Source organism: Pelecanus crispus, chromosome 2 (genome assembly GCF_030463565.1).
Source record: "Pelecanus crispus isolate bPelCri1 chromosome 2, bPelCri1.pri, whole genome shotgun sequence".
Lineage (NCBI taxonomy): Eukaryota > Metazoa > Chordata > Aves > Pelecaniformes > Pelecanidae > Pelecanus > Pelecanus crispus.
Genome location: NC_134644.1, coordinates 132170901 through 132242453, shown reverse-complemented (window position 1 = coordinate 132242453; position 71553 = coordinate 132170901). Strand labels below are relative to the sequence as shown.

Here is a 71553-nt window from a genome sequence, read left to right as displayed (position 1 = left end):
CTACCCATTACCACAAAATAGGAATTTCTGAGCTCCACCAATTAGTGGAGTCACTTCTATAATATTTTGTCTTGATGAGACTCTGTATTCATTCCACCTTGTCAAATGTCATGCAATAAATCCTGTAACACAAGATGTTTTGTCATTTTCACTGTGACCTTCTATATTGAAAAACATGCCAGTGTATTTGTGAAACACATTTGCCAGTGAAGGACATTTGTCTATAATGGATGTCCCCAAACTTCTTGACCCTATTTTTTGTAGGTAATTGATACATAAACTCAGTCTTTGGCTATTGCCAGTAAGCTAATAAGACAGACAGTCTTATAGTTTCCCTACCATAATGAGGCCTGAAACCAATTTGGCTAGGATCAAGGAAATATGAAGCCTCCAAATATTTCTGGAATTGCCTCACTATAAACTTTTTCAAAAAGGCAGATTGAAATGTCCTATAATAGATGTGACTGTTTGCATCAAGAAGCAGATATTTTTAGATTTGTGTTAACAAGGGCTTCCTAAGGAGAATTTGGTGTCTGGTCCTATCGTACCCTAACACCACTCTCAGCTAAGCTTGGGAACTTCATTGCCCAACAATGTGGCCTCAGTAACTGTCCTCACTTAAGGCTTCATTTACATGGGGACACTAAGGAAAATGTCTAGTCAAGACAAATTAACTAGTTGATGTACATAAGTGAGGCTTTATTACATTTTCATTCAGAAGAAAGGTAGTTTTATTTCACAGTAGGCTAAGATACGGTGACCTAAGTTACAATGAAAGAGGGTATCCACATACAGGTTTAGTGCAACTTAGCATATGTGCATTAGTTTATTTCATTTTAACATTCCTGGGTGTCCCAGTGCAGGCAAGTCCTAAGAAAACAACATTAGCCGAAATGAAAACTTGGGTTTGCATTTGTCCCCTCCATAGCCTGCCCTGCTACCATGGAGACAGACAGCTCTGTCAGAATCTAGTAATCTCATCTTCAAAGAAACAAAAACATTCTTGGTGAAAGAGCCTGCAAAGCTATATTGGCCCTAAATGTGATCTTGCACCCTTCATTGAAATCCCACTTCATCACAAAATGAAACAGAACTCTTCTCTGCCACCCTTGTTTCCTTCTCATCTCTTTCTCTGAATGGTAATCAGAGCTCCTAAATTATAGATTGTTCCATGGGCAGCAGAACTAATGGGTCCTGCACAATGCCCTACATCTCCCCAGCAGCTCCATTGTAGCACCCCTATCCCCTCTCCCGCATCCCTTCTGCTCCACAGTGCAACTCTTCCCCACCAAGGCAGGACCCTGCAATACCTTCAGTCCACCCTTGCATGCCCAGCTCAGGCTACCTAGTTCACACCCTTGCTGTCTCCTCTCCATAGCTCAGTCTCCTCCCCATAGCTCCTGCTGGTTTGGCTGGGGACTGACAGCACCCTCTCAGATAGCACTGGAGGACTGGCCAAGCGTTGGCTGCCTCTCGGAGCAGGCAGTGACTCAATTCTTCCTGGATTTCCCTCAGTTCGACTCTCTTCTCTCCTACAGCTCTACACAAAAAGTATGGAAATGTAACTTCTATGTCCTTCTGCCAAATATTGCTGATTGGATTACCAGCAGGGCAGCCAAAAGACATCATGGTTAGTACTGTGTTGTCATGGTCAGAAACCAGGCCTGTGAGACAAGAGCCCTGGGGTCCTAACCCAAACTGAGAACCAGCTTTCCCTGTGTTCCCCACGAAGAGACTTCACCTCACTCCTCATTTCTTTGTCTATGCAACAGAAACGTGAAATAAATTATCAAAACTAATGTTCAGAAAGGTGTTGGGAGTTTAAGCCACTGGTTGTATATTGTAAGACTGCCGTTCTTTAGCACTGAAGAAAGAACAGAGTAGGTCTTCTAACCCTCAAGAACATATTGAAATGAAGAAATTAAAACTACATTCAAGTACTTGGGGATATTTGTATTTTGGGGGTATACTCTGCATACTGAACATAATTTAGAAGGAACTCCAACTATTTTTAAAGAGAAAAGAAGTGACACATGGAAGTTATTTGCATGTTAGCTGGAGAGACATTGAAGGAAATGCAGATTTAACTCTCAGACTGGGAAGGACAAAACTACAGCATATTCCAGTTTCATGAGATTTAAATAAGCCTCCTCTTCACCACAGAGTAGACAGAGCTCTCACAAGCCATCACAGATCTCGGCTCTGTTCCTTCCAGAAGCTGCTGCCAGAAAATCTGGACCTCTTATTTCTTACTTTCCTGGAGCACTTTACACCCATATGGTTATACATGATTTGGGCGACTATAGTGATCACAAGCTCTTTGTTAACACACCTCTGCTGTGTATAAATTACTGAGGAGTCACTGGCCTGGGCCCATCTTCCACCCAATGCACTGATCTATCCTGATCAATGCAGTGATTTAACTATTGCAACGCATTCTTCATTTCTTTGATCAGATCTTGGTACAAAAGCAACAGGCTGAACACAAGAAGAGTCTCATCCTTTCCTTTTCAAATAAAATCAAGCTAATCAGCCATTTATAAAGAGGTGTCTCCAGCTGCAGCACTTTGGGTACCTCAGGTAACCCAGAACTATTGAACCCCAAATCAAACTGATGTCTGTGGCGTGTCCAGCAATAGAAAATGTGAAATGGTGGAAAGCACCAGCTTTTTCAACATGCTTTGCCACTTGCAAGGTGGCAATGGGAATTAAAGAGGGTGAGCTGGGAATGCTGCCTGGTGTAAGGACAATGTGTTTGGGGGAAAGGTGAGCAGGTAACTGGAAAGGAGAGGGATGTTCCCAACACGCTGTCAGGATTTGGCACAGACCAAATTGTTTCTTTCTCTCACTGGCCCTAACTTATTTTAGCTATTTAAAAGCATGACCATTAGCCCTGTTCTGCTATAGCAAAGGGTACTGGCAGAGGAAGGATCAGACCAGGATCACACACCAACCATGCACCATGTTCAGTGTCACTCAAATTTCTGAAGTCAGGCAATAACAAGTTAAGATACATACCAAAACCACCTTAGCTCTGCTCAGTTTTAAGCAATTGTAGTTTAATTCACATGAATGTATTTTGCTTGAAGATTATACATACTGTTCTAGAATTGAGGCTCTGACACTGATTCCATCTCATTGCTAAATCTAAGCATATGTTTACATGAGACATATTAAAGCAAAGTGTCCCAAACAGCTGTGCACTCAAACTTTTAGTCTGGTACCCAGAATTAACCCTGTTAAATTTTACAACCATTTATTTTATTCTCAGCCACATAACTCTTACAGAAACCTACACTTTCACAGGCCTACCATGGGCCCTCACAACCCCCTCTCCCCTGTACATCAGCAGCTCTTACAAGACCACAAGAGTCCACCATGGACACATGGTATAAAACTTGGCTTTGGCCATGCTGGATCCCATAGGGAATCTCTCTTGTCTTCTTTTGATCACATAAATGGGGTGGATCACCTCAGGCCCCAACAAGAGCGCTCTCAAGCTGCTCCAGCTACCCCTCAATTCAGCATCATCTAAAGCTGGGGACACAGCTGGATACCACCAGACAACTCCAAGTGATTATTGCCAGTTCCAGGAAGCAGAACTAAGGTTGAATTAGCATGCACCTTGATTCCTCACTCTGGTTTTCAGAGATCAGAGTGTTACTGAACTGCACATCCTGAAGGAGCATGAGACATTACAGAGAAATTCTGGCAATGTGCTAACACATTTTTCTGTGGTGAAACGGGCAGGATTATTGAGCTAACGAACAAGCTTTTTAAATCATAAGCTTACCCACTTCCCCATCACCTTTCCACATGCAACCCTCTCTTCCCTCGTGTGACCATCCCATTCACAAAAATTGAGGCAGTTTATCTCTCATGAGTCTTTAATGCACTGCTGGCCCCATTTTTCTGCTCCAAGACCTTATGCATGGTGTTCTTGTTTGCTGTAAACTTAGTCATAAGCCTAACAAGCTTGTACTTTACCTATGCAAACTATTCTGTAGAGTGCAAAATATGTACATTTTTTCCGTAAAGAGAAATATGATTGCATTTGAAACGGATGTGGAATTTTGGAAAATAACATCTTGCAAAGACTGTAGCCACTTCCAGTTTTGACCTGCAACTGTGCTTCTAGGTGTTGCAAAACAGACAAAGTGAAACCTGAACAGACATGGAGAAATGGGAGAAGTTTTAATGGATACCTTTATTATTCAGTTCATTAAACTGTAATGTGCTTGTGCTCAGGACTTGTAAAAGGGTGTCTAATTTTCACAGGAAACACCTAGTATCGCACTCTTGTGTTTATTAGAAAAATGAAAGTTGCATTTTCACAGTCAGCAAACAAAGAACAAAACATAAGAAATTCAAGTATTACAATAATATGGAGTGTAGGACATGTATGACTGTGGATAACAAAAAAGGAAAATAAACGCAAAAGGAAAGGAATACATATTTAAATTAAAAATTAACATCTTTCTTCAAGCACAAACAGAAAGATAACCCATAAGGGAAGAAGATCTTCCCTTCCCAGCACACCTAAGTCTTCGAGGTGTGCAACACCAGTAGATGTGAACACAAGCTTAGAACTAGAGGAACATTGCCTTGGAAAAGAACGCTTCTTTTCTCCTTTTACCAATAGTATACAGTTATTTTACAAGTGTATCTGTACAAGGTGATTTATATCTGTATAAGGTGATTAACAAAAGGATAAGTTTTATTACTAAAGTACATTGACCTGTATGAGGTAAATAAATCTATCCACTGCTGATACAAAGTTATCTTATCCTGTATGAGGCAACAAATATATACTGACTGTTTCAAATCCAAGGTCGCATTTTGACTGCTGCCCATAGTGAGCTCCAGTTCATATTTTACTTCTGAGCCTTCTCATCTCTGATGTCTTCCATTCATCTCTAGTTCTGTCAGGCCTTGAGAGGCGGTCACCAGCAACGGGAACTGCAGAGAGCTTAGGTAAGGCTGAACACAGCACGATGACAATCTTGCCTGCTCCACTTTGCACACATTTAATTGCACAAACATGAAAGCCCAGGACTTCCTTATTACATTTGACCCATTTTTCTTGCCAATAAATCAGATTAAGGTGTCATTTCATTATGTATTAAATATCTTGGTGGGCACTTTTTACTGTGGTTGCTACAGCTCCTAAACAAGTGAAGGAATGCATCATTACATCTATGCAGGAGGCAGCAGAACACAAGATTGTTCACAGAATACATTGGTAAAGAAGAAACGGGAGAAACCAAATAAAAGTGGAAATTTGGCACAGGGACTTTCTACAAAGGGACACCAGAGACAAGATGCTGAGTACATATAAGACAAGTAATGGCTCCACTGGAAGGACTGATTAGTCTGGGCATTAGATCTAAAAACCAGACAGCACTGGCTCAGCTATTCAGGATAGACAACTGCTGGCTCAAATGCTCAAGCAGCCACACGCCCTTCCTAAAAACCTGCATAGGTTTTTCACTTAAGATTTCACAGTCACAGGAGATTTAGCCATAATATTAAAATTACCCACAGAAATTCCTCTATGCTAGCAGAAATATATCTTCTTTAAAATTAGATTGGGTTGTGCATCATATTAACCTATCAAATCTGAAACCTGTGTACTGCACTGACCTTCATACATTCGATCATACAATGATCATTTAGCCCAGCTGCCTGACCGCTTCGGGGCTGACCAAAAGTTAAAGCAAATTATTAAGGGCATTGTCCAAATGCCTCTTAAACACTGCCAGGCCTGGGGCATCGACAATCTCTCTAGGAAGCCTGTTCTAGTGTTTGACCACCCTCTCAGTGCTGAAACACTGAAGTGTTGTTCTTTTGCATGAAATGTGATTCATTTGTGGCTTTCTGTGGCTCCGCCCAGTGTATGCTGTTAAAAGATAGGCATATATAATTTCCAGCAACACCTAACAACCATCACCTCTTCAAACAGCCACTATACCTGAGTTACGGCACTCAGAAAGCTTTTAATATTTTTTTTTATTATAGGGCCATCAGGAAATAATGTTCAGTATTATAAACTTGGCTAGGGAATGTGTTAAATGCTTCAGAGGAAAAGTTAAAAAGACAAGCTAGTTTCAAAGTATTTACAGTTCAATTTTCCACATGGCAAAGCAAGTTTGCAAAACATGAAGAAGAAGTACATGAAATAAAACCCACTGGGTTTCCTTTCCTATCACATGTGAACACTGTGATGGTAGGATAAATATCTGGCAGATGAAGAAACACAGGTCTATTTCTCAAAAAAAAAAAAAAAACACAAAAAAAAAAAACCAACAAAAGCCAACAACAAACAAAGCAAGCAAGCCATTGGGTGGATTGTTCTTGAGCACTTTGCCTCCTACACAAACTTCATTCATGTTCCATTACACGCAGAAACAGTCCTATGGAAGCGAGATACAACAGAAACAGAACTGATGAAGAGGTGGACAACAAACATTAGCAAATTGTGGAGACAGACCTAAATATTTGAATGTTCAGCAAGATGTAGGAAGAGTAGATAAGTCAGCCATTATTTGTATAGGTTTGGAAAGAATTCTGCCTGTGGCCAAGGTACTCCAATAATTTCTTGTTAGAGGAGCTCTGCAGTTTACAGTAACCTTTTAGTAAGTTACAGTGGGTAACTTAATGGTTGGCATCATTCAGGCCAGCACCCTCCAAGTGCCAAGGAAAAGAAGTCAAGGAGCACAGGTGCCAGTAAAATGTTGCTGCTACCCCTCTTCTCCTCCCTACTAGCTCCTGTTCAGGCCCATGCAGTGGAAGGCTCTCTTATTCTGCAGTCCTGACCTGTCTAAGTCAGGCTGGCAAAACACGTTCCTATGTGCTTTATTATCCCAGCATGTTCCTATGTGCTTTATTACCCAAGCTTTAACTACTGTTGTTTCCCCACCTTGCAGAGGCTTCTCTGAGGGGCCAGCAAGCGTATGCGTCAGAGGTCCTCCTGTCCCTGTTTTCCAGGCCTAACAGAAAGAATGAAGAATGAAGCAGATCCTGTGAGTCATTAACAATGCATACTCCATTCTTATATCACTGACGCTTAAGAGGTTCTCTGGCTTTGCTGTATTGGGAACTGATCTGCCACCAGCCTCTCATAACCTCCTACACGTTTCCTTGTCCTGATATCATAGAATCATAGAATGCTTTGGGTTGGAAGGGACCTTGAGAGATCATCGAGCCCAACCCCCCCCTGCAGTGAGCAGGGATTGAACCCGTGACCTTGGCGTTATTAGCACCATGCTCTAACCAACTGAGCTAACCCGGCTGGTCATATTCAAGTGTCTGGGCAACCTCCTCTGCGGAAAGTCTTTCCTTAGATTTCTGAGGTCAATGGGGAATGACTGAGGCACAGATAACCATTTTAGCAGTGGGAAGGGCACGTAAAGGATTGATTTTTAAGATTTAAAGAGGTGAAATAAAAGAAGTTGAAGAGTATAGTAAGGGGGGAAAGAATAAAACAGTCAGCTTGCTGGGTAGGAAGGACTGCTGAGTTTGGGGAGTGCTGAAGGTAGTAATGCACAAAAAGGGAGTAGTGAGAGGAGCTGAGTATCTGTCTGTAAAAAGGTGGGTATGAGATACAGCCAAATGTCAAAGAGGTGATGCTTGGGAGACTGCTAGAATTACAACATGTAGTAAATATGCATTGGCTAAGGAACTGTTTCACTAGAAGTAGATGGGATTCTCCTAAAGGAAAGAGGGACTGTGATCTGTTTCTGATACCAAAAGAGTTGAGGAAAGCAGGGCACCACCAAAGGAAAGGCTGCGGGGAACTGGGGTAGGTTGACCCTGGCTGGACGCCAGGTACCCACCAAAGCCGCTCTGTCACCCCCCTTCTCAATGAGACAGGGGAGAGAAAATACAATGAAAGGCTCGTGGGTCAAGGCAAGGACAGGGGGATCACTCAGCAATTACCGTCACAGGCAGAAGAGACTCAACTTGGAGAAATTAGTTTAATTTATTACCAATCTAATCAGAGTAGGATAGTGAGAAATAAAACCAAATCTCAAAAACACCTTCCCCCCACTCCTCCTTTCTTCCTGGGCTTAACTTGACTCCCAGTTTTCTCCACCTCCTCCCCTCCAGCACTGCAGAGGGGTGGGGAATGGGGGTTGCAGTCAGTTCATCCCACGTTGTCTCTGCCGCTCCTTCCTCCTCAGGGGAGGACTCCTCACGCTCTTCTCCTGCTCCAGCATGAGGTCCCTCCCACAGGAGACAGTCCTCCATGAACTTCTCCAACATGGGTCCTTCCCACAGGCTACAGTTCTTCATGAACTGCTCCACCGTGGGTCCCTTCCACGGGGTGCAGTCCTTCAGGAGCAGACTGCTCCAGCGTGGGTCCCCCACAGGGTCACAAGTCCTGCCAGAAAACCTGCTCCAGCGTAGGCTCCTCTCTCCACAGCTCCACTGGTCCTGCCAGGAGCCTGCTCCAGCGTGGGCTTCCCACAGGGTCACAGCCTCCTTTGGGTGCATCCCCCTGCTCTGGTGTGGGGTCCTCCCCGGGCTGCAGGTGGACATCTGCTGCACCATGGACCTCCATGGGCTGCAGGGGCACAGCTGCCTCACCATGGGCTTCACCACGGGCTGCAGGGGAATCTCTGCTCCGGCCCCTGGAGCACCTCCTCCCCCTCCTTCTTCCCTGACCTTGGTGTCTGCAGGGTTGTTCCTCTCACATATTCTCACTCCTCACTCTGGCTGCTGTTGTACAGGTTTTGAGGATTTTTCCGTCTTCTTAAGTATGGGTGGTGGGTTTGACCTTGGCTGGATGCCAGGTGCCACCAAGCCACTCTATCACTCCTCTCCTCAGCAGGACAGGTGGGTAGAAAATGAGAAAAAAACCCAAAACCTTGTGGGTCAAGATAAAGGCAGTTTAATTAAAAAAAAAAAAAAAAAAGCAAAAGCAAAGGCTGCGCGTGGAAGCAAAAAAAAAAAAAAAACCAAAAAGTTTTTATTCACCTACTGGTGAGGGCTGGGGGAATGCTGGAGAGACAGCCTTGATGCTGTGCCAGCACTGCTCAGCAGTAGCCAAAACACTGGTGTGTTATCGACACCTTTCTAGCTACCAATATAAAGCACAGCACTCTGAGGGCCGCTATGGGCAAGACTGTATCCATCTCAGCCAGACCCAATACAATACGTTATCTCAGAGGCGCTACCACCGTCGCTGACGAGCTCAGCCTCGGCCAGTGTCAGGTCCATCTTGAAGCTGGCTGGCATTGGTTCTTTCGGACTTAGGGGAAGCTTCTAGCAGCTTCTCATGGAAGCCAGCTGTGTAGCTCCCCTCCCCTGCCAAACCTTGCCACGCAAACCCAATACAGGAACACACAGTAAGCTGAGAATTTCAGATTATTTAAGCCTTAAACATCACAGATATGGAAAAAGAGATACCAGCCCTGGCAATACGGAGAAGCATGTCTGGTTGTAATATGGACTGTTAAGATTCAACCCCGGCACTGTGAAACTGGGGGGTGGATACCTGCTCACATGTAAGCATCCAGGCGTTTTTCCCACATGTGGAAATGCCATCATATGGGCACACCTAAGCTCGTGGTTCAGAGAAAACATTTCGGGACCCATATTACTGTGCCAGATGCCTCTTGCTTTATCCGGCGCCATTGCTCAACTGCCGTCATTGACCCATGGCAGTTCATCCGCCCTCAGGTGCGTGACTGAGCTTTACTCCGAGACCGAACGGCCGGCGCCAAGGCCGCCCGCCCGCCCGCTGCGCCGCAACCGGCAGGTGCCATTTTGTGGCACAAGCGGCCCGAGCTCCTCACGCAGCCTTCGCAGAGGCGCCCCCGCCCGGCGCTGCCGAGCCCGCCCGGCGCTGCCGAGCCCGCCGCCGCGCAGCCCGCCAACCCCAGGGGGCTGCGAGCGGGGAACGGCGGCGGCCCTCGGCCCGCAGACACCCTCGGAAATCGGTACCCGCGCCTGGCTCCCCCGGGCCGCGCCCCGCCGGCCGCCGGCGCCGCGCCGGCACTACATTTCCCAGCAAGCCCCGGGCGGGGGAAAGGCGCGGCGGCCGAGGGGGCTGCTGGGAGAGCCGTTAGCGGGGCGTGCCCCAACGGGCGCCCCTGACGGGGAGGGGGAGCGGGAGCGGGAGCGGGGTCGGGGCGCGGCCGCCGGTTTGCGTTCACCGGTGCCGGCCGGCACCTGCCGCTGGCAATAAAACTCGGCTGCTGGCAGATAACGTAAATGCGCATTGCGTAAGCGGTTACATGTGGGTTGAGAGGGGCCGGGGTGAGACAGGGGTGCAGCCCCGTTCCTCCGCCTCCTGGTTTTCCGGAGCATCAACGGCTTGATGCACCAGAGGAAGGAAAGGGAGGTTTTTCGTTTTGGTTTGGCTTTTTTTTTTTTTTTTTTTTTTTTTTGGTTGTAGGTGCAAACCTAAAGGGGAAAGCCCAATAGCCTAAAAAAAGCAAGTGGGCTTACTCAGTCCCCGTTCCTACTGGGACCAGTAACGGCGGCGCCAGTCAGTACAGAGGAGGTTTTTCAGCCGGCTCCCGGGTGGTTGGTTATATGGGGGAAGCAGCTCCTTCCTTTTGAGGGCTGTGGCACTTCACCGATCAATTTTACAAATGATTTATTAAATTTACGATCTCTATAATCCCTTCACAGACATCCTGGAGAGGAACGGCTCGTAAGAGGATTGCCGTGCCTATGGTGTATGACTGCGTTCATGGGTGTTTGTTCCAGGCCCTGGGTGGCAGACGCTACGGCTGTGCGCCGCTCCGCGGGGGCTTGCGGCAGACCCTTGCCTGCTTCTTATGTGACCTGAGATTATAGCAGATACATCACACATCTTTTTGTTTCTCATGGGTTTTTGGTCTTTTCTAGAAAAGACCGGGAACATGAGGTTGGTAGCTGGGCCATCTCTTTGGCAATACCTTCTTGACCAATGTTTTCTTACCCAGTATTACACCAACCTTGAAAAGGCAATCTATCAAATCACTGTGAACAAGCAAAACAAAACCGTACCCACAAGTATTTGGGACTGCAAATAAACGAATGAGGACATCATGAAAATAAAAACTGAAGCTTCAAAGCTGAGGTTTGGGTTCGGTTGCTTCTAGCTGAAAACCTTTGGGACATCACTGCACAAGCTAGCCTGTGGATTTTCTTTGCTCAGAAAGTTAAGTCGGTCGCTGTTTTTCTTCAAGAAGTTTGGGTGGCCTGTCAATTAAAAAAAAAAAAAAAAAAGGATGGAGATCTCTGTTGAGCATGATGGGAAGATTTTTCCCACCTTCCTTGCTGATCTTCCGTTCTTAATATATTTTTCCATCTAAGTTTGCAGATGCCTAGAAATATTGCAATGGAGCTATATGTCCCATTATGGCAAATTTAACCGCAGTAAGAAGAGGTTTACTTTTTTAGTTACCTTTGTCATTATGTTATGCATGATCCACAAATGACACAATCCCTGGATCACAGTTTAAAATGCAACAGATAGGCTAATCCACATTGTTTTCCAGTTCAGTGGTACCTTCAATAATTAATCGCTTCCCCTGATTGCACAGGATAAATATTATGTGCCTATACTCCTATGCCCATGAAGGCAGCTAAGTCAGATAAAGCCCTGAGACTTTAACTGTAAGTGGGTAACACATTAATATGGACAAACTGAAAGGATGCACTTGACATACAAAATGTCTTTTCTGGGGGAAATTAACACAGATTATCCAGAGCTCAAAAGGCAGAAAAGCAACATTTCCATAGTTACTCAGAAGCTGGTGTAATGTGCAAGCACATCAACTGCATTTGCTCCATTTATCCATCGGGACCATTAAACACAAAACTCTTTTCTGTGGCTTCAGAAGTCCCTGAACTGAATGTGTCTGTAGGCACTGGGGAAATAGCACTTGTATGCTTTCCCTGTTCTTACACTGTTTTCCTAAGTATGTGCTGCTGGTTACCTGAGAAGTAAAATACCAGGTTAAATAGATGTTTTGTCTAACACAGTATGGCTGTTCTTCTGTAAAGAACTGTTTTACAGCCAGTACTGTATAGGTACATGAATCAGTCATGTTGGATCAGCTATGTAATTTAGCTTTCTGAAATGAAACGCTTCTTTCTTTAAACTGCTGCTCTGAACAATAAGAACATTCTGCACAATCACTTCATAAAGTGTCCAGTACTTGTACATAACTTAGCTGACTGCTGAATCTCTGAAAAGTGGCTTCTAGTAGGCAATTACTAGAAACACTGCTTTAATAAGTACACTTTTATGGATATGTATTTGTTTTATAAACAACCTGCATAAAAGGGTTACAATTTGCAGCAGAAAAATCGGTCTGATTTCTAGGACTAGGGGTACTGAGGGAAAGGGCAATTTCTTCCATTTGTAACTTGAGGATGACGTTCACTTCTTATCACCTACTTATTTATTGTGAGAAACTGAATAATCATGCACTTCACCCACGCCATTAGAGATTTTATATTCCTCTGTCACCCCCCCAACTCTCTGCCAAGCTGTCAAGATGTCTCTTAAGCAAAAGCTATTGCATGCCACAACCAGCCTTATCACTCTTCTTCATACCCTTCAAGTTCTACTCGATCCTAGATGGGGGGAAGATGCAGGCGAATTAGTCTTCACTCAGCATTGAAGACATGGGTGCACTGTGGATTAAATCACGGCATGATTATTGTTTCTATTTTTTTATCCATTTCTTCCTGAAGAACTATTACTTCACTTCACATGTTAGTCTGACATTCTTCCCAGTGCTCCCAGAGCTCTTTCCCTAATTCAGAAACAATCGTTTTGGGTTTAAAAAGCAAGCGATTGTCAGCCAGACAGATTTTGAAACAAAGCCCAGTCTGAAACCAGGTTCAGTGGTCATGTTTTGTCCAAGCATAATTTTCAGGGAATGGGAAGAAGGCTGAGGAAAATAACATTAGCAAAAATATCCTTCAGCTACAGGAAGTTAAATGGGCAACAGTGAAGCTTTTTAAAAACGGTTTTGTTTGGCTTTGAGCTATAGAATTAACACATTATAGATTTCAAGTCTAGTACAGAAAAGTATTTCAGAAATTAAATGAGCACTATGAAATATGGACATTTTAGAAAATACAAGGAACCTACTTCAGATAAATGAGAACTGCCACAGTGAGTGCTAAGATCATATCCTGCATTCAAAAGTAACCAAAAAGGGGAAAAAAAATCTGCCTCTGTAATATTGAGCTGATTTCATAGGATTCTCTGTGGGTGAGGTTTCACACTTAGCTATGTGATTTCTGAAAAAAAAAAATACATCATGAAAGTCAAAATCTCCTTTTGCTATTCAAAGTCAGCTGTGGAAAAAATGTTTTCATTGACCACTGTTTTTCTAGGTTTTCTACTATAAAATACAATGAAAGATAAAGGGCTACAAAAGCAGTGATAAGCTTTTTCCTTAGGGTTAGCTGAGAGTAAAGGTCTCCTGGATAGGTTTCCTTTCTTCACAAACTTTGTTGGTGTAGATATATTTTAGAATGTGAGTGTCGTGGTTTAGTCCCAGCCAGCAACTAAGCACCACGCAGCCACTCGCTCACATCCCGATGGGATGGGGGAGAGAATCGGGAGAGTAAGAGTGAGAAAAACTCCTGGGTTGAGATAAGAACAGTTTAATAATTGAAATAAAGTAAAATAGTAATGATAATGATAACAATATAATAATTATTATGATAATAACAACAACAACAATATACAAAGCAAGTGATGCACAATGCATTTGCTCACCACCCACTGACTGATGCCCAGACAGTTCCTGAGCAGCGACTGCTGCTCCCCGGCCAACCCCCCCAGTTTCTATACTGAGCATGACGTCATATGGCATGGAATAGCCCTTTGGTCAGTTTGGATCAACTATTCTGGCTGTGCCCCCTCCCAGTTTCTTGTGCACCTGGCAGAGCATGGGAAGCTGAAAAGTCCTTGACTGGTGTAAGCAGTACTTAGCAACAACTAAACACCGGTGTGTTATCAACATTCTTCTCATCCTAAATCCAGAACACAGCACTATGCCTGCTACTAGGAAGGAAATTAACTCTATCCCAGCCGGAACCAGGACAGTGAGATTTTTTTTATCATACCACTTTGTGTTGCTGCGGTATCACGTGCATCAGCCTTTTGTCACCTAACAACATGATGCTCAGTTTCACGCATCAAAAGCCAGGTATAGGCATTAAAAACAGAGCTGAAGTGTGATAGCAGCGGATTTTTAAAATATGAGTCTTACATATAATACACAAAGATTATTGCAGGAAAAATGTATTAACAAATGCAGTGGATGCATTTCAAACAAATGTAGGCAAATTGATGTAACAAAATCATCAAAGTGTAAATATAGTAATTAATATACACCAAAATGTGGTACAATTTACAAAAGGGTTGGGAAATGTATCTAAAAGAGCTGGACAGGATTTTTTTCCCTGCTTTTATATTTGAAACATCTTTTTCCTTATACTCTCTAACTTTCTAAGCCGCAGAGCACTACTTAGGCCAGTAGCCCCCGTTAGTACTCAAGGCCTCGGAGTCCTGAATACAAATCATCTCCCTGGTTTAGATCAGGATTTTACATCATGAAAACAGTCGCTTGCACTGCATGTAGTACCATGTGTACCACTGAGGCACATCCAGAACTACCTGGTGGAAATCAGGCCTGTACACCCTTATCTTCTTTTGGGGAGCTGTTCAACTTACATAAACTATTAAGTGGACCATAGAAATCCAATTCTGTAGATGTGGGAGAGTGACTTTTAAGTTTGAACCAAGCCTGGCAAAGCAAAGGGGATTTAATCTCTGGTTCCTCAGATACCAGCTGGATTACTCAGAAAGTAGCAGGTTTGGAGCTCTTCTGAAGTAACCAAGGGAGCACAGTGAAACCTTGTCCAAGCCAGTACACTCCTGTAAATACTTCATGATCAATGTTCATGAATTTACATGTTCTTTGACAAAATGGTTTCACCAGAATTTTTATGTGTGGCTTTTCTCTGCAGCTGAAGACCCTAATGATTTAGAAATGATAGAGCAAAAGGCAAGTTAAAATCCAAAAGCACCAATGCTGGGATTCTCCAAATAGCAGAGGCTCAAGGGTAAGTGTCATTGCAGCTGGTAACTAGGTATGATATCGTGGACATAATATAAAAGTATCAGCAGTTTTTCCCTTCATAGCATTTTTCTTCAATTTACAGACCAACAATTAATGCAGAGAAATGTAGCAGCCTTTACTCTTCTCACAGCCATTTGCAGCATTATCTCAACTTCTGAGAAATACACAACAAGCCAAAATTGTCCATCACAAGACGCGCAAGTATGTTCTGGCTTTTACAAAGTTTCATTAAGGGACAGAGGGCACTTTTCTTCTTGTTGAGAGGCACTTACTTCAGAATAGCCAAAAAACCTGATGTGTAATAATCACATCAGCTAGTATGTTAGAAAGCACGGTGCAGAGCTAGAAATGTCCATCTCCTTGAGGCCCATAAAACACAAAGTAATGAAAGGATGGGGGAGCAAAGGGCTTGAGATAATAGGCGCCCAACATGGGGCTCAAGGGATTTGAGATAATGACAGGTTTGATTGGAATGTGCTAGATCAAATTTATAGCTCTTATTGCTGGTTAGCTATTAAATGGCAGGCTCCTGTGCTTGCCATGGGGCTTGCTTGCCTTGCTGTATATTGGAGCCTAGTGCTCGTTAGTGGCTGCTTTTTCCTTTTGCTCTTGCTGTACTGCTGATCATCTTACTCTGCTGTGCCTGGGAGCATTTTGATAACAGCAGTGGCCTTGTACCTGGGCTGGCAGATGGCCAGGGCATCGCTGCTGTTTCTGTCCTGCTGTACTGGACAGGCTGGAACTCCAGTGTGAACTTGAATCAAAGGGACTGTGACCTGTGGATGAGTCCACGCGGGAGCAGGACACCCCGAAGCATCTGTGGCTGTGAATAAGTCCACATCAGCACAGGTACATCTCAAAGCATCTGTGGCCATGGTTATGTCTGTGCCACAGCAGGTATATCTCTGAAGGCATTGTGGCCCATGGAGAAGGCCACGCTGGAACAGGTGCCCCTCAAAGTGACTGTGGCTGTGGATAAGTCTATGCCGCCGCAGGCATGCCCCTGGAGAGACTGTGGCTCATAGGTAAGGCTCCACTTGGAGTAGGTAAACCCTTAGGGGTGTACCTATGGTCTGGTCCAAAGAGACCAGGGGTGGAGACTGTTATGGATATATTTTTAAATTCTTGTATCCTGGGATTTGAGTTGCATGTTATTGGAATAGCAGGAACCACCTGAACCAATGAAGGACAAGCCTTAGAAGGAGCAGTGCAAGTGCAGCACTGACCCGACCTGAGCTGGCTTTGGTGCCCAGTAACTCCACGCAACATACCACCTCTCCCATCATGAGTGACCACCATAACAGATGGACCCCAAAGTCATGGACTAAATGAACTCAGTGGACATTTTTTGAACATTTGTGGACATTTTGCAGACATTTTACAAGGGTGGTCCATAGACTAAGGGAATGATGTCTGTGTATTGTATTGAAGGATGGGAAGGGGGGGTGGTGGGTAACGGGAACCTGAGTGTGGGACCTGAGCATGATATAAATGGTAGGGAATAAGGGGTGGAGAATGTGCTGCTGGTTTTGGCTGGGGTAGAGTTAATTTTCTTTGTTAGTAGCTAGTATCACAATATGGTTTGGATTTGTGCTGAAAACAGTGGTGATAACACAGGGTTGTTTTCATTATTGCTGAGCAGTGCTTACACGCAGTCAAGGCCTTTTCTGCCTCTCACCCCACCCCACCAGCAAGCAGGCTGGGGGTGCACAAGAAGCTGGGAAGGGACACAGCTGGGACAGCTGACCCCACCTGACCAAAGGGATATCCCATACCATATGACATCATGCTCAGCATATAAAGCTGGGGGAAGAAGAAGGAAGGGTGGGGATGTTCGGAGTGATGCCGTTTGTCTTCCCCAGTAAGCATTACACGTGATGGAGCCCTGCTTTCCTGGAGATGGCTGAACACCTGCCTGCCGATGGGAAGTAGGGAATTAATTCCTTGTTTTGCTTTGCTTGCATGTGTGGCTTTTGCTTTACTTATTAAACTGCCTTTATCTCAACCCACGATTTTTCTCACTTTTACTCTTCTGATTCTCTCCACCACCCCACCTGGTAGGAGTGAGTGAGCGGCTGTGTGGTGCTTAGTTGCCAGCTGGGGTTAAACTGTGAGAACAAGTTTCCTTTTTTTACAGTAGCTTACAGTGATACAAGTATAGAATGAAGCTGAACACTCGGAGGATTAGTGGCCACATGTTAGAGAGTGCATTAGAGTACGCTAAATGTTCTGCACCTCACTGCCTCCAGACTATATACCATTTACACCAAGACAAAAAGCAACAGAATTTGAAAACAAGGAAAAGCAGAGAAATGAAATTAGATCTGGCACAGAATCATTATTTCTTTGTTTTCTTCTCCCCCTATCATTTATCTCCACATGCACCCCTACCTACCTGCAAGGCTGCCCCGAGTTTCCATCAGGGCACAGATCTGCAAGCCCAGATGAGATATTCGTCACGGTCTCACCTGGAGCCTTCTGTCCAGTGCATGGAGATTTAAATTAGTTCTTTGGTTTGTTATACCCTGCTGTTGCCATCCCATGTTCTCCTCCAGTCCCCGCTTATTCCCGTATTAGAACACACTCTCCCACCCACTGCTTTCATATACGCTCAATTAATTAAAACCTTGCTAACTTTTCTTTCTGTTAGCTGGCCATCAGCCTTGCTGCCTAATTTCCCAAACATCACTACAGACCTCGGATCTCTTTTGCTAGTTTTGCTTCCCTGCTGTGTCTCTAATTTTTCCATGTCAGAAACCTTGCATTACTCTTTATTAGGGATAAATTTTTCCAAGTCCCAAATGGTAGGAAGCTGCCTCACTCTGTTTACTATTCAGTGAGGATTATATTATTATGAATTACCTTTTTTTCCCCCCAACTTCTCCCTTTAAATCCATCCTGACAGCCCGTACCCATCTGTATTCTAAATAATGTTTTAGACCAAACTCCCCAAGTAACGACTCACAAATATGGTTTTTTTCCTGGAGAAAGGAAATAAATCTCTTGTGAACCACTTCCTCCTGCAGTACAGGCAGGTGCTCTTAAAAGTAGAGGTCCTATGAGGAATATATGCCACAGGCACATAGGGAAACATACAAAAACAGTGAGCAAAGAGCTATATAACAACAATCTCTTTACAGTTGACTGTGGCAGGCTACTGATTATCCATGTTTGTTTTGCATCAAAGTTATAGCTTGTGCATTTGCAAATAAAACCCTAGTTGAGGGATCAGAAAACACGACGCTGCTAGATGAGTCCCTGATTTATAACACCACTTGGACACATACTCAATATTTGAGCATATGCTTTAACACTTCTGTATTACACTAGAATTACTTGCACCTTTTCTTTCATTTGTCTCACTGTTCTGAATAAAGTGGGTCAGCTCTGGAGGCAGAGGAGTGCTCAGCCAATGCTGCTTGCTTACCTGAGCGAGCCCTCAGCTGCCACCCCCAGCAAGTTGGTGCCAAAGCATCGAATGCTTTGACTGCACTGAATGCTTCTGTACCTGAGTACCCAGAGGGGATCGGAGTGTGCCAATTCCATCCCCATTGCAGAGAGTTCAGCAAAGTTCAGCACCCTGGGCAAATGTCACTTCAAAGAGGTGATGCTGCTGCTGTCATCCACTTTTATACTGCAAGGTATCAGAAAGGCCAGGTACGTATGTTATACGTTCTTGTCCAGCATGACTCAAAGCTCTGCAGCTCTGATAAAGAAGTTATAACCAGGTATTCGACATGTCCTCCTGGGAGGTGGAAAATGTGGTTTTAAGTCCTTCACATCACTGTCATCATCATAACCCTACTATAACAGATATTGGCACACACCCGTGACTGAAGGGTGTACACCACTTTCACCATCAGTAAACACCAGTTACTCATATGAGCTGGTGTAGCCACCTACATCCACAAGGAATAATTGGACTTTGGCATTAGAGGCCTAACATAACAGGCATTCCTGTTGGGGTAAACATAATTTCAGACACATCCCTGTCTATAATGCTACCTGTTGCCAAGGTTAGAAGCTTCTGCCCATTCCACACTTTCACATCCCATGGGAGCTCCGATTAAGTTAGTCTTGTTTTGTAGTCTTTCTCTCCTATTGCCACACAATCCTCTGCACTGTGTGGGCACACGGTAAATTTGATCACAGAGCTGGCCCAGATGAAAAAGCAAACCCCAAATATTTTCTTGCAGGGTTTTAGTCATCAGTTCTGATCAGGTTCACCACACTGCAGTAAAATGCTCAAGGAATGAAAGACAAACTGTCAGGTCCTGACACCGACCATCATACTGGAAATGCGGTAGCTTAACAGGCTGTGAACTTTGGTATCTGGGCATCCAGTGGCTAAGTCAGGATGATACTTAGTGCTGGCATGTTCCTCTTCCAATGAGGATTTGTCCGTTTCTTAATTTGATTTGCAAGGGATAGAAGCATGCTATTCAGTGGAAGAATTTCATGTTTCCTGGCTTGGTGGCTGGATTATTTTTTAATAAAAGTAAAAAACTAGGAATCATTAAGATTGGAAAGGATCTCTAAGATCATCAGTCCAACCATCAACCCAACACCACCATCCCCACTAAACCATGTCCCAAAGTGCCATGTCTACACGTTTTTTGAACACCTCCTTGGATGGTGACTCCACCACCTCTCTGGGCAGCCTGTTCAATGCTTGACCACTCTTTCCATTAAGAAATTTTTCCTAATATCCAATCTAAACCTCCCCTGATGCAGCTTGAGCCCATTTCCTCTTGTCCTATTGCTAACTACTTGGGAGAAGAGAACAATGCCCACCTCACTACAGCCTCCTTTCAGGTAGCTGTAGAGAGCAATAAGGTCTCCCCTCAGCCTCCTCTTCTCCAGACTAAACAATCCCAGTTCCCTCAGCCACTCCTCATAAGGCCTGTGCTCCAGACCCTTCACCAGCTTCTTTGCCCTTGTCTGGACATGCTCCAGCACCTCAATGTCCTTCTTGTACTGAGGGGCCCAAAAGTGGCCACAGTATTCGAGGTGCTGCCTCACCAGTGCTGAGTAAAGGGAGACAATCACTTCTCCAGTCCTGCTGGCCACACTATTCCTGATACAAGCCAGGATGGTGTTGGCCTTCTTGGCCACCTGGGCACACTGTTGGCTCATGTTCCGCCAGCTGCCAAGCAGCACCCCCAGGTCCTTTTTGGCCAGGCAGCTTTCCAGCCACTCTTCCCCAAGCCTGTAGCGCTGCACGGGGTTGTTGTGACCCAAGTGCAGGACCTGGCACTTGGCTTTGTTGAACCTCATACAGTTGGCCTCGGCCCATCGATCCAGCCTGTCCAGGTCCCTCTGCAGGGCCATCCTACCCTCCAGCAGATCGACACTCCCGCCCAACTTGGTGTCATCTGCAAACTTACCGAGGGCACACTCAATCCCCTCATCCAGATCGTTGATAAAGATACTAAACAAAACTGGCCCCAAAACTGAGCCCTGGGGAACACCACTTGCAACCGGTCGCCAACTGGATTTAACTCCATTCACCACAACTCTCTGGGCTCAGCCATCCAGCCAGTTTTTTACCCAGCGCAGAGTACGCCTAGGCCATGAGCCTCCAGCTTCCTTAGGAGAAGGGAGTGGGTGTGGGAGAGGGTGTCAAAGGCTTTACTAAAGTCCAGGTAGATGACACCCACAGCCTTTCCCTCATCCACTAGGTGGGTCACCAGATCATAGAAGGAGATCAGGTTGGTCAAGCAGGACCTGCCTTTCATGAACCCAGATGTAGTGAATGGGGTAGCAGTGGGTAACAGTTTGTCATAGAATCGTAGAATCATAGAATGCTTTGGGTTGGAAGGGACCATTAGAGGTCATCTAGCCCAAACCCCCTGCAGCGAGCAGGGACAGCTTTAACTAGATCAGGTTGCTCAGAGCCCCATCCAACCTGACCTTGAATGTTTCTAGGGATGGGGCCTCCACTACCTCTCTGGGCAACCTGTCCCAGTGCTTCACCACCCGCATTGTAAACAATTTCTTCCTTATATGCCGTCTAAATCTGTCCTCCTTTAGTTTAAAACCATTACTCCTTGTCCTGTCACAACAGGCCTTGCTAAAAAGATTCTCCCCATCTTTCCTGTAGGCCCCCTTTAAGTACTGGAAGGCCGCAATAAGGTCTCCTCGCAGCCTTCTCTTCTCCAGGCTGAACAACCCCAACTCCCTCAGCCTGTCCTCGTAGGAGAGGTGCACCAGCCCTCGGATCATTTTTGTGTCCCTCCTCTGGACCCACCCCAACAGGTCCATGTCCTCCTTGTGCTGAGGGCCCCAGAGCTGGATGCAGTGCTCCAGGTGGGGTCTCACCAGAGCAGAGTAGAGGGGCAGAATCACCTCCCTCGACCTGCTGGCCACGCTGCCTTTGATGCAGCCCAGGATTCAATTGGCTTTCTGGGCTGCAAGTGCACATTGTTAGCTTATGTCCAGCTTTTCATCCACCAGTAACCCCAAGTCCTTCTCGGCAGGGCTGCTCTCAATCCCTTCATCCCCCAGCCTGTATTGATACTGGGGGTTGCCCTGACCTGGGTAGCAGGACCTTGCACTTGGCTTTGTTGAACCTCATGAAGTTCACAGAGGCCCACCTCTCCAGCTTGTCCAGGTGCCTTTGGATGACATCTCATCCTTCTACAATTGTCACTTCTACAATTCCTGTATTTTCATTCTGCTGACAGAGGGAACTAGAATTCAATAAATTCCTGTTAGAGGGTAAATATGACTCAAAGGAAATGCATATGGTAAATGAAAATCCAGAATGCAACTCCATCGTCTGCATTCAGTATGGTAATCCTTTTGACTGGAATCTCCTTTGCCCCAGCTGTTATTCTTCTGCTGGAATAAGAAGAAAAAGTCAATTTTGAAGAATTCTGGCTAAGTGGTGTTTGCCCTGCTTCCTTCATAGGCAACATGGGAGACATTTAACTTCTATTTAGCAAGGCACTAGTTTTCAAACTAAGACCCACTCCTCCCTGGGTAGTTGCAATATGTGACTAAAACAAACTTAGTGTATGCTGCAATTGCAATGATGTACCTGCAATTGCTAAAGCAGCTGACACTGCCACTGGAAATTTATTAGGATTCTACAAGCTTCACAGCAGACATATAGAATGAATCACAGCATACAGGCACCAGTATGTGGTGTATACATACACCAGTATGTACTTCCTTTCCTAGTTCTTGCCAGTTAAAAGAAAGCAGAAAGATCAGGCTGTTTGCAAGCGTATTACACTATTCCACTTCAGCAGCTAGGGTAGGTGGGGGATAATTAATGCTTTAATATAAAAATATTTAGCATATTTTGAGTGCTCTGATAGAAATTAAAAAAAAAAAAAAGAGCAAGCTTTTAAGAGAATATGGCTCCAACAGCAAGCCAGGCTGTTGTTGGTTTTTATTATTCTGAAGTGTGGATGGGTATCCTAGTCACCATGCAGTTGCATTTATCCAGCTTAGACCAACCCTTAGTCTCTGTTTGCTTTGTCTTCATTTGTTGTGACACATCCATAATCAAGATTAAATGGTGAAGTCAGGTTGATGTAATAAAGAATCTACCACAGATTCACATGAAGCATAAATAGCAGTTTAGTGTGCTACTGGTTACACTGTTCTACTAGAGGTGCCAATATCTACCCGACAACAAATGTCAAGAGCTTTCTGGAGATGCCTCTGGAGACATCCTCATCTAATACAAATTCGGGTAGTTTCATTTCTGAACTTGAATCAAGAGTAATGATTCCATTTGCGTCTTCTCTGACTGCAGACTGTGGAATACACTAATTTGACAGTCTTAAAAAGGGTGTCTTTAAGGCTAATTTTAGCCTTTCATCATACAGACAAGTAAACTCAAGACATTTAGTGAGTTTTATTTCAGCAAGTTTTATTCAGTGAGTTTATTACTTGCAGGAATCCTTTGTACAAGGTGGGGAAGGGAGCCAGGTCTCCCACCTTCTAGCCTCCAGCTCCAATCATAAGGTCAGTCTCAATGTTAAACATTATTAATTTCCAAGTATTACTACAAAGCACATATTTTATTTAAGCCTTTTTGAAAATTAAATGAATGGGTGTTTTTTACACTTCCTTGTTTTAAGCGAGCTGCTGTAAACAATAAAATCTGCAAAAAGAAAGCAGCAGCCAAACCCAAATTTCATCAGTGTCACTGTTTGGCTATCATCAGCCTCCTGGATTTACTGTATTAATACAATAATACATTAACTCCCACTAAAATATTCTAATCCAGCAGTTAATTTCTCTTCCATGAATAGCTCTTGAGGGTGCAGCAGTCTATAGTCAAGAGCCTAGACTGTGACCCAAAACTGTGTACCTGAAAGAAAAGACCTTGTGACGTCTTTCAACAATACTTTAAATAGAATGTGCAGGGGAAGCAAGAAAAGTATTTATTTAAACCGCACAGCACCTTTCAAACCCGTGCTCTTTTTGACTATGGGGAGCCATTTGTTCCAAGGCAAGCGAGCAAGTAAAGCAGCCTGCTCCCTCACCAGTAGGTATGTATCACACGTGTTCTCTCCATTCTTTCTCCTTCAAAGTGTGCACAGGGAATTCTCAGAATTTCTTTGGCGATTACTGGATCAAACAGCAGATTTTTAAAGCTGCCTGAAGAAGATTGCATCATGAATTGCTGTTTCATATGCAATATATTAAGTCTAGTGTTTCATAAGCAAGTGTTTGCTTAATTAATTAGATGAAAATTCAGAAAGTTGTGTTCTCTCCCTTCTACAGATGCGTAACAGCAACACAAACATACCAATCTGGAAAGGAGGCTTATTAAGTATCTCAGTGCCAAGGAAATACCTTCAGTCCCATTTTTTCTGGTGGTACTAAGCATCCTCTCCTCATACGGACATTTTTTGAAGTTGTGAGTATTTAGCGCTTTTCAGTATCAGAGTTCTGCTGCCCAAGGATGGGCATAAGGCAAAAAACACCCTCCAAAGCAATGCTGCTCACATTTTGCAAGCTCAAGTCTGATTTGTTCCCTTGAAGGGACGCCGCCTGGAAGGGCCACGTTCATGCCGGTGAAACCCTTTCCGTGCAGCGTGGCTTCACACGAGGTTTGGCCCTACAGGCCGGCTGATCATCATCTCTTCACATCCAAGTGTACCCTCAGGTGCAGGTCTCTACGCAGAGCAACAACCACTCCAAATGCAATGACTTCTTCACACCAGCTTCCCTAAATCCTACACGTCCGGAAGCCCAATACTGCCCAGCAGGTTTCTCCAAACTTCCTCCAAAGCTAAAATCAGCTCCCCCCTCTCCCCCAGTACCACCCCTCCAGCAGCCACACCCCTTTCCCTGCTCCCCCCGCAGCCCACCTGGGTTAATTCCTGCATCAGCCCTACAACACAGATCTAGCTGCATGAAATCCACCTTCTCCCAGTCGATCACCTCTCCAGTAGCGGTTATTTCTTCCCTCGCAAAAATCAAAAGCACGTAACAAATACTGCTTTTTTTAAAAAAAACCAAACTAGGTGGGGGTGCCGGGGGAGTTGCCCCGAGAGCCCCTGTGTATTGGGTTTGCGTGGCAAGGTTTTGGTAGCAGGGGGCTACAGGGGTGGCTTCTGTGGGAAGCTGCTAGAAGCTTCCCCTATGTCCGACAGAGCCAATGCCAGTTGGCTCCAAGACGGACCCACTGCTGGCCAAGGCCAAGCCCATCGGTGACGGTGGTAGTGCCTCTGGGATAACATATTTAAGAGAAAAAAAACATGGGGACACAAACTGCAGCTGGAGTGAGGAGTGAGAATATGTGAGAGGAACAACCCTGCAGACACCAAGGTCAGGGAAGAAGGAGGGGGAGGAGGTGCTCCAGGCACTGCAGCAGAGATTCCCCTGCAGCCCCTGGTGCAGCCCATGGTGAGGCAGCTGTGCCCCTGCAGCCCGTGGAGGTCCATGGTGCAGCAGATATCCACCTGCAGCCCGGGGAGGACCCCACGCCGGAGCAGGGGGATGCGCCCGAAGGAGGCTGTGACCCCATGGGAAACCCACGCTGGAGCAGGCTCCTGGCAGGACCTGTGGAGCTGTGGAGAGAGGAGCCTACACTGGAGCAGGTTTTCTGGCAGGACTTGTGACCCCGTGGGGGACCCACGCTGGAGCAGTCTGCTCCTGAAGGACTGCACCCTGTGGAAGGGACCCACGGTGGAGCAGTTCATGAAGAACTGTAGCCTGTGGGAAGGACCCATGTTGGAGCAGTTCATGGAGGACTGGAGCCCATGGGAAGGACCCACGGTGGAGCAGTTCATGGAGGACTGTCTCCCGTGGGAGGGACCCCACGCTGGAGCAGGGGAAGAGCGTGAGGAGTCCTCCCTTGAGGAGGAGGGAGCGGCAGAGACAACCCCCATTCCCCACCCCTCTGCAGTGCTGGAGGGGAGGAGGTGGAGAAAATCGGAAGTTGAGCCCCGGGAAGAAGGGAGGAGTGGGGGGAAGGTGCCTTTAAGATTTGGTTTTATTCCTCATTACCCTACTCCGATTTGATTGGCAATAAATTAATTTTCCCCAACTCGACTCTGCTTTGCTCGCGACGGTAACTGCTGAGTGATCCCCCTCTCCTTACCACAAGCCTTTCCTTGTATTTTCTCTCCCCTGTCCCACTGGGAAGCGGGGGGGGGGGGGGGGGGCGGAGCGGCTTTGGCGGGCACCTGGCGCCCGGCCGGGGTCAGCCCCCCCGCCCCACACCGCCCCCAACGCGCTGCTCCGCCCTCGCCCCCCCCGCCCGCCCCCCGGCCTCGGCCAGGAGCGACGAGGGGCCCCCGCCCTCGCCGCCCTCCCTGGGGCCGCAGCTCTTCTCCTTCCCGGGAGCGGCCCCGCAGCTCCCTGCCGCCCTCCCGGGCCGGCCTCGGAGGGCAGCCCCGCTCCCCCCCCCGCCGCCGGGCCGGAGCTCATCCCACCGACCGGCAGCCCCGGGCGGAGCGCGGGCAGCGCAGCAGCCCCTTCCCCCGCCCCGGCCTCTCCGCCGCCGCCGAGCCCTTCCGCCCCGCCCCCGGGCCTCCGCTCAGCCCCTCGCCGGGGCGGGCAGCCGCCATAAAAGCGAGGCCGCCCGGGCCCGCCGCGCTGCCTGCTCCCCGCTGCGCTCGGCCTGCTCTGCCCTCGCCCGCCCCGGAGCCGCCGGCCGCTGCGCCACGCCACGCCGGGCAGGCCCAGGTGCCCTCCCTGGCCTTCAGCCCGGCAGGCGGAGGTACCCGGGGCGGGGGGGGGGGGTCCCCGGGGCGGGGGTGTTAGGGGCTGGGGTGCGCTCGGCGGGGGGAGCCGCGCCCCCGGCCCTTCGCCGCTTCTCGGCCCTGCGAGGCGGGGCCCGCACCCGGGGCGGGCGGCCGGGGGCTGCGGCGGCTCCCGGGGCGGCGGGGAGGGCGGTGAGCTGGGCACCCCAGCTGGAAACTGCTTGCGGGTCTGGCTTTTTTTTTTTTTTTTTTTAAATTATACTACTTAGGTTAGCAAATGAGGCGTGCCAAGTGAGAGTAAGGTAGCCCGGCGTCTTCCAGGTGGCGAGGGAGGTATTGCTGCACCTCAGTCCTTGAACTGTCTCGGCTACGGGATCGCTACGGTTTTTTGGGAGTCGCAGCCTTCCAGGTGCAGTGAGCAAATTCACCCTTGCCAGCCTCTGCTCAGGTGATTGCACTGGCAGTCTGCAACAGTCGCTCGGCTGTGAGCGTTGGCGCATGGATCGACACGTCTCTGTTGGCAAAGCTGTCCCTGCTTGAAAAGAAATCTGTCTGATAAGCCGTTGTAAAACCTTCGATACCTCACTGCAATGTAAAAGCCCTCCACACTTATGTCTGTGTGGATGTATGCGTATTAAAAAACAACACATGGCGTCAGAAGGGATCTGAGATCTTACATGTGCCAAAGGTACCCCTGGTTAATTCACCTGTAAGTAGATCCCTGCTTACTTTAGTTGAGAGGCCAAAATCAGCCAAGTGTGTTGGCTAATTTAATTGTCTGTATGGATACGCTTGGTTACAGTAGCTGGTATAATTAGCAGTACCAGTGCAGCAAGCCAGTGAGAATGGAGGACTCTTGGCCAAGTCGAAGCTGGGTTAAGCAAGAAATGTGTCAGTGAGAATTAACTGTTTTATTGAAGGATGCGGAGTTGGTGTTCTGACAGAAAGTCTCCTGTGGCCTGTATGCCTACAGCAACTCTACTTCTCTAAGAGAAAGTCAATGCTTCTCTAAGATCTAATGTGCCCCTGTCCTATGCAAACCTGGTATATGCTCATTTTACTTAACAAGTTACTGACCTAAGTTCTAAATTGGCTTTAGGTTAAACTGTGTATTATACTTCGAAAGCAATTGCCTCACTTGTTTTTCCATAGGTATTAACTGTAACATCCTTATCTACTCCACAGATACCAATCCTTTTTCATGCAAATGGAGGATAAGTGCATTAAGTTAGTGTAATCGAGTTAAACTAAGCAACTGTGTTTATTTCAAAGATTTGTTGCTTCTGGTTTAGACCCAGCAAAGAACTTGTGTTTCTAAAAACTTGCTGTTTTTTCGATGTACATGAAATTTAATAACACTTTTCCTGTATAACTCTGGCTTTGCTTATATCTGTAGTAGCTCTGTAGCTATGAGAGCCTACTACAGGAGGTGCCAATATTGACTCTAGATAAACGTTCCTGTGCTGTTTTGATATTTCTTCCATTTCTTACTGGTGTTACTGCCTTTCATCTATGCCAGAACCTTTGCACACATTTTGTCCCATTTTAAAGGGAACAAAGAACAGAAAATGTTTGCCCTATGACTCCTTTTCAGAAAGAAGAGCGTGTTTCCCTACCCACTGTGTTTTTGACAAATGGGTTTTTGTTGTTGGAATAGTTTAATGTCCTAATGTTTCTATTTCAGAAAACTCACTTGCTCTGTTCTAGCAGTGGCCTATCTGTTTTCAGGACTGGCCTTGTTTCCTGTGTACAAAACCTCAGACTCATGATAACACATATATATCCACAGGCTAAATTTAATGAACTTTGCTCAGAGTAGCAGAGATCCAAGTAACTTATCTCTTGGCACTTGTAAAACAGTATGACCTATACCTATAGATAGTAATGTTAACTAAGATGTGATCAAACTGGGCATGTAGTGCCAAAGGTTGAAGTGTAAGCTTTAAATAGAGATGACAGCAGCTGTGAAGTTAAGTGCATACCTGAGATGGTATGTTTCAAGCCCATGATATTTGCTTAGTGCACGGAGGTGAAGAGAAGAAAGTGAACAGCTTTTAAATGCATTCCTAAACAAACCACTCTGTTCAATTGCAAAAGCAGGCTCTCCTCAATAATGGTAGTACTGGTAGTTGAAACGCTAGTAGTGACAGCCAGTAATTTACATGGTGTGTTTTGGAGATGTATAAGCATTGTATTCTGAAGCTCCCTATGCCGGCAGTTTTTCAGCAGGGTTGAGACTTGGTCTGCATATGATTTCTTGATGACAGGGAATGCCTACAAAGCAAGAAAGTCATGGTCCTAAAAGGAGAATTCTTCCTTACCTAAAGTATTAGCTTGTGAGCACCAAAGTTGTTTGATCAAGTGGTAAGTTTTGATTTGTAATTGCCATGCATTTCTGCGTGGCAAGATACTCAAGGGGCAGCTATCACTTTTTTGATTCTAGTTTTTGAGTCCACGTTCTGCCAGAGCAGAGATGGAAACCCATGATGTGAGAGGTGGGGAATTTCTAAAGCAGATGAGGGCAGGTGTTTCCTGTCTCTGCCAAACGGTAAATCAATTGTATGCTGCGTTCTGGAGGAGAGTAGGAGCAACCTGGAGATGATACAGAAATAGGACAGATGGGTCAGATGTGCAGATGTAAGCCTATATATTTTTTTTTGAAACACCACTTAGAAGCAGGCTGGAGAAACTATTTAGAATGGATCTGAAAATGCTTTTCAATTTTGAAATACTGATGCTTGCATTTTCCCTCTTTATGGTTTATTCTGTCTGGTAAACATTTTCTTTTATCAGGTATCTGAAGAAATAGCCTCAAGATGAACTTCTTCCTGGAAACACTCCAAGTCTTCGGACTTTCTGTTTATTACATATTGGAGTCGCTAGTGTTCTTGGTTGTGCCTAGACGGAAGAAGAATGTTAGTGGTGAAATAGTATTAATAACAGGAGCGGGAAGTGGCATTGGAAGACTCTTATCTTTAAAGTTTGCCAGCCTTGGAGCCACAGTGGTTCTCTGGGACATTAATCAAGAGGGGCTCAAGGAGACGAGTAGATTGGCCAGAGAAAATGGAGCAGGGAGAGTACACTGTTACATCTGTGACTGTAGCAAAAGGCAGGACATCTACAGAGTAGCTGATCAGGTAAAGTATCTTATTTGTGGCTTTGACACTATTTGAAGATGAGTGCATGCACGTGTGTATGATGTATGGTAAGTTTTAGTGACTTCAAAGCAAGAGATTAAAATTAATTTGTTCAGAATGTATTGCGCATGCTACTTATTTCAAGAATACTGTTTTTTAGAGTTGACTTGTGTACCTCTGTTCCTTTAAAAATAAAAAGAGCTGTTTCTCTTTTTCAGTAGCTAATTTCAACTAGGTAGCTTCTCATTCATTCAATTACTCAGCAACCGCTTACTGGTGAAGTGCAGAAAATCAATTTATTGAAGCTAAAGCAGTATTTCAAGTTCTGGCAGCCTTTTACCAAAAGTAAACCCTAAAGACTGTACACTGTAAAAAGGGTTAACTGCTTAGGCAATTTTCAAATAATTCCATGGCTGTGAATAGATTTTTGCAGACTTGCTTTGTCAGAATTAATAAATGTATCTTGAAGTCTTAAATATTTCTTACTTTCCCTTCTGAAGAGCTTTGTAAATATCGCATGTGGTTAGATATTTTGGGGCGGACAAGTAGAATTGCCAAAAGCTAAAACTGCTTAAGTTTCCATTATAACAACCTGTTCTCATTTGCTTAAAATGTTGCTAAACTTAACTGTTGAGCTAGAAGGCTTCCACAGTGAGTGCTTGCCTGAGGATGGATTCTTAAAAAAAAAAGTTCAGCTGTCCTCAGGAACATCTGTTGGCTGAAATAATATTCCTCTTTTGGTGCTGTTTAAGCAGCTCTAGCCTTCTGTGTTTTTCTCTGGGCAAAAATGACCAGAACGCATTTGTTCTGATAAGTGAAGCTTGCTTGTTGGAGGCTGGTATTATTTGGTTTGTATTCTGGTAATGCTGGTCACCCTTGCAGCTCTGTTATGCCAGCTGAGTTGCACATCTGCCATCCCTGCAGAGCAGTTGCACGTGTCTCACTGCAGGCCTGTAACTGTGCTTCCCGCTGAACTGGTAGGAGTGGAGGAGGAGGGAGTATTGTGGTATGAAGGACACTGGAATGAAGAAGATGGAAACTAATCTTCAGTTTTGAGGACTCAAGGGCTAGCACTTCAATTCCATGGAGAAAAGCAGTAGCAGAGCCTTTCTGGCCAAATAGAAAAAGGAGAAGAGGGTGTAGATGTGTGTGGCACAGGTTAGAGATGATAAAAACAGAGGCAGACGGAAATGAAGAAGTGGTGAGAGGGTCTCAGTGCATGATTCCTCACTTACAATCTTCTGTCAGCAGTTCACTAACAGCTGGTCCACATAGAAGAAAAAAATACCCTACTGTTGTTATTTCAGAAGCTTCATATCCTGCTGACAACTTTCCCATCTTATTAGTGGCAAAAAGGCTTTATTATTAGTGCTTGGTGCCACTGTTTACCTAATGTGATGTAGTAGACTTTGGCTCATAGCGTGCAGCATCAGCCTTTGCAAGATGAGGCAGCATGGTTCCACGTTTTAGTTTTCCCCCTGCCCCGGTGATTCAGCTTCATGCAATGGCTTGGAGTTTTGGAAGACTATAGTGAACTAAATTCAGGCAGGCAGGAAAGGAGATGGTTGAAAACTCTGTGCCCAGTAAAACAATCTCAAAGCCAAAAGGAAATGTATGTGAACCTTAAAAACCTGCTTCTGATACTTCATCAGCCACACAGAGAGACCAGGAAAAAGTCACTTCAGTAGGAAGAAAACTAAAAAGCCCTGCACATGTGGTGTCCTTGTTCCTTTCTGATACCAACAGGATGAAGGACAGCTTATGGCTATCAAGCTATAGCTTAAAATTTATTTCTAATGTCTCTGTTCCAGAAGTACCCAACCCCAAAAGGAATGTGGCCTTCTCTGACCTATGCCTCCCTCCTTCCTTCGAGTTCAGCTAAACTGTAAGAATCTAGGGCTTTGAAAGAGGGAAGTAACTCTGTTTTTTGGTTGTCCTACTTGTGAGGAGACAGAAACCTTTTCCTCATTATCATGTTGCAAAATTGCATCTGGGCTCACATTTACTTCCAGGATCTCTCTTGCATGGTACTTTTTTGTTTATCCACCATTTTTTCTTGCTTGTTAGTCAAGATGACAGTTTGCAGCCAGTTTTCTGCTTTTCTGAGAATCCTGTTTCCTGTGCAGAGGAGCAACAGTGGAAGCACATTTCCTGGTGGTGTTTCATGCTGCCTATAAAACATCCAGTGCTTTCTTCCACTTCTTGTAGACAGTTGCGGAGGGGTTTGTGGGTCTTAGGAAGTAGACACTTTGGGATGCTGTTTGGGAATCATGGGAATTGCTCACTACTAAGCTTCAATATAAAAGTCAAAATACAAATGCAGAAACAAACAGGAAGTAGTGTTTATACCTGAAAAAAGATGTTTAACCAGATCAGCTGTTTGCATAATGCTTGCCTTACCTAGGCCTAAAAGAAACACCTGGAACATATTTTACTGCAGTGCACAAATGGAGATGCTTAGAGCTCTGGAAAGTTGACATTATCCCCCTGCCCTTAATAGCTAGGCAACAGGCTCGGTAAAGGTCTGCTGTACTTGGCCTCAAAGCAGAGTGTAGAAGCCTGGACTGAATGTCTTAGCCCTGTCATGCACAGGAGAGAGCCAAAAGGAGAAAGGAATTAAAACAGCAAATTTGCTGAGGAAAGAGCTGCCGCATCTAGTTAGTGGGGAAGCAGCATGAACAGAGGTGTTGTAAAGCTGGAATTATTTGTCTGGGTTGCAAGAAAGCACTCAAATTTGCTTTGAATTCCATGCAAAGTGTGAATATATTTTGGAAGACTGAGTAGAGGCAGGTGGTAAAGGAAGAGGTTGTTCAGGTTTTCACCAGTAGTTAAAGAGATGGGATGATCAAGGTTCTGTTCTTATTTTGCTTTTCCCATCTAGCCTGAATGCCTCAATCACCATGTTATAAACTGTACGTACCACATCCTCCTCCTCTGTCTGTCTTTTGTTTGCACAAAAGAAGCCTGACCACTTAGAGGTGCTTGTTATTTACCCAAAAGGGTAGATCTGGGGTACTGGTCCAGGCTTCCAGAATTGCTAGATCATCTGACAAGAGGCAGTATTAAATCATCATTTACTAATGATTACATTTATGTCTCTGAATGCATACTATTTTTAACTTGTGATGAGGGGTACATGCTCAGGTTGGTGACTAGAACAACTTGTCTAAGGCTGCCTGTGGAGATCACGTGGTGCTGCTTCAGAAATATCTAAGTTGTTACATGACAACTTTTTGAGAGGGGAGTAGACAGACAAGAATGTGTGAGCAATGACTGAGGTGGAGAGGGGCTCTGGCTGATGAATTTATTACAAAAGCTGTTCTGTATAATCCTACCAAGGCTGCTTTCTGGTTTTTTAAACCCTTACTTAACAAATGTGGACAAGATTGGAACAAGTTTAAGGAAGGTGAGGAAGCTAAGCTAGAATAAAGGATGGGTGGTAAATTATCCTTTAAATCTTTACTGTTATACAGGCTAGCCTACCTGGTCTGCTTGTGCTTTCTTCGGTTGCTGTAGGCACCTAGCAACAGAAATGCCATTAAGAAATGAGGTTCTGTGATCTGCAACTGTGTGGCAAGATGGCATAAAAACAACATGGTTTCCCAAGGCTACTGATCACCATATGTTTAACACTTGATGTGGAAATCACAAATTAAACAACATCTAGAGTACTCATTTCCTTTTTTCCCAGACAGCTCAGGTTAATGAACTGTACTTCAAATACTACATTAAATATTTTCATTCTCCTTTTGAGAGCTGCACAATATCTTGATATCAGCTGGCCTATAGTTGCTCTCTCAAGTGAGTCTGTTCATAAAAGTTCTCAGTCTGGAGCTAAAATGAGAACTATACGTTTTACTGAACTAAATGTGTAGATATTATTCTTTAGCTGACCTGTTTCTCTGGGAACCATCTTACAAGGATTCTGGTACAGTGTTAGAATTGCAGCAAATACACTAGAAGCAAGCTTATGCACTGTGAGCTCCAGAAGCTCACAAGGCTTTTGCCTTCTATGAATACATATGTCCTAAAATCTTCCTTTATTCAGAATCCTACAGCTTTTGTTTAATTTTAGTAGCAAACTACTATCCTTCCTACAGTTTTCTCATTTCTAGTGCTGTCTTGCGAGCTAATATCAATGGAGACATGGTGTTCTTTCAGGCTGTCTTCATGAGAAATAAACTTGCAAAAAAACCTTTTTGTTTGGTAAGGTAAATTCTTAATCCCTGGACTGTTGGGAGGCAGGCAATTAACGCTACCAACAGGGAATCCAATTTTCCTTCTGCTCATCAAAAGACTCAAGTACTGTGCAAGTTGGCTTCAGCCTTCAAGTCATATGGCAGCACTGCTTCTGTGCTCAAGTTGCTCTGTGGAAAACACAACAGGATTTGAGTATAATGCAAGGAACCTCACAAGTGAAAGTTTAATATTGGAGCCCTCACGTAGATTTGATGTACCTGGTTCTGGTGAACTTGCCTGAGGATCTATGTGCTGTGCCTCACTGCATGGCGTAGAAATGACCCTACAAACAGAACTGCTTATTGGTTTTAAGATGGGTTTACTGTAGCAAAATACTTGTGTTAGTTAAGCTCTCTGCAATAGAGACTTATCTGGAGCAGTTGCAGCAAGAACTGGAGGTGCTGAAAGCAGAAGCCTGTGTGGAGCTGTTGGGTTCCATGCCTCCAAAGTCTGGTTGTAAACTCAGCTCTAAAAAGGTTTCAGGTGAGAACATGCAAGAACCTAAGGTGTTTGGATCTGCAACAAGCATAGTAAGTTCAATGTAGTTGAAATGTGCAATGTTTCTATTTCTTATGTTTTCATATATAAAACTCAGAAAGCATGTTTTGTATGTATTGCATAATACCTTGAGGCTTTTTGGTTTAGGTTAAAAAAGAAGTTGGCGATGTTAGCATCCTCATCAACAACGCTGGTATTGTAACTGGGAAGAAGTTTGTTGATTCTCCAGATTCACTTATGGAAAAAACCATGGAAGTGAACATAATGGCACACTTCTGGGTAATACCTGTACTTTGCATATACATACTAAAACAGCCTTTTAACATGTTTTCAGTGTTAACTTTGCATTTTGGAATTGAGGAAAATATGCAAGTATATATAGCTCCTTGTAAGTTCAATCAAAAATGATACAAGAAATTACTCTCCATGCCTGGGAGTCTGTAAAATAAAAAAAAAAGGTGGAAGAATGGATCCTTTGGGAACTTCTGGGGTAGGTGGGTGGAAGCAAAACTGCTTTGTATTTAGAAATGCTCTTAAGAACTGAAGTTTACCATTTGCATTACAGTCCCTCAATATTAATTGACATGAAGCAGGCCCAGCCTAAAAGTTGCTGCTGTAGTAACAGAAGTGTTCAATTCTGTTAGTGTTCTAGTTGCTTTGTGGTTATGATAGTTTCAGTAAAAAAATACCACGTGTTCAGACAATGCTCTTAAGTGGGGCTTTTGTCCAAAATGAGTAAATGTATGTGCTTTTTCTTCCTTCCAGGGAAGGCAGGTCATCTATATGGTGCTCCTATCATAAAGAATTGCAAAGGGGGTACTAAAGCATGCTTCAGTTTCTTCATAAATAAATTTCATCACAAAGGTTAAATGAATTTAATAGAAGGAAGATATGAAATTCAAATTTTTGCCATCTTACAAAATTTGCATTGAACACTTCATTTTCATTTGAAACATTGCAGTGCTGAGCTTTAGGCTGAAAGAAACGTAACTAGCTGAAGCTGTATCTTTAGCTTTCAGCAAGTTACCATCTGCCTTTGGTGTTGAGGAGAAGGTGATACTGGTGGGGCCTGGAAAGTCCCAGCTTAGCAGTTGAAGGTTAGAGTTCAAACAACAAACCTCCCCCCTACTCCCTTTCATAATGGAAGGTAGGGGAGCTTATTTAGGCTGTAGGGAGAATTTCTTTAAAAACGCCACCTTCAAAATATTATAGTACATAGCTTGCTTAGTAAAATGTTTCATTGCAACTCTGACCTACATTGCAGACTTACAGAGCCTTTCTCCCAGCAATGATGGCCTCTAACCATGGGCACTTGGTTAGCATTGCAAGTCTGGCAGGACTGTCTGGATTCAGTCATCTTACAGGTAGTATATTAAATCTAATGTTCATTTAGACAACTAGTTTGATTTAAACTCTGCAATCAATACTCATGAAAAAAAATCACAATTTTGAGTTTCTGGGCCTTTGTGTATAGGTAAAGCAAATGGTCATACTTTCAAACCAGCTGACCTTAAATAGACCATTTGTTTCAAAAGAGTTTTCCAGATGCTCAGCAGTGCTGTGAAACAGGTGTTTTTTCTGCCAAGGCAGTTAGAGGATCTAGGAGCCATATAGAACTTTGGAAACTGAGAACTTCAATGTTCTTAAATTTAACCTGCAAGTATTTGATGGGGAAGGGGCCTCTTTTTTGTTTGTTTGGTGGTTTGGATGTTTTTCGGTTTTTGTAGTTTGTTTGTTTGTTTTTTTTTTCCCAAGCATGTTCTCAAAATAAGCAGAGTCCTATACAGGTTTCCCTAACTCAAAGAACTACTAAAATCTGGATGAGGTACAGAGGCAGAGGTGTGATAGCTCATTTTGCATTTTCTGTCTCTCAGCCATTCATTCAAGAGGACCTATACAGTGATGGAAAGAAAGTGTTGAGATTAGGGCAAACTCAGAAGGCATTTCTGGAAAATGTATGTAAAGGGGAGGAAAATGAAATAAGATGACATAGCAGTAAAAGAAATCTAGCTTCAAGGCAGTGATAATGAAGACAAATTGAGTTTCAAGTTGAAACCACATTAGAGAGTCTTGAAAGCTTGAGTTTGATGTGTAAGAAGCCAGTGCATGAATTCAAAGGTAAGGCCTGGTATGAAAAGATAATTTCGTTTGCTATTGTTCAGTAGAGAGTGCAAAGGTGATAGTGGGGATACGATGAGAAACCCTCTGTCTGCCAGTCTAGAACAACAGTTAACTTGGGAGAGGGAAAGTAAAGGAGCGAATTGCATCAAAGGCAAATTTGGTTAGTAACCTAATCCTGAAAACAGTTCCTACTCTGTTATAAAGTATTTTATTGTCAGACAGTAAGTTCCTGCAGGTACTGTGTATGTATCATTTCTATACTATAGTGCTGCTGTTGTATACTGGGGAGGGAAAAGAAAAAAACAAACCAAAAAAACCAAACCAACCTGTGGCTAGTTAGTTTACTAGAGCATAGTTTTGTCCCTGTTCTCTGTCAAAAACTGTTACTACTCCTGTGTACAGGTTCAGTGGTAGAACTCGCTGAACCTGTTTAGCCAAGTTTACTTGCAGTTAAACATTTTAATTTACTAATTAATGTTTTATTTATTTTACAGATTACTGTGCAAGTAAATTTGCAGCAGTTGGTTTTGCAGAGGCTGTTGATGCAGAGATGAGAGGTCTGGAAAAGACTGGTGTTAAAACGACAATTGTGTGTCCTTCCTTCATAAACACAGGAATGTTTGATGGCTGTAGAACCAAGTGAGTAAACTCTTGTGAGGTTTTTGTGCAACTTGCATGTTTAGCATGTTACATACTCCTATTTCTTCTATGAAAATCATGAGCTAGGCTTTTCTCTGTTATTTTTAGGGCCTCAGATGGGTGCTAACAGTGCTGTCCAGTGACTGGGCAACCCAGATGGCAAAGCCCTTGGTACTTTACTGTTCATGTAAGCTGAAGCATGAAACGTAATTGGTGTCCTTTCCTCTGCAGAAGCCAAATGCTCTAGTTGTCCTCTCTGGTTTCTAAACACCCATTCACATCCTGAAATCAGTGGCATAGCTTTGCTCAGTATGCTGGTATAATGACAAATTTAGGAGATGAATAAAAGCCTAGTATGTCTTAGTATGAGGATCATACAAAGGGAAGATAACAATGGCCACTCACTCTCTAACATAATGAAGGTTCTGTTCTTCATAGGATTTGTGGTATTTATATCTTCTTTTGGTTGAATAACTGCAAAATAGAGACTCACTCTGAGTAAAATCTGAATCCAAAGCAATTTGTATTATAGTAAGAAATGTCTTCTCTTCCAGGTGGCCAAGGCTGTTGCCCATTCTGGAGCCAGAGTATGTGGCTGAGAAGATAATCACTGCTATTCGTCAGGATCAAAAAATGTTGTTGCTACCACGCTGTCCTTATTTGCTTTACGCTTTGAGAAAGTAAGTTATGCCTTTGCTTCTTTTCCTCTCTCTTTCTGTCCAGGGATGTTGCAGCTATGTTTTTGACTAAAAGTGCCAACCAGGCTTCTACCTGTTATTTTCATTAAGTTCTGCACATTTCTGGAGTTTTCTTTTTTGTTTCTAGGGGTTCAGTCTACACTTGGACCACAGAACAATGACAGAAATGTCTAACTGACTTGCTGACTCCATTGCGGTGCAATTTTACTGTGGGCTGTAGAGTCTGGGCCTGCTCCTCAGTAACTGCATGTCTGGTGTCTTGCCCCAGCATTAGGGCACTTCTGACTCTGTTGCAAGCCAGGCTGGGAAATCGATCTGTCTGGGAATCAATCTGGGAAATTGATAACTCAGGCTGCCAAATGAGTGTAATGGAGAGGACAAGTGGTACGATATTCTAGAGACTATACTGTCTTTCCCAGTATTAGCCAGGTAAAACTAATTCTGTGATAAAACTGCACAAGTCTTCTGATGTCTGTGTTTTCTTTTTCTCTTCAACTCCCCTACCTTACAGTATTGTACCAGCGAAAGTACAGGCTCTCTTAGAGGTCTATCTTGGAGTCCTCCATAACATGGATAGCTTCAAAGGTCAAGCAAAGAAGGACTGAAAAAGTGCAAAATTCGGAGACCAGCAACTCTAAAGTGGACCTTATTAAAGGTGGTGGTGGTGGCGGTGGCAAAGGTCTGCTTGTCTAGCAGCTATGAACTTAATGTGCCTCACTTCTCATTAGTAACAATTTTTACAGAAATTGCTTTTTGATTGGCTCTTAATCAACAGCTTTCACTTGAACCATTTTTTTTCTGATCCAGTGAACTGTTTTCACCTCATTATGGAAATACATTAATTGAAATTAGTTCCTTTTGTTATGTCTGTTAGAATGCCTTAAATATGATCCTGCATCACAAACTAGTAATTGGCAACTTTTGGGGGAGAAGGGACCAAGAAACCACATGTATTTGGCAGGGAGCCAGGAAAGGCTCTAGTGGATCTGACTACTTGCTGCTATTCACTGAACCATGAGGAGGGGCTGTACTGCTGGTGCCATTACCATTCCCCGGTAAGCTGAAGAATTCAAGAGTGTCCTGGAACAACGGATTCAAATTTATACTGTCCTGGTTTTGGCTGGGATAGAGTTAATCATCTTCCTAGTAGCTGTGTTCTGGATTTAGGATGAGAATAATGTTGATCACACACTGATGTTTTAGTTGTTGCTAAGCAGTGCTTACACCAGTCAAGGACTTTTCAGCTTCCCATGCTCTGCCAGGTGCACAAGAAGCTGGAAGGGGGCACAGACAAGACAGCTGATCCAAACTGATCAAAGGGGCTATTCCATACCATATGATGCCATGCTTGGTATATAAACTGGGGGGAGTTGGCTGGGGGGCAGTGATTGGTGTGTGGGGACCAGCTGGGTGTCAGCAGGTGGTAAGCACCTGCATCACTTCCCCTGCTCCCTGGGTTTTGTTTCTCTCTTCTCCTTTTCATTATGATTTTTATTACTATTATCTTATTTCATTTATTAAATGGTTCTTACCTCAACCTATGAGTTTCCTTACTTTTGCCGTTCTGATTCTCTCCCCCATCTCACCAGGGAGGGTAAGTGAGCAGCTGTGTGGTGCTTGGTTGCTGACAGGGCTAAACCATGACATACACAAAGGGAAGTTTTGTGAAATGAAAATATGTGCTGCTGTGGTGCAAAACCAATTAAATATATTAATTTTTGGAGGTGGTGATCTCGGGACTCACAGATGACTATGGATGTCGGAGCAGGGAGGGGGAAGGATGTAAATTACATGCTTATGCTGCTTTGTAGCAGAAGTCTTTGTATCTTATAAGTGTGATATTTTAAGAACAATTTTAAACTTTCATCTCCTAAGCAGAATAAACTCAGTTATAAGCATAAGACTGCCAGTCTAGGTGGGCTATGAAACATCTTGCCAAGTAAGTCAATGTACTACTAAAAGCAAAGGTATTACGTTGTATAATCAGGGCTTCTCTTGGGATTATTTCAGAAAGGAATGATGCTGATAGAACTGGACTGAATGGGATCATTTCAGCCATAGCTTGAGTAACAGCATTATATTTTGCTCTGAATTGGGCAGCAGGTTGCCTTGTGTCTACAGAGACTTGTTTTACTTCCCCTTTACTCTTAGGACTATCCATCTATTTTGGACATATGCTGAGGAGGCCTTGCCCTCTTTGACAATGGCCACTTAGAAAACTGAAAGCTGCCTTGACTTTTTGGTAAATCCAAAACAAGAAAAGGGAAGGCTATACCTTAAATGTATGTAATTTATGCACATGCTGGCTAAGCCTACCTCATGTCACAAGTACTCTACTGACAATTGGTAACACCTGCAAACTAAGACTAAAATGCATTAGCATGCAATTAATTGAAGGACAGTGTGGAGAAAAGGGTGATTTTTTTGTGTGTGTTTGTTCGGTGTTTCCCCCCACCCCCATGATGGCCTAGAAACTACCTTCATATCCTTTGTCTATACAATTAGTAAGCTTTACCAGCAAAGGAAGGTTTACATAGAACTACTTTACTACACATGAGCAAGAAACACTGAAGGAAAAAAAAAAAGCATGTTAAAAATAGCCTGACCTTTATGATGGATTGATGGGAGTTAGAATTCAGACTGAAGGAAAGATTTGTCTTACAGTCCTTTCAGATCTGCAGCTTTTCTACCTCAGAAATTCTGCTTATTTCATGGTACACTTCAGGAAATGAAAGTTACTAATTAAAAAACAGATGTTGCCTAAATGTGCTGTCCATGTGTACATTGCACTGTTCACAAAGTTAGCCACTAATAACTGGTATATCGTATCTTGCAGACTCATCACCTTTTTATACTAACAGAGCATACTTTTCATCCTAACTATGAAATACTAGGTGTGCAGGATTCTGGAGCAAAGGAGGGGAGATGTGGATTATACATATGAACCATATGTTTCAAACTCCAGCTCTTGTGAGAGCGAGTAGCTTGCCATTCTTGGTGTCTCTGCAAACATGTCCTGCTGAGAGAAATCGAAAGCAATGAGTCTGGCTGTGGGACTTGTGGATTCTCAGGAGGTTCAAGTTTGTCATACCACTAGGAAGATCTCACCTGATCACCTGTGCCAAAGAAGTACATTTCCAGAGGGATTTTACTACTTCAGAGTCACTACTCAAATCAAGGTCAATTAGAGCAGGTTGCTCAGTACTGTGTCCAGTCAAGTTTTGAGCATCTCTAAGGCTGAGACTGTACAATGTCTCTGGGCAACCTGTTCCAGTGTTTGTTTACACTCAGTTTAAAAATAAGTAAATGAAAACTATGTTTAAATTGAATGTACTTTTCTCCAATTTGTGCCTGTTGCCTCCTTGTCCTTTCAGTGGAGACCACTAAGTCTGGCTCTGTTTTATACCTTCCCATCAGGTACTCTGGACATTGAGCCTGAGCTTTTTCTTCTCTAGACCGAGCAGTTCCAGCTCTCTCAACCTCTCCTATATGACAGGTGGTCCAGTACTGTAATTGTGTTTGCAGTCCTTCACTGGACTCAGTTCAGTATGTTCATATATTTTAGAGACCAAGTTCTGTAGTAGATTGAGTATGCATAATCTGTCATACAGAGCTTTGCTAGAAAAATCTCTGCCAGCTAGCTGTCCTGGTAGGAGTACACAAAACCTGCTTTCATGCAAGTGTGCTGCTACTGCTTTGAATATTGTGGTCACTGTCAAATTACTTCATGTAACTGAAGGATAATAGCCTATCCTGTTGGTGGTTTTGATCTCCCATGTTTCCTGAGGTGTCATGACAGATATGTAGAGTTGTATCCTGGAGGTCAAGCAGCACAAATCCTTCCCCTGTGTTCAGGAGGTGGTATGGGATGAGTGTTAGGATCTTCAAGTAACGTATGAACTTCTTGAGATAAAGATGTCTTACTTCCAGTATAACAATGATCTTAATCAATTACTTTCCTGATGCCAAGAAGGACTCTTTCTTCCTAATCTCAGCAAGAAAACTCCTCACAGAAGGATTGCTGTGAGACCCAAACAAGAAGATAGAACATGAAATGGAAGAGCATCTCAGTTGTGACAGTATTGTGTCTGACAACAGCAGGGGACTGCTTTCTGAAGTACATCAGGCAGCTCTCACAAAGGAATTCTTGGTTTCATGACCATTGCTTGAAACTTTAAATTGTCTCTGACAAAATGACTGGGTCCCAAATTTGACTGGGATGGCTGCATTGGCTTGAGAATCACTGATACAGTGATTCAATGACAGTCCATAACATGGTATTCTGTTGCCTGTTGTGTTTCTTTTCTGTGTGAGTTCATATTTCTGTGGTAGCAGAAATCTTACTATCCTCTAATACTTAAAGCACAGAAAATAATTTTTCTTGGCACTAACTTGATCCTCTGAACAAGACTGAGGAGGAAAACAACAACAAAAAAACCAGCAGCTGAGATACAGGCTCTATTATTTATTTTATGGATTTGGAAATCATACCCAAGAGCAATATGCAGCTGCTTGGAAGCTGGTCTTCATGGTGGTCTGATCTCATTTCAGGAAGGAACTAAGCAGATACCTCTTTTCTGGTAACTTTCCTAGGAGCAGTTAGTTATCTTCTGAAGATACCTGTGTGGACTGCATGCTTTGCTAAGCAGCTGTCTAAAACCATAGGCTTTGTAAAAGAAATCTTTTAACAAATTAACTTAGCTTCTCTGACTGACTTTTTCCTTGCTGTGACAGTCAGGAGAGGTAGGTTTGGATCCACAGCTATCAGATATTCCAGGTGAATGCAGAACTACTGTCTCTCCAGTGAGACTTAGCAAAGTTATTGATGCTTCAATAGGTAGGGGAGCATTACTGGCAGTGGCTTTTGTCCGCTCTGTGTATAACACGCTTTCTCCATAGCCCTAGGTGTCTCCAGCTTAACAGCTCTTTTCTGTGCTTGCCAAAGCCACCAAGCTCACAGCCTGAAGTTGTGCAGATACCATATACCTGAGGAAAACAGCTTTGCCAGGGAAAAGGGGTGGAAAAAAAAAATTTCACACCTTTCCTTGCCCTCAAGCAATATTCACACTAGGAATAAGAGTGTCCTTATAATTGGGACACAGATATACAAGAAAAGAGTATGACAAAGTCGTAGGCTTTGTGCCAAGGTGCCTTGCATTGCTTGGTCTGCTGGGTAGTTACTGCTTGATCAAAACAAACCTTGATTATTGGTACAGCTGTATTGAGAGATGTCACCCTTATCCAAGGTGGGAATAACTACATCTATCTAAGGAAGCATGGTTCTGCAGGACTTGTGTTGGCATAGTCTTCCAGCCTCCCTGCTCAGGAGGGAAGAATACAGAAAAGACCCAGGAGAGGCAGAGCCCTAAGACAATTTATGGCATATTCTGACATTTCCTCCTCTCCATGTCTTGATGTCCAGACGCAGCATCCCTGGCTGTGGCAAAGAAGGAAGAATCAACAGAGCTGGAACATGAGCAGCAGCAACAGCACTGTCAGCAGATGCAGCCAACAGCAAAAAAAGAGGTTCTTGCCAAAAAAGTTTTGTCTGTTGGCACCATAAACTTCATGCCATGAAGGTGCCATGATCTAGGCTATGAAACCTAGGTGATGATGCACTCCTACTGGGAAAGAGTCTGCATCACCTGTATTAAGCACATCACCATAAAAGCGGCTTGCTCAGAGACTAATGCAGAGTGAGATGTGATAGCTGAGGAATCTTTTGAGCAAGCAATCCTCAATGATTATCACCCAGAAGTGGGAATTCTTGGTGGAAGGCTAACATGGAGGGTCTTCTCTACATTAATTACAGAAAATACACGTTGCATTACTTACTGGTCTGTCTGTGTATTTCTGGTGTGATAATGGTTGACCCTGAAGCACTCTCATACAATGCACCATGCACAGTTAAATTCCAAAACTGATTCGAGTCATGCTCCAGTTATTGCAAAACAGCATACCTGTGCTTTGGGAAGCATCTAATGACTTAATTTGAGAGAGCTGTCAGTTCCAAGTAATCACATCTGCACAGGGTGTGTATCCAGAAGGAACAAATCTCACAGGAATAGCCCAGTGAGGTGCTTGTTTGAAGTGTTTCCTTCAGGAAGTACATAATTTCCACACTGTTATTGAGTCAGTCTGTAACAGAGGATGGGAGTAAAATGACAAGGTATCTAGTTGAAATCTTCTGTGTTATGACTCCCTAAAATAATGAATACCGAGTTAATTTTACAAAAAAATAAATACTTGGGCTTGCTTGTCGAAGTTATCTCCACCTGCAGCAACAGGCAGAAATCTGCAATCAACCTTGCTTCTGAGCTGAGGACTTGGAAGACAGCTATGAAGCTAGTTTCTTCAACCTTTTTTTTTTTTTCCCCATTGCTAATGAAATGGCTGACTGCCTTCACTCATGCTTTTACATACAGATAATTTTATCTGCAATATTTATGTTAACACTTTAAAGATTATGGATAGGTCCTTAGTATTTAGATAACTAAAAAAACAAAGTATCTTTGCTTTTAATTTGTGTGTGATTGTAACTATGCCCATCTAAAATGGGTCAGGTTTTCAGATTCTCTTCAAAGGGGAGAGAGCACTTGAACATTCACGTCCAAGGAATAACATCCTGTTGTCTGCTTCTTCCTAGATTTGGAGAGAGGCAGCTAAGTTTGATGGGGGAGAGCCACAATTTCCAAAGTGGAAAAGCACCTTAGAGAAGGCGGCTGGCGGATGGATGAAAAAGTAGTGAGGAAGTTTATTTCACCAGTTCAGATGGGAGTCCACTAAATATGTGGAGGGATGCAAGAAAAGAGGGAAGGGTGATATTGTTGATGAGTAATTAGTTGGTACATGGTCTCCTTATGGGAAGTACCAGAAGACATTCTTTTGGTCCGCAGGATTCTTGAAGGCTGGACCTGTGTCTACTGTTCTAGAGAATAGTAGGTTAGCATTGTGTCTTGAAGTCTCAAACAAGGTGTTTTGTAAAGAGGATAAGCAGAAGGTTGGGCGTTTTGGAAAAGCGGAATATAGCACAGTGCGGGGGGGGGTGTGTGTGTCTATATATACACACACATATATATATACACTTCAATTATACATATATGAAGTATAATTTTTAAGTTTTGTTTGGATTCTGCCTGTACAGAGGTAAAAAGAGGTAGATCAGAGCTGTTGTGAGTGAAGGAGCAACATGCCGCCTTCCTGAGGCAGACAGGAAGGCTTCCAAATCCACCCCCTTTTCAAAGTCTTTTTAGCTAGTTTTTGCAATTTGGTATGCCATATCAGGCTCGAGATTACATCTGAGGCCATGTAGTGACTTGCCTGTGCAATTCTTTCCCTCTTGGATTAAATAATCTATTTAAAAATAGCAGGCATTTTATGGGGTAACACCCTGACTGCTAAGAACCCACACTAAGGAGACACTGGCATGTTCACATCTTTTTTTTATTCACCCAGCCACGAGGTTAGCCTTTTAGCCGTTATTTTTTTAGACCATGACACAGAAATAATGGATTTTTTCACATCCAAAGGAAGAGCTGTTGCATTATTTCCACTGTGGAGGCCTGTCCTGTTTTCTTTTGTATACATATGCTTTTTGTCTTACTGTATTACAGCAGATAAGCCACAAAGACGTACTATGAATATCCATCCATGTTCTCCACCTGAGTTATAGGTTGGTTTGGGTTTTTTTCCTTTTTAATAGTGTTCTCTGAATATCCAAAGAGGAGCACTAAAAGTACACATAGGTCAAGGGAACAAGCTAGGAGAGATGTTCGGGGATCACACCATTCCTTGGCTGAGGATTTTGGTGGAGATATAATAGAACAACAAATTATGCCTTTACACACCAAATATGATTTCTCTTAACTATTTTGAAGCACCTGATCTAGCCACTTTAAAATCCAGGAAATCACCCTGAAAAAATATACAATGTCTGTTCTTACATTCCTACGTGTAAACCATTAGAGCTTCTGTGGTGACTAATGAAGTTCTGCATTCGTTAGAGCTTCACGCCCATGCATTCCATGAAATCTGTTTTGGAAGACATCCTTTGCCACAGGACTGGTCTCCAGTTTTTATACACCTACAAATACTTTTAAAGAATATTTTCACACCAATAGATCTATAATCTTTAAACTGTAAAACAAATATAATCTAAACAAAGAATGACTTGAGGAAGGGGCTCAGAAAAGGCAGTAGCTAAAATAGTCTCTTGCAAAGACTATTTGAGATCAGAGAGTGCTGGAAGGTGGTGTTCATTCCCAACTGGGGAAGTAACTACCCTTCTTCTTCTTCCCCCACTGTGTAAGCAAGCAAGAAGCTTTGACTTTTGTTGGGATACATTGATAACATCTGCTAATCAGGGGCAGAATGGTCCTGCATCTAACTTTCATCAACCAAATATTCATGGCACTGTGTCAGTAATGACTTACTAGCACTTCAAGATTTCTGGAAATTCCTTGGCTCTCATCCTGTTACCACTCCCAACTTGGACTGTAAGGAGGCTTGGATGGAAAATATTAAGAACCTTTGCATTTTGTCCGTGTAGAGAAAGGACTGCTATAAATTGGCTGCTGTTATCTTAGAGCTTTTTAAAGAAGACCAGCAAAATGGATTGATTGTAAATGGAGTATAATCCCTTAAGAAATAAGATCCCTCTTAACAAAAGCAATTATCTTATGAGGAAAAAATAATACCTGTAAACTTACATACACGTACATTATGCCTAACGTTAGAATAAAGTTAATAGAATGGTAAATAGTTAGTTTCACTAGTCTGGAGACTTCCAACATTAACGTGGCTGATGGTTTAAAAATTAATTGAGGTAGAAAGACAAAAAAAAGGCAAATCACAGTCAGCACAATGCTGATAATACTTGTTTGGCTCTAAGATTTGTGTGTGCTGTCATGCAACTAAGCACACAGCTTAACAATGGCTTTCCACTGAGGTTGGAATGGTATTAGAGTACACAGAATTACATGCCACTTAGAGACGTATGTGTACTGTTGCATTTGTTTTTCTGCAGATATTTGGATACCTGCATTCTGCATGTGGTGATGTTTTTGGAACATTACCTCTGTGTGTAAGAACCTCAAATAGCATCAAGTCCAATGTCTGCTATTCCAGACAATGGAATATTGTTTAATATTAAAGATGTGGGATGTTCATGGAAAAATATGTGAAGGAATGCCTTGAGTAAATCTCGTATCTGTTTCTCAAACAACATGCTTATCGTAAGACTAATTTGAAGGCTTATTGAGAGACAGTAAGCATGATTATATGAGCAAACCGGACTCATATTGGGATTCTGCCACATCCTTTGACCTTCCGCCACTAAAATGTTAATAACAATCAGACTTGTTCCAAAAATAAGAATTGATAGAATTACACTTGTTCATTTAGCTCGGTCCTGCCAGGTGATGAACCCTCTGACTTTGCTACAATGAGGAGTTACACATTTACATAACTTTGCATAATCCTTTTTGGCACTGTTTTCTCTACCATACATGACTGGGAATTTAACCGTCTGTGCTGGTTTTGGCTGGGATAGAGTTAATTTTTGTCATAGTAGCTAGTATGGGGCTATGGTTTGGATTTGTGCTGGAAATAGTGTTGATAACACAGGGATGTTTTCATTACTGCTGAGCAGTGCTTGCACAGCATCAAGGTCTCTCACCCCACCCCACCAGCGAGCAGGCTGGGGGTGCACAAGAAGCTGGGAGGGGACACAGCCGGGACAGCTGACCAAAGGGATATCCCATACCATCTGACATCATGCTCAGCATATAAAGCTGGGGGAAGAAGAAGGAAGGGGGGACGTTCGGAGTGATGCCATTTGTCTTCCCCAGTAACCATTACATGAGATGGAGCCCTGCTTTCCTGGAGATGGCTGAACACCTGCCTGCCGATGGGAAGTAGGGAATTAATTCCTTGTTTTGCTTTGCTTGCATGTGTGGCTTTTGCTTCACTTACTAAACTGTCTTTATCTCAACCCACAATTTTTCTCACTTTTACTCTTCCAATTCTCTCCTCCATCCCACTGGGGGGGCGGTGAGCAAGAGGCTGTGTGGTGCTTAGTTGCCGGCTGGGGTTAAACCATGCTCCGTCATTGTGCAACCATTGGTTTGCAGGAGGATTTTGGCTCAGGGAACCCTGACAAAGATGATAGGAAATATCTGTTGGGAAAGGGTGATCTGGTCAACCAGCTGAACAGGGGCCATGATACTGCTGCGCTCCACAGGGGAGGGAGGACAGCTGAAGATGTGCTTTTCTTGAGGATGGAGCCAATCCCCAAAAATATATTAAGCCATACAACAGAGGCCAAAGTAAACAACATCCAGCAAAATAATTGCCATTGTAGATAAAGCTTAGTTTTTCCTTTTCACTTACTAAATTCTATGCTCTTGATGGTGGGCAGCCAAAGTAACTAGCTGTGGCTATATTTTCTTCAAACTCCAGCCACTCAAGGAAGTATTGCTGGTTAGATTAAGTAGAACAAATCTGTACCACAGCAGGTAGAGAACAAAATGCATGCTGGTTCTTGCCAAGTTTCACAACAGAGACTTGGAGATGATCTTCTCACAATCTCTGCTTGCTTGTCAGCAGGGGCAGTTGGTGCTGCTGTCGCTGAGAACAGGCAGCTGGCTTATACACTACTTTTCTTTGATTATTAAGGGGAAGAAGGTACCAACACTGAAAGAAATAGTCAAAAAGGCCCATTGATCGCATTAGTTAAAACTTGTTGTGGCAAACTAGCATTGTTTTGTATCTCTCAAACAGCCTTTGTTAGTAAAGGACATTTAGACTCACCACATAGTGACAATAGGTTGTCCATGTTTTTCTCCCTAGCAGCTAGTTGGACATGTGCAGTCTCATGGAGATGTAGAGCCTGGCAAAGTTTTCCATGTGGTTTTTAGTTTTTCTCCTGTCTTTCTCCACCATCACCAATCCAGAAAACAGTAATTTGAAACAGCAAGATTTCGGAAGGCTTTTCTAGAGCTCATCCCTTTTCGGGGACAATTTATCTGGTTGGAAATATTCCATTAATTTCCATGTCACCAACTGGAAAACAGTGAAACATCTCTGACCAGTATTTCTCCAGTTACATTGTACATGAGCTATTCACTGATTTGTTTTCTGCTAAAGAAAGCTTTACAGCAATGCCTGTGAAAAGCCCTATCATGAACGAGCAGTTGCACAAGGAAGCTTTTATTAAGCAAGATCTCAACAGGGATTCTTGAAGTCACAGTAAAATCTATGCAACTACCTCTAATTGCAGCGAATCTAGATGTGCAAGCAGGAAAATTCTCCCAGCTGCAGAAGACAATTTTCTTGCTAGTCTGCCTTGACAGCTCACTGTGGCTTGAGGAAATGGAGTCAAGCTATCGCTTTTAGCACTGCAGCAGGTGATTCACCAGCAGCTGAGTCATCCCTGTCCAAGGCCCAGGGAGGGGTGGATGGCTGGGCAAAGGAAGCACAACAAACCTTCCTCCACTAATTCATGCCATCTGGGAGTGACAGCCCATAGGCCTGCAGTTTTATTTGCAAAATACTGTTTACAGTTTTTATTACAACGTCCATAGGGAAAAAGACTTAATTTTATTTAACAATTCATCATCATTACACAAACTGTTGTTCTGGATTCAGCTTCAGAAAACAGGAAGCAATACTCATAAGATTGGTTTGTCATGCTTTTTTTTTGCAGACTTTTGTTGTTAAGTCGTCAAACAATTAGATGGGAAAATTGGAATTGAACCCACTGTCATGCAGTTGGAGTATTTTGGTGTTAGAGGTCTCTCTGGTGAGCCACAGAGGATATGAGCTGTTGCAGAGTCTTGACTCATCACTTTGGTTGGTGGTAACCCAGGCTTACACGGGAGGTCTCTTGGCCTGAATGTTCATAACTGAACAGAAAGGCAGCAATCACAAATGATTATCTGTGAGCAGATGCTGTGTGGTGCCTGCAGCTCACATGTTCCAGCACTTGCACAACCACTTTGCTTAAGTGTGAAATTATGTAAGAAGACCAGTCATTAACCCCACAGAAGCTGTTCCCTTTAACCTGCTGGGTTAGCAAATTTGATCAGCTCAGTGAAGGATCCAGCAAGCGTGACAACTGGTGGAAGGTTGAAGATGAGACTGTCCCTAGGCAAGGGGATCGGGTAAAGGGAGCAGGGTGTCCCCATTTGACAAATGCCTCAAGTTGCACCAGGGGAGGTTTAGATTGGATATTAGGAAAAAAGTTCTTCACCAAAAGCATTGTCAAGCACTAGAACAGGCTGCCCAGGGAAGTGATTGAGTCACCATCCCTGGAGGTATTTAAAAGACATGTAGATGTAAGCACTTGGGGATATGGTTTAGTGGTAGACTTGGCAGTGTTAGGTTAATGTTTGGACTTGATGATCTTAAAGGTCTTTTCCAACCTAAACCATTCTATGATTCTGTGACAATAGTGAGCTGTTAGATAGCTCAGCCCTACAATTTAACTCACCTTACAATGTTTTGTTTACTGACCTCAGATACCACTTTAAAAAAAAAAAAAAGAAAAATCGGTAATAATTAGTTGCTTTCCATCTGCTGCAACCAACAATTAAATACCAAACTTTGCAAGATAAAGGTACACAGTGGATTATTCATTAACCCACAGTGCAGGAAAAACAAATTCACAGACCATGTAATGCTTTAGAACACTTGGCTACAGTCAAAACATGTCTTGAAAATCACTTTGATCTGTAGTTTCCACAGAGAAGGAGCAGCCACTGCACTTCCACTGTGACCATGCAGCCTGGGTTGAAAAGAGTTTCTACCATCAAGGGCGGGGATAAATGAAGCAGACACACTTGTCTTCTCAAAGGAAAGGCAAACTTTGGCTTTACCTCAGGACAGGAAAACTGGACTAGAACTAGGCTCCAGGTTCCCAAATCAGCTCAGTTTCTGTAAGGGAGCATGAGCGGAGGCACAATATTCCCTTATCTTCTCCCTTTTTGCCCCCACTTCCCCAGACAGGAGGAGGAGTGGTCAGGAATTTAGCATGTGGTGTAGGTTCTTGAGGAACTTAAATGACTGTGTAAAACCATCAGGAGTGCGATACAAACAGTTAAAGGTCAGGATTTGAGATGTATCAAGCAGTTGGGCACTTCCATACTATGAGCATAGCCTGAGACATACCCAGAGGGCCAACAGTCACAGGGAAGAAACACTGCCTAAAATCACAGCTTTCCATTCTGAAAAAACTCATCTGAAACTCGTAATGTTTGGGCCTGTGTCTATAAATACAAGACTCCTGTGGGGATGCCACAGGTCTACAACAAATACTGCACAGACTGCAGTGTTCCCCATCCATGTGCTCTAATGGAACATACCATCAGTGATCGAGGCTCCAGACTTGGGAACTTTGATGCTACAGGTGCATACGAACTTCTAAAAGTTATTCGAAAGAGTAAAGTATCTATGGCCTAGGTCTGCATTGTTTTTTAAAAGCCAGATTTTACATTGGCAATAAACCCCCTCTTCTAGAGGATTTTTTTTTTTTTAAATAAAAACATAGTTCTGTTATTAAATACCCAAACAAGTCTGCAAATACTCTCAAATATTCTTTTTTTCATTCTGTTTCCCCTTGCTTGAATTACCCTCACAAATGATTCTTAGCTTAATAACATCCAAATAGTTTAAACAGGTCTCAAAGCAGAGGGAAAGACACTTCTAGCTTTGAGAGCTAAAATGTGATTGCTTCACCAGAGAGAACATATGCACATGATCACACACATGCAGTGAACATCAACATATAAATGCCTACTTAGATATGTGCTGGTATCCCCTCTGGTTTTGTTGTGGGTTTTTCTGTTTGTTTTTTTAGGGGAATGAGGCCTAGAAGTTTGAACAATGAAACCACTGGTGTAGGTTTACCTGGGAAATGACCTATCTTCATAATAGGGTTAGAGATGGCCTCCTCAGAGGTGCCATTAGCTGCCATTCCTTGTACCATTTTTTTTCAGAACAGCTGGTAGAATGTGGTCTGTGCAAGGAATTTGGAAGTTGTTTTTCTGCTCTTGGTTAATAAAATCTTTGCTGTCCTTGACAGCAGGACAAAATTCAGGGCAGTCATAAGGAGCACAGAGCTACTGCCAGATGTTGTCTTTTTTTTTTTCCCCCCCTCTCAAGAATTAGGGTTCTATAGTACCCAAGGAAAAAAGAGTACCAGTGATATCATCTGGCTTCCTGGGAATAGAAAAAATTACTTTGTTTCCTACTGCTGTCTTTACTAAATCAAAATACACTTTAACTCTGCTGGGTGGCCAGTGGTCGTGGATACTTTCTTTCAATGTCTATAGGTGAAGCTAATCTTCAGCGATGCTGTTTGCTACACCCCCAGATAAGTTGTTAGGAGTAGAATAATAAGCAGGATGTCACACTTGCATGTATCTCAAACAGCTTTGATCCCGTTTTAGCAGAGAGGGAACATTTCAAAAGGCTATCCTTGTTTACAGGAACTTGTGACATTCTGAGGTTCATTTGGAAGAAGAATGATGTCTAAACTCCCTGACACAAGCAATGCATTTTCTTACATGCAACTAGTATCTGATAGTTTAAGTGTTTTTCATCCATCTCACAGAAGTAAATTTACTCCTACCAGTCACCCAGAAGGGTTCAATACTGCAGCTCAGTCCTTACAGTCTGCTAACAGCTTCTCTCAGACCCATCAGTGAAATTAATGGACATTCACATGCAGTAAGTTGCTGGTTCAGATCTTTAGGACAGATTGTGTGAATGTATCTCAATTAATCAAGATAGTTTATGGACACAATGACTGAAATGTCTTTATGAGGTTGTATTAGTGGGTAACACTGTTAAAAGAAATAGAAGAGAAATTAAAATACAGTGAGGTTACTGAAGGACAACTAGTTGGTAGTGTTTCATGTATTTTGAAGTGTCCAGATTTTTTAAGAAATCGCTTTTTCAAGTTTTTTCTAAACTCTTTCTAAACTTTAAAAATAATCAAATTGAAACAAAATATGCTTCTAATTTTAGGAGCATCAAATCAAAACTCCTCTTCAACAAAAAAACATGTGACTAGGAAGAAAACCAGTATTGTTTCAGCTTCAGAAACCAGGAAATGATGGCACAGTCTAAGGGATATGTATATTAAGAACATAAAATTAACTGGCAAGCAGATACCCTCACAACCAAATGCTAATATTTCAAAATAAAATTAATTTCTATCTCACTTTGCTAACAAAATATTTATTCCAGTGGCTGAAGTAGTGACATCCAGTACTGGTTTGCCTCATTATTTCATGTAACATCGAGACAGACTTATTAAACCCTACCTAACAAAACAGAGTAGTCAGCATATGCTGGGTAACAAAGGTAGAAGTGGTAGATTAAAGTGCGATCATGGGCAGTGAAACAAAGGGCTTATGGATGCCTTACTCTAAGAAAAGCCATGCTAAGGACCTGCCTTCATAATACAGTGTGAAATTGTCATTCTGGTAGTCTAGTAAGCTGTGTTTCACACTAGGAGAGTGCTACCTACCCAGAAACAGCAGGATATATTAAACAATTGCTCTAATGTAAATAAGGGGAATATAAACAAAGCCTTTTTCCTGTATCTCAAAGAAATCCAATCTTTATGCAACTGTTCAGGGGGTTGAGGTGGGGAGGGAAAGGCACTATTTTTTTTTTTCTTTGACTAAGTGATTTTAAGGTCATTTGGATAAATACTGTGGGAGTCAACGTTATCTGTGAGCTGCCTGACAGGCTCTGTGTCAGACAAAATCCAAAGCACATGATCCATAATGTCTCATCCAAGACCCACTGTGAAGATACAGCATATCCCAAATCCCACACACATCCTTCAGTAGAGAAAGTAATACAGGGAGGGAATTTCTGGAAAAAAAAAATTTCCTTTCTCATGGTACAATCATCTCTCTCTGGAGAAGTCACACTTAATTATAAAAAGCACCCAACTTTTGTGGTTCTCGGTCTTTGGGGATACAGAGAGATGACTTGTTGTCTAGAAATGTTGAAATCTGTATTGAATATGGGCTTCTGAAAGAACTCTGCATATGCCAAAGCATTCACTACCCACAAAAGGGTTTATGCATGTGAATTTAACACAGTGAATGGTTCCCCTTGTTAGAAACACCAGAAGTTACTGTGAGACTGGAAGCAGAGTCCTAGGATGCTTTCTGTTGTTGTGACAATTTTCCACTCCAGCCCCCCTTGGGTTTTTATCGCTGATGAAATGGAAAGCAGTGAACTGGGCATACGAAATAGCTCACCTTTCTTTGGCTTGCGTTTCAAATTAGGATTTTTTTCTAGTTGCAGGGATTGGGTTGTGTAGCACGGTATCGATCCCTTCTTTAAAAACCTGGAGGAGGACCAGGTCTGCGGTCAGCGCCTCTGCAGTGCTCCCGGCAGAGCCGCCCTCTTTCGGTGGGAAACCTCCCAACGCCACCAGCTCCGCTCCTTCCTCTCCAAAACACTGCGTGAAACAGATAGCTTAGTAAGCACCAAATTACACTGCGCTGATAAAAATAAATTTCTTGGCAAAGTACTTGATTTGGCTCCATCTATTCCGATGAAAAGCAGTTTATTAAGTCAATTTGCTTACCTAAAATTTGCTGAATATGTTCTTGCAACACCACATGTCGAATGTCCTTTTAAAGGCTTGTGCAAGAACATCTGTGAGCCTCCTGTGTCAGAAACATCTCATCAAAAGTATTAGTCCCTTACTGAACTGAAAGTGTTACTTTTCTTGGGTTGGTGCAGAATCTAGCAATGTGAAAGCTGAACTGGAAACAAATCATGAGGAAAAACTTGCACATAAAATCATTCTCTACAAGTGCATAGCAATTCTAGACCTGACAGAGGATGCAAACAAAACCATAAAAGAATCCATTAACTTTTTAAATTAGCAAATTGCTCTGATTTTAGAAACAGTGTCAGCTTCTCACTGCTTTACAGAGGCCAGTTGGTAGTAATAATCAGCAACAAATGACCTCACTAGCACATTAAAAAATGACCAGCCTGCATTTCCAGACCAGTACAAAATCAGGTAGATCTGTACCCATTTGGGTCAAACTGAGAACGAGATTCCCCTGACACAAGGAGCAGCTGGCTGTTTGCAAACATCCAGCTTTACAGCAGCTTTTCCAGCAGGCCAATCTCCTACAGCTGCCAACTGGAGGAGACCAAGAGAGATACTGATGCTCTCTGCCAACTCCTGGCTGGCAATTTTTCTACACCATAGAAAACCAAAGCATTTTGTGAACTCTTCTGTCCCACAGCAACCCTAAAAAAGCTAGGGTGTTATTTACTAACATAGTTGATTCTCAAGGTTTTGAACATTAAAATTTAAGAGGGCAGAAACCTGAACACTGCTTTTAACACACAGGTGGGTAGAACCTACCTGTGAGCCTTTTCAGTGCTTTTCTACTCCTCATACATGTGTGCTTGCAGCACTTAATTGTAATGTGATCACATCTAGGACTAAAAAGACTGGCACACTGTCAAGAAGACTATTTAAACTGCCCAGCTAGAAATGCTAGGAAATCATGGCTCCTTCTAGGTTTTATCTGCTCTTAGCTGCCTGACACCTCAAGAATCCCAGCCCTTGTGTACTCACAGCTTTGAATACCTAAGCCCCTTTTTCAAGCACAGAAAGCCTTGCTTGACCTGTGATAGCAGCTGTGGCTTCAGCATGTGCTCCCAGTCTTTTGCTGCTCACTCAGACACTCTACATTGCGCCTTCCAACCCAGGAGCACAAGTGTGGCTGCAGCTGCACAGTGAGGTGCCCGCGGGTCCAGCTGGGCTGAAAAGCACTGGTCCTCCCTTTCTTCCCATTTTCCCTTTGCTATTTTGCAGCTGGATACATTCCCCAGGCTAGAGCCCTGCACCAGCACTGACAGTGGGGATCACCAAGAAGCACCAGCTGGAAGGTAGAAACAAGGGACTTCGAAAGGCAGCTGCCAAAGGGAATCACTGAAAATATGACCATCAAGTAACACCCTGCAGAAAAATAAATTTCCTTCTGTGCACCCACACACTAGCAGACTTCACAATCACTCCCCAGAGCTGATGGGAGCAGAATGTTTATTCCATAAATCCCAGTCCATCAGCTCTGCCAGCACCAAAGTGCGAAGCAGAACATGAAGCACCAGGGACTTCTGATATCATAGTGTTTGGCACCCACAGGCTCTAGATGTCTGAACAGAGAGACAGCCAACAGGTGAACAGGCCCTTGGCGATCTACATTTTAAATTTGAGAGCCGAAGTGGTTCTTCCATTCTGCATAGGACCAGCCCAGGATCTTAAACTTATTTAAGGGACTGCTTTGTTTACCTATTAAGTAGCAGAATACTAAAACACAGCATTCCTCAGACCACCAGTAACATCTGTTCAAATCCATTCTCCGCTAGGAAACCTAGAGCCAAAGTACTGAAGACTGATATTGCAGGATATGGCAAATTCATAGCACACACCCTACTTTAGGACCTGTCTCTATCTTCATTCCATCCTTTTGTTACTTATGCGTTGAAGCAAGCACTGTATTACTAACATATTCCAGTGCAGCAACTTCATTCAGTTCCACTATTTAACAAAAATCAGGAGAAAATACCACAAAACTCCTGTCACCCTACTTTTCACATGCAACCACATTCACTGATCACTTCAACAGTTGCATGCAACTCTAGAGCCAAGGACTGCTCAGGGGTCCACGTTTCAAGGCAAGAAAAATTCTGAGATTCACATGTTGCACAATTAAAAAGATATTATCAGCAGGATATTTCTGTGAAAACATTGCAAAAAATCTTTTTTGACAAAAACAATTGCATCTTTTATCATCAATGAAAAATAGTCAGATTCTTCACAGGCTTATGAGTGCAAGCTTGAGCTGATGCCCCCTATTTCTACTATTAGTCTAACTTTGTCTTACAGCTGTGAATTGCTTTCAGAACATTCAGCAAGTACCTCTCTTCTGTATCTTGAGCATAATCTTTCTTGTTTATCATTATACATCTTCTTATTCATCTGGTTTTCCACTTTGGAACAACTCTGAAGTGTAAGTGCAGTTTTTAACCCACTGATATAACACAGCACAGTATTCTATACACAAAACACTGATTTTTGACAGCCACTAGTTAGATTTTGTTGTACGTATATACAACAAAAATCTGACCCCTGACCCATACAGTTCCCAAACTGTAGTTTTCAGCTATTTTTAACATCATCCAGCATTCATACTCAACTGTTTTTACTGAAAAGCGGTTAAGAAATCTTTTATTTTCATCCCTTCCAGTAAATCTAAAAAGTGGGTTGCTTTTTTAAAAATTGTTTTGTTGATTTGTTACTTTCTGCTTTGAATCTACTGATCCATAGCACACATGAAATAGTTTTGCAATGACTGAGGCTGATTATTCTTATTTTACAGGGCAATGGACAACACTGATATTCCCCGGCACAAAGGACAGGTTTTGTACTGGGAAACCATCCCATGAAGTGTTAAAAAAACAAAACAAAACCTAACCATGGCATAGTTAAGGTGCTGAAGTACAGAAATTTAACAGCACCCTTCCAAAAGCAAAGGTTGAATTTAAAAAGCTTTAAGAAAACAAAATGTACTGGAGAAGATGTAAATTTATCTCTCACTGCTCAGTATTTTAAACACAAAGAACAAAGATGCATGCATTTCTGTTCCACTGAGGATGGTAGATACAAGATGACCTCTTTGCTAGAAGAGAATGAAATATGTAGTACAGAGAAGCATAAAACAAGGCAATATTTGTGATAATGTTTACTATAAAAGGGTGCAAACATTTTCCAGGTAAAATAAAGAGCCTGGCATTAACAGAAAATGTTTGTTACACAGCAGCTTCAAGAGGTGGTTACAGCTTGTATCCACTGATGTGACCTAGAAGAAATATGGAATAGAAAGAGGCAGCAAGATGTTTTTTAAACTGTTTGAAAATGAAAGCAATATTAAAGAAAATAACAGGGATCGAGCAATTTTCATTTTCATTTCAAGTCTGTGTTCTGCCAAAGTCACTTAAATATCAGGGAGTGTTTGCAGTGCATAGCTGTTTATCAAAGTAAAATAGGTAAAGAGTTAGCCCAAGGGTAGTGGGACTTTTAAGAGAGTAATGTTTGGAAGAACAGTGCAATACAAAACTGAATTTGGCAACAATTAATGTTTGAGTGTAAAAAACCACAAATGAACAACAGTAATAAGCAGGTTGTGGAATAGCTCTAGAGAGATTTAACTAGATTAGGGTTGGGGCTCCAGACAGAATCTGCTCAAACTGAATGTTGAAAAAAAAAAAAAAAAAAAAAACCCACAACCCACCAAAAACCCACCACCACCACCATGCAGCCCCTGGAACAGGGAGGCTGTGAACATGAATAATCCTTTGGGGTATAAAGGACCTAGAAGTTAATGCAAATATCACAACTTACTTAACATAAGGGGAAAAGGGGAAAAAGCCTAAATATAGAAAACAATTCTCAAAATTAATTTTAAAAGAATGTCCTTAAAAAATAGATGTATGTCTAGCTTCATTAACAATGAAGATTTTAGCTTTAAAAAAACACCACCAAAAGAAGCCTCTGTCGTATCGATGGAAGAGCCATGCCACCAACTCTTCTGATTTTGTTAGGTATTCTATAATAAATTAAGGAATTAATCCCACAGACAGCATCAGCAGAAGGCATTTCATATTAAATGGCCCTTGTGTCTCTTCTCAGAAGAGATTTTCTAGGGAAGGAACTACTAATAATTAGGCCATCTGCCACATTACTTCAGTATCAGAACAACATGAAAATCTGTCATAGCTCTCAGCCTAACCAACTTCAGTATTATTTTTACTGTTTCCCCAGTGCCACAGCTGTGTACAGCATCCTACAAAATGGCAGGTTGCTGCTCAAGGAGCCAACAGCCTGAATTAAGCATGATGCACCACCATATGAGAAGTGAGAAGTGAGACTGGAAAACTTTTTTGAGAAAGGGCTATCAGAACTTTAAAAAAAAGATAAGGGACATGCTTTCACTAGCTACCTAAGTAGCATTTTATATAGATACACACATAGCCTTAGAGTTCGCTGCTAGAGTAGCCTTTTTTTTTTCTTTTAATCACAGGGCATTAGCTACAAAAGTAAATTTTTGGGTTGAAGGGGAAGAGAGTATTGTAAAAAACAGACACTTGGGGAAAAAAAAAAATCAATCAGTTGTATAATGCATATATGAACAGGAAAAGATATTCCAGCCAGAGCTAATGGAAATTAGCTTGTGAAAGAGATGAGGCAAAAGGCAATTAGGGAGGATAAAGCTGTAGAATGAAACCTTGAAGGCAAATTTTGAACCTCAGACATGGATGGTGATCACAAAGTTACAAGACAGGGTGGGAAGCATTCTAATTGATAAAAGCAAGAAGATAATACAGAAATCAGAAGATAAAACAGTATTGTATCTGAGGAAAAAATCCAAAAAATAATGTAATAGGAGAACGGTGTTCAGAGGGCAGAATATAGCATCAGCATGAAGACAAAGAGTTTGAGCTTATTGAAAAGGATGCTGAAGGGGGAGACAGGCAAGATGCAAAGGAATGTCAGGTTAGCTGCATTCAGTTAGCATCTTAATTGTCAAAAGGGAAGTAATGATTTGAGGATCATTATGTTAAAGGCCTTAAAACTGAAAATCCTCCAAAAAGGATTTTGAGATAGCAGGCATCAAGGTAGAAGCCTAAACGATGGAGAGGCATTACTTATTCAAAATCTGATGCGTCTTAGTTATTACATACATGACATTTATAAAAAACATACTGAGGTTTTATTTTAATGACCCACTGCATTTAGTCAGTATAAATTCTGAAATATGCTTGTTTTACTTTTTACCACTTTAATACCTAGGGAACCATTTCCTCTAGTTGCCTCAAATTCTTGCAAGAGAATAAAAGCCTGTAATAGTGGACTACTTTTCCGAACCTTTTTCGCAGTACAATTACTTTTTTCATAGCTATTTTGGAGGATTGACTTTAAAGATGCAGATAATTTTAAGATCATTTCAGGGCTGCCTCCAAAGGCATTAGAGCAGAATAACATTGCATACTCACTCATCCTATCTGTTCTGGGTAAGTTTTAGGGAAACCTCCCCTATACACATGCCCTGGTTCACTCAAGTGGAAAAGTTTTATTAGGAGAAGACCATGAAAAAGACTCAGAGCTGCAGCACATGCAATTCCCTGCCTTTCAGAAGCTTCAGCTATTAAACCCAAAGAAGTTTCAGGACTCTAGAGCTGCATGGACTTTCTTCTAACACCTTCAAGAGCACAGACTCATCCCAATTGTGGCAGCAGAAAACTTCCAGAGCCAAACATACAAAGGCCTTACGCTGTAAGGCAATGAGAAAGGTAAGATAGTGAGATGCACAGACAGGAGTCTGGACATTCACCCGGGCCTGGCAGAGAGCCTGCAGCTGCTGCTCAGTGCTCCACTGTGATCGAATTACCACAGTGAAAAATACTCTTTCAAGGACCATATTTCCAAAGCTTCTCGGGCTGCACAGAAACATCCTATTTTCCAGCAGTGATTTAGACTCTTGTCCTCCTCTTCCGTTTATAGAGACAGCACCAACCTTCCCTTTCTCCTGCATGAATTCTGCTACCTCTGCAGGAAGAGGCTAAAAAAGCTCAAAAGAGCCAGTAGTGGGTGGAGTGATTCTGTTTTCATAAAGTCTGTTGTGCAACAGCACCATCCAGCTGTCAAAAAAATAATGAAACATTAATGCCACTATCCAGATTTGGTCCTTGTACCACAAAATGAAGAGCTACACCTAAAACAAATCCCACAGGTCTTTTCCCTGCTTCTGAATTTATTATATTGGTCCATGGTGTTATGTTTTCTGGGTTAGTACGCAAGAATGTGCTTTAGCAAAACTAAGAAAATCAGCCCAGTTTATTTCTGCCCAGTAAGACTGGGAGGCTACAGCTTACCTCAGTGTTTCAGTGAAGTGTGGAATATAAGCTCCCATGTGTGAGGAAAAGACCATTATCTTTGGCACACAACCAAAGTTAATCACATTACAAAAATTAACGGAAAAAACCTCAACCATTTCATACATAAGGGCCTAAGTTTTAGCCATCATAACTTACCACTCTTGAGCTTTAGTAGCGAAAGCAAGAACAGCAACCTCCAGTGAGGGGGAAAAACGATGAAAACTCAGGCTTAACTAACAGATTACTCTTGAGAGGCATTATGACATGAATTAGAAAACTTCTTGCTTTCCAAGACTTTTCATAAAATTGTGTTCTTTAACAGTAACTATAATGCATATGCAATGGAAATAAAGGAATAAATGGCATTCCTTACAACGGGTGACTGATTACCTGAATTAAAGCCACAAGGTCACTGCTTAAATTACCCTCAGTTCTTCACTAAACTCAATTTTGTTGTAACACCCGCAGGGAGCTTACCATGTGGGTCCACTGATGATCGGGAAGTCTAATATTAGAATAGTGTTCTTGCATTACATATGCCTTAGCCTGTCCTGTGATCCCACATTCTTGCATTGTTTGACACTTGAAAGCAGAGAATGCAGCTCCTTTTCTGACTTTCTGAAGTCCAGTACTAGTTCTTTTCAAACACTCTGCAAAGCAGTACAGGGTTATCTATTAAAGTCTAAAGATAAGTCAATCATCCTTTAAAAGAAAACAAAACCAGTGGAAACTTTCCAAGTATCAGCAGGAAAAAATTGTAAATGCAACAATTAACCTAGGAGAAAGGGCATTTCTACACTCAAAGAAAACTTGAAAGGAAAACCTAGGATAAGTGACATGACTTTAAGGAACTTGAGCTTATGCAAGGAACAATCAGCATAATCGCACTGAGAGGAGATGCTGTTTTTCTTGCACAGAACCAAAACATACAGTAGATTTTAATGTAAGCCCAGAACTCAAGAGCACAGCAGCCGGAAAACAGCAAGCACTAGAATAGTAGCCAAAGCCATAGGAGCAAAGAACATGACCAAAGATACAGCTGAAGTGCCAAATGACAAACCCGTGCCAAGTGGGAGAGAAGGTGCCCTTAGACAAGCAAGGCAGCAAAACCAGAAGAGTCCACAGAGACACAGCCCTAAGGAAAAGGGGACAATCAGCTCCCCAAAAACTGCAGATGAACAAGATCAGAGGCATGCCAATGAGGAAGCATTATGGCTAAGTTTGACTAATGAAAGCAAGGAGTTCTCCCCTCACTAAGACAGGGAGAGCAGACAACACAAGACCTTCAAGAGGAGCTGTATTACAAAGTCATTGCAGGACTTCATTAGATCAGAGACAGAACAAAGTTACTAGAAAAAAAGTGTTGGAATGAAAACAGACCAAAATGCACAAATCAGTAAAAAAGGAATTGGTGCCAAATAGGAAAAAAAAAAAGGAAACACTGGTATGTAGGAGGGTATTGGAAGAAGGTGGCAAGGAGGCAGTGGGCCAGAAAGAGCCTTTGAATCTATAATAAAAGTTTCTTCTCTGTTCCACAAAAAAAAAGAGAAGAAAAATGTCAGCAAAGTTTGAATTTTAAGTGCAGAGAAAGTAATTTAAAATAAAGAATGTGATGATCTTGATTGAATAAAGTCCATTTCCCTTGCCAGGAACTGACTAGAGAACTTGTGACATGGCTTGGAGGCTGCACAGCTATGCTCAGAGAACTGCATACTCAGAAGGCATAGAGTTACATGCTCATTCCAGTAACAGAAAGGGTATGATCAATCCATTTTATAACTCAAATGTATAAGGAGAACAAACAGAAAGAAGAGGAGGAGGAAAAGCAGATCTCCATTAGTTAGTAGTCAGGTCAAATAACAAGGGGAAAGGTGGAAACAGCATAAAAATCCCACTAAGCGTAGAAATAGGCCTCCAGTGGAAAGAAACAAGGCAAGCCAGGCAGAAGGAGAAACAGGAAGCCATGAAGTCTTTCCAAAACAGTCTAAATAGAGAGACAACACTTTTACACCATCCTCCATGAGGTCAGCCAGAGTTCTGCCAACTTGATCACAGTAAGTCCTAAAGGATTTCACATGGAACTTGAGCTCATGACAGTGGTTTTTCTGTTTTACCACAGGGTACAAGCTTTTAAGCCAGGACACCTGAAAGTACTAAAGGTAGGAAAACGGTGTTTCCACTAGACAGCAACCCATTTACACTTACTAGTTGTTCAGTTTAGTCAAGGAATCAATCTTACTTAAGATAAGAGTACCTGTTCAAGCTGAGCTTTGTAGTCTTGTATGAGTAAGCATTTCCAAACCCAGGGCTTCAGCTGTCCAGAGTCTTAGATAGACGTACTATAGTTAAACCTGCCATGTCACTCAGAGTATATGTTTACATGTCTGCAAGTCCCCCTGCCTCCCCACCAGCAAAGTATCTATTTACTATCCACAGAAGGTACTATTCAGTTCAGACCCAAGGAGTTCAGTTCCATCTTCATCAAACTTTCTAACCATGTAACAAGCAAAGCTTGTGGATCTGATTTATGGCAAGCTTCTGCTGTGACTGATGAGTACAGTGGCAGAGCTAATGACAAGCCTGTTAGATTTGGGATTTTAGTTCATGAACAGCCTTACTTAAACCAGGGACACAGAATACAGTCATATGAAAACAGCGATAGGATCACACATGACAAATTCAGAATATTAGGCATAATAGCTGGATACAAGAAACATTTTGCACATACCAGCCTCAACCTGCTCCATCCTTAGAACTAAACTGCAACACTCACCAGCCCCCTCTTTACAAACATACTTTCTGTGAGTCCCATTAATTTTATATTTAGCATTTCACAGCAAGTTCATTTCTACTTCCAAAGTGTCTAGATATAAGCTGTGTTGATACCCATGTCTTCCAGTGAGAGGCCATGTTCCCATGACAGGGAGTATGAATAAAACCAAGAAGTTCTACCCTAGAAAGCTCACACATTTCAAAGTTTAAGAGCTTATTTTAATCCAAGTCATGGCAACTGTAAAGTCCAGCTCATAAAAAGGCAATTTGCTGCTGATAAGTCTTCATATGTACAGTGAAAACAGTCAATCGATGCAAGTTTCTAGTCAGTAGGGCTTCCCCATTGATTCCAACATTTTCTTCCTCTCTTCTGCTGAGGGCATCTCTGGTTTCACACCATTTCTTTTCCTCTGCATCATAATGTCATGCTGAAAATAGAAGAATATGACCATGAGAACACAAATGTCTCAGAAATCTCTGCCTCTGAGCTCCAAATGAGTAAGATTCATTAATAAAAGTACTCTTTTTGTATCGGGAGCCAAATACCCTAAAGTCTGATTAGCTGGTAATTAAATGTACTTATTTAACTGTAGATATCTGTTAGTTTACCTTGCTGCTTCAGAAGACAGTGAAATTACAGTATTCCCATTACACTATATACAGACAATTGCACATTAGTCTTAAACAGGTTTTTTGTAGTTCACGCAATTATTTAAAGGCTAAGCTAAGAGACTCTTTACTACTACAACATAAGGAAAGAAAATAGCAGAGAACAGTTTAACTGTACGTAGTTCCTCATGATACTTTTCTACTGCAAGAGAGAAGGAAATAAGGACAGCACCAAATAAGAATAAACTCTTCCTAAGCTTTATCTTAGGTTAAAGTAAACATGACCCAAACCAATGGAAAGACAGATGAACTTATCTTACCTCAGAATTTTTTCCATTATATCCATTTAAAACAGAACTTATTACTAGAAATATCTGACTCAAATTCAGAGGGAAACATATTGGGTACTGCAAGAACACTGACTCACAATCTAAGAAGGTAAACTTAGGAGAACCAAGTGAAGTACTTTGACATGCATCTGCTTAAGTCTTCCAGCAACACATACTGAGACTACCTGGGCCTGTAAGTCACCATAAAAACAGCAGCAGTCTGAAGAGTTCAGAAAGCCATGTGTCAGAAATAATGTACTTAAAACAGAGTAATATTTAGAAAATCCGCTGCGCTTACCCAGAATTTTCTGCAGCTTTTGTACTTCAAAAAATAAGCAGTACACATATCCTTGTTATAGTTGTTGTCATCCATACATTTTCTAGAGGCATCTGTTTCCTTTAATAGGGAAAATATACTTCAGAGCTGAGGGAAGTTACTGTACTCAGTGTCTAAAAATTCTAACAAGCCCCAGAATATCTATGAAGATAGGAGACAGCTTCTCAGATGAAAGAATACTATCAAAGAGAGCAGAGGAACATCTATCACAAGGGATAATCAGTAATTCCAAGCAATGACTTCATTTAGAGATAATAGACATTAGTATTCTTTAAATAGTAAGGATTGAGTCCACAGAATAGTTGTTTACAAAGATGCTTGGTATAACTCACACAAGACTTTTAAAAATCAGCCAAGCCTGTCTAACCAGGATTTCAGGCTCTAATTTTAAGGACAGAAAACTGAAGAGATTGCTATCAGTTATATTACTGCTATTTATGTGGTTTTACTGGTTGTTATTTCACACTTACTATAACAGATGATTTTCAGCTTTTCCCATCTTCAGGCTCTTTAAAACACTTATGCAAAATGCCAATGCAAGAGTGCTATCCATAAAAAAATCCTCAAGAAATTGCGTTATTTAACATTGAAACATACAAACAGAAATCCCAATTTGATCTTACCGCTACACATGGATTTATATCATGATCTCTAAGCTGTTGTGCATGCCTGGACATTTTAGACAGACACTCGCACCTTGGCTAGAAACAGGAAAGAAACAGGTTAAGTATCTACTTTTAATAGCAACTCAGGATTAAGTCTGACCTGCACCATGTAATAAAGGCCTTCCAATAATGCACACAGTTTGGCTGTCTCAAAAAACAAAAAACATGCCACCACAAAACTTCTTTTGCAAAATGTTATTTCAAAAGCACTAACAGCAAGGTAACTCAGACAAGTTTAGCCTGTCACCAAAACTGCTTACTCCCCAATAAATTCCTGCAGAGAATGGAGCTACTGCAGTGACTCTCATAACCTGTCATATTGTTGAGGAAGTGACCATGTCTAGGAGAAACAGCTCCACAGAAGCTGTTCACAGCCAACACACTGTAGACACTTCAGTTAATAGTGTGGGGGAGCAATGCACGAGTAAACTTTCCCAGATTTGTGCCTACTCCTTAGCTGGATCACACCTGTATCTTCACTGAGCCTTCCCAGGTGTAACAAGCACCCAACCATCTCCCATGTTGCTGTATGAGATACTTAACAGAAAAAGAAATGGTTTCACTGCAAGGAGGGACCAGATCCACTTACTTTGTGTATGACAGCTTGAATCACATTTTTCACTAGTTTAGTAGTTTGACACTGACTCTAGGAACTGTAAGTTTGAGAGACAGTTCAGTGCCAAGAACCTACACTGATCCAAGATGATGACATCAGGATGAACAGCAGACCCTCATTCCCTTTACTACTTCCCATACATTGCCTCTGGCACACATATGGCCATGCAGGTATTTGTTCCAAACAAATACTAAATCTAACCAAAAAAATTAATGTTGACCAGATGCCTGACTGAGCCAATGCAAGCAGAAACACAGGACTGAGGAAGACAGAGCTCTCTGCAGCAAATTAAAGTACAGCTGACTAAGGAAACTGTGAAAGAACATCCCTGCTTCATCTTGGTTCCCCCCCCCCGCCAAAGACACTGCTGCTATTTCTAAACTTAAACCTGTTTCTGTTCACATTAGAGACTGATAACTCCAAGTCTGCAGTAAAAAGCCAGTTTTGCTTGATATCAGCAAACAAAAATCAAATACTGCTTAGTAGCTCAAAGACAGAAAGCAATGTTTTAGATGAAGGTTCTTCTTTGGGTAGTAGCAAGCTATTCCAGGTGAATAAGCCCTAGATTTTACATCCTGTGCAAGTATACTGTCCTGGTGCTTGGAGTATTTTTTTCAATTTCACATCATCGTTTTCTGCAAATGGGCCTTTTAAAGAACAGCATCAGGAAACCCTTCTACCTTCCTTTGAGAGCTATCCAGCATTTAAGTTAACTTTACAAGCTAGGCGAATGTTTGCTTTTTTGTGGATGCAAGATGATTTTTATCAGGCACTTCTAACTCAAATGGAAACACAAGCAAGTAGAACAATAGCATCATCCAGACTTCAAGGAAGGAGGGAGGAAAAGAAGTAGAAAACAAACACAGCATATCACAATGCCTCATCTAAGTCGGACAACATTTTTAGAGGCTTGTTTGTGTCTGTGTTACCACTCTGATTGATTGATATTAGAGGTGTAAGCATCACTTTAGCAGACATGCCTCAAGGTGTACAGTATTAGACTGACTTCAGCCTTACTCTCCGAAAGAGTATTTGTCAGTCATAGGATGTGTCATCCTCAGTGTTCATTATACAGACTGCAATTAGGATTTTCAGTTTGATTATGCTACCACAGTCTGCAACCGTGCCCAGTTTAACGAACAATGCACACAATACATTAAATACCCACTTAATGAACAGGCAGTTCAGGTTCTCATGAAGGTGAAGTTCAGAGCAGACAACTGCTTAAACATACTTAGTACTACCAAAAAGGTCTGATCGCTCCTGTATGCATTCCTCTCTATTTCAGAATTTGAAACACTATCAGCTACAGGGGCAGGCAGGTCGCACCGAAATGCTGCTGTGTGATTGAATGAGCAGTCGAGCAGGAAGAGATCTTTCCACCCAGTTTCTGCACATGCACAGGCTTCCCTTCCTGCTTTCAGATTACAGGTCTGAGCCCAACCACAACCAAAGGCTTGTCTATTCCACAGTTCTTAATTACGCTTTAACACATTAACAGTTGTAAACTGTACCACAGAGAAATACGTTTGTTGCTAGCAGTCTTTAACCCTAGAGCTTTTTCAGGTCATAAACCATCAGGATATTTTTCCATGGCTTTCCTCCCATTGAAAAATGTTTGGCTTTTTTTAAATGCATATATGCATACAACATTGCTGATTACGCTGCAGTACGGCCCAGCTTATTAAACCTTAAACCCTGGAGTGAGGGCCGTATAAAAAAAATCCTACCGTTTCCATCGCTATGACCGCGGGGCAAGCGAGGGGCGGGCAGCCGGCGGGCCCGGACGCTCGGCACCGCTGAGCTGCCTCGCCCGCCTCAGCCTCCAGAAGAGGGCTGGGGGGCAAGGCAGGTGCAGAGGGGGCGGGCGGCCGGGCCGCCGCAGGGCCGGACAGCGCCGGGGAGAGGCCGGCGCCCACCGCCCAGCCGCGGCCTTGCCCCACCGCCGGCGGCGGCGGAGCGGGGGGGAGCCGGGGGGGGGGGGGGCAGCCGGTGGGGGGAGCCCCGCGCCCCGTTCCCGCCGCCCCCTCTCCCCGCCTCGCGCGGGTAACGGTCGTCACCCCAACGGCCGCCGGTGCCCAACGGCGGCCGCGCGCGCAGCCTCCCCTCAGCACCACCACCTGCCGCCGGAGCGCGGTGCCCGGGCCCCGCCGCCGGGCCCCCCGCGCCGTCTCCCGGCTAGGCAGGGGCTCCCCCAGCCCGCAGGCGGCGAAGGGCGAGCGAGCCTTCCCTCCCCGCGGCCGGGGGAAGGGGAAGCGGCGGCCGGCCGCGGGCACGGTAGGCGGAGGGGCGGCGGAGGGGCAGCGGCGGGTCGCCGGCGGCGGCGGCACTCACCTCCGTCGCCGGCCGTGTCCGCGGGAGCCCGGGGCGGGAGGGGGCAGCCCGTCTCCAATTCGAAAGACGTCAGCGGCTCGGGCAGCCCGCTTAAGTACGGGCGCAGCCTACCCCGCTCCCGGCCTCGCGGCTCCCCCCGGCCCAGCGCCGCCGCCGCCCACGCCCCGGCGGCGCTGAGTGGCACGGCCGGGCCGCCAATGGCGGCGGCGGCGGGCCCGCCCCGGCCTTGAGCGGCGCCTCCTTCCACCAACGGGGCGGGCGGCGCGGGCCACAGGCGCCGGCGGCGGGGCGCGGCCGCGGCCCTGACTGACGGGGGGAGGCGTCCAACCCGCGGTGCGTGTGGGCGGCGGGCGGTGTGGGCGCGGCGTGTGCGGCAGGCTGGGCTGCACCGCAGCGCATACACTACAATGGCTGCTGGAAAGACGGGAAAGCAAACAATTTCCAGGCCCGCCGCGTCCAGCCCGAAATATGGGGAAAAAATTACAGAAAAATCGGAGAACACTGTAAAGGGTGGAAACGGGGCGCAGAGGGGATGCTGAGGCTCCCGCGGTGAGTCTGCTGCGGGTTTGGGGGGCAGGCGCCGGGGTTTAGCAGGGAAATATCAGGGTTATTTAAATTATGAAGGGGGAGGAGGAGAAGGAGGGGGGAGAGGAGAGAGGAGCAGCGAGCAGTGAGGAAAAGTTTGTGTTAACCATCCCTGCCTTCCATCCCTCTCCCCCCGTCTCCCGCAGCCCCCCGCCGCCCCGCGTCGGACCCCCCCGGAGGAGAAAAGCCAGGGGAGGGGAGGCGAGGCGAGCGGTGCCCCCCTTCCCCTCCCTCGGAGGGAGAAAGAGATGATTTTCAGAAAAACCTCTCTCAGGAGTTTCCTCCACTCCTCCCCTCCCTCCCCGCGGCGCTATGTTGGTTCGCGAGCGAGCGGGCGAGGCAGCGGTCTGCCCGGGGGACGGCAGGAGGGCGCGGGGTGCCCGCCGCCGACCCCCGCGGCGGGCCGGGGCCGGGGCCGGGGCCGCGGCGGCGGCGCGGGGCAGGGGCAGGAGCCGGAGCAGGAGCTGCGCGGCCGCCCCCTCCCCTCCTCGCCTCTCCGGAGCCTGTGCTGTGAATGCAGTGACAGCGGCGAGAGCGGCGAGAGGGAGCGGAAGACATTAAGAGACCGCGGTGCCGAAAAATGAGGGAAAAAATTAATATAAATTCGCCCCCCGCCTCAAACCGGCCGAATTTCGCACAGAAATTTCCCCCGTGGACCCGGCTACCCGTGGGGTGTCCCCCGGACCTGGCGGCTGCGTCTTTGGGGGGATCCGGAGTGACTTTGGGGCACTCGACCCCCCTTTCCCGTCGTTTTTTGGACAAAAGTTTTTTTTTTCGTAATAAAGAAACGAATTTGCCTGCTCTCCCCCTCCGAGTGGCCCAGAAGCTTTTCCCTTCCCCATCGGTGTGTGTTTAGAGAAAAGTGTGAACCCAAGTAAGTGCTGAGTCGTGTTGCATTGGGGAGGGGGGTTTGCTAACTGAAAGCAGGAGAGATCCGGAGAGAGAGAGAGAGAGAGCAGGGACAGCTTGTTGTCAGTATCATAAACAACCAAAATGGAGGGAGAACTGAGGCATATAACAAAATAAAAATCAGAAAAAAATGCCAAAAAATACCTAAAAATCGGGGCTGCTCCCCCTTTTCTTCCTCAAGGTAACAGAATAAAACCCGTGTCTTCCCGAGACCGTTTTAAGGTCTCAGGGAGCAAGGAGTTAATATTTATTATTTTTTTTTGTTGATGAATTCTTTGGAAAGGCAAAAGCCTCTTATAACTCGCCACCGACAATGAGAAAACGTGAAAATCCCTTTCAGGAGAGAGAGGTAGGGGGAGATGATAGTGCAGAAAGTGCATAACTTGGGGGTAATGTGGAGTGATCCTAGATAAGATAAATGCCGTATGTGCTGCTTTATAACTTCCTTTCTTAATGCTTTTCTTGTATGTTTGGGGGGAGTTTGGAGATGGGGGCTCCTTTCTTTTCCTCTGCCTTTTTTCCCTTTCTTTCTTTTTTTTTTTTTTCTTTTTTTTTTTTTTTTTTTGGACCGGAATGTAATGCCTTTGTAGTGTCACTTTCCTGATCTAATTAGGATGTGTGAGCAAAGAGTAAACCTTTCCGGTTTATAAAGTGCATTTTCGTTGCCTTTGAATTTCAAGTTTTCCTGGTGGCTCCCTCCTCTTTTTAAACTGGATTCTTCAGAGTAGTGTGGGGTTGAGGTAATGCTCCATAGGGAAAGCAGAGAGGGCTCAGGGGCAGGGCACCTCTTCTGCGGGTGGTTGCTGATTTCCCTGGCACGTTCAGTTCACCTGTTTGTCTCCTACAAAGAATGTATTCTGCAGTCTCCTCGTTTTATTTATATAAAATAATGATGCCTCATCTCGCCTCACATTGAAGTTAATGCGAAAGTGCTGCTGATGTTGGTTCCACGTGGGATCAGGGACATAGCAGGGCATTTTAAAGAGACAGCTTCTCTTTTCCTAGGGTTATCATCACCTCTGCAGCACCTCTGCCTCTAGCAGAGGGATGGTTCGTTGTTTTTTTTTTTTAATGGAAAGGTATCAAATCGGCCCTGGTCTGATAAATTAAGGCAGAATAATAGGGGAAAACGTGCAGATTCGTTTGGATCAAAGCAATTCTTTTGTGTGTAGCAGGTCTTCAGGGGAGTTGTCTTGGTGTGTTAATTAAAATGCTGTGTTTTGGAGAGCGTTTTTTGGAATGGGTGTTGCAGAAGTGAAATAGTCTCAGATTGTTTAATATTAAAACCTAGTGCTGTTCTGCTAGCTATGAATTCCCTGGGAGGAGACCTGTGTGCATAGGGCAGTTTCACAGACATTTTGTAAAAGTTGTGAAGTGCATTATTTTTACTTTGAATAAATTCAGTTTTGTTGGGGACACCTGGGTTTGTTGAAAAGCATTGTAGAGTTTGTTCTATACTTAAATCTTCTGAACAGTCCCAAAAACTTTGGGAAGTGGTGAAAATAACTGTAGGTTTTAATTGGCCAAACTAGGGGCTTTTTACAAGTACACCTTAGCTGTGTAATTATAACATCACTTGGAAGAATTGCCTCTGGCTTTGTTTAAAAAAAGAAAAATCATCCTAACTGCGGTCTGGTTTCATGTATATGTGTGCATGTGTGTGTGCATGCATGCTTTTAGCATGGGTTCTGGCTGATACAGTTTTTTTGCTTAATTTTTAACTTGTAAATGTTTAACTGTAATGATGTGAAATGCTCTGTTTGTCCCTATTATCTCCTATGTATTTTAATTTTCA

The 71553-nt window shown here is 43.4% G+C and overlaps 2 protein-coding genes across 3 annotated transcripts; one reads left to right on the top strand and one right to left on the bottom strand.

Annotated features, from left to right (window-relative positions):
* Positions 1 to 29091: 29091 nt before the first annotated feature.
* LOC104028914 (short chain dehydrogenase/reductase family 16C member 5) lies at positions 29092 to 38262 on the top strand. Its single transcript, XM_009480071.2, has 6 exons — positions 29092 to 29418; positions 34303 to 34434; positions 35420 to 35519; positions 36771 to 36915; positions 37470 to 37595; positions 38125 to 38262. Exons 1-6 carry the CDS (start codon positions 29098 to 29100, stop codon positions 38216 to 38218), a joined length of 918 nt encoding a protein of 305 aa, XP_009478346.1. The 5' UTR covers positions 29092 to 29097; the 3' UTR covers positions 38219 to 38262.
* Positions 38263 to 57506: 19244 nt separating this feature from the next.
* On the bottom strand, positions 57507 to 68302 carry CHCHD7 (coiled-coil-helix-coiled-coil-helix domain containing 7). 2 transcript variants are annotated; one of them, XR_012830834.1, is made up of 4 exons: positions 65273 to 65346; positions 64611 to 64709; positions 62857 to 63802; positions 57507 to 57526 (listed from the first exon to the last, which is right to left on the bottom strand). XR_012830834.1 is itself a non-coding variant. In XM_075705151.1 (4 exons), the coding sequence occupies exons 2-4, from the start codon at positions 65324 to 65326 to the stop codon at positions 63701 to 63703; spliced, it is 255 nt and encodes an 84-aa protein (XP_075561266.1). In that variant the 5' UTR covers positions 65327 to 65350; positions 68265 to 68302; the 3' UTR covers positions 62717 to 63700. The 2 variants fall into 2 exon arrangements, 1 of the variants encoding a protein (XP_075561266.1); XM_075705151.1 differs by lacking the exon at positions 57507 to 57526 and adding an exon at positions 68265 to 68302 and having other exon boundaries at positions 62717 to 63802; positions 65273 to 65350.
* Positions 68303 to 71553: the final 3251 nt, after the last annotated feature.

Bases quoted from the DNA above. Each gene is read 5' to 3' on its own strand.
- CHCHD7 (XM_075705151.1), bottom strand. From the start codon at position 65,326: ATGTCCAGGCATGCACAACAGCTTAGAGATCATGATATAAATCCATGT. The intron at 64,710-65,272 runs GTAAGATCAAAT...TCCCTATTAAAG, and splicing joins ATATAAATCCATGTGTAGCG to GAAACAGATGCCTCTAGAAA. The intron at 63,803-64,610 runs GTAAGCGCAGCG...TTCTATTTTCAG, and splicing joins AAAGCTGCAGAAAATTCTGG to CATGACATTATGATGCAGAG.
- LOC104028914 (XM_009480071.2), top strand. From the start codon at position 29,098: ATGAACTTCTTCCTGGAAACACTCCAAGTCTTCGGACTTTCTGTTTAT. The intron at 29,419-34,302 runs GTAAAGTATCTT...TTTTTGGTTTAG, and splicing joins TCTACAGAGTAGCTGATCAG to GTTAAAAAAGAAGTTGGCGA. The intron at 35,520-36,770 runs GTAGTATATTAA...TTTATTTTACAG, and splicing joins TGGATTCAGTCATCTTACAG to ATTACTGTGCAAGTAAATTT.